The following is a 72,089-nucleotide window of genomic DNA, read 5'->3' on the forward strand; positions in this document are numbered from 1 at the left end:
CAGGCGGGAAGTAATGATAAGAACCAAATTGGATGGATCCAAACTGATCCTCTCAATCAAATGCACAATTATCTCCTTGCATAATTTAAGATATTATCCCATGATTTCAGCAGCCTTGATTTCAGCAACTATTTCAAAGGCTAAAATAAGGGGAAACTTCCAGCAATCCTCAAGAATAAATAGGCCTTTAGTCATCTATTTTCTTTGTCCAGTTTTTATTCATTATCGTGTCTTGTGTTTGGAGATTTGCCTATCTCGAATCAGGCTAACTATCCCTTGTTTTCCCTATTTTTATTAATCAAATTTTCCAGTTTCTATCAGATTTCCAAAATGAAAAATGTGCTCTTGCTGAAAAAAATCTATTTGGATACCTTGAACAAGTGAGGTCATATGATACATGTGGACAAACCTTAAAAACTTGTGTTCAAACTGGCAATGTTTTCTTGTCAAGGCATGGTGTAGTAATGTTCATAACCATTAAAATAAATAGTGAAGATAGTTTGATTCAAAAATTCAAAAATAAAACATCTCCAGTTTAATTTCAATTTTGAGAGTCCATGTTCCATATGGATGTGGCATTTTTGACCTATTTAGTTATGAACGGGTCAATGCGCATGCTCTATTATCACAAACAGGAAAAGTAATTAACAAAAGAAAACATCCTAAATCATGTTAGAATTCAAAGAATTAAATATTAATTAAATAAGATAAATCTTGGCCGTAACTTAAATCCAGCCTGACCCTACTTGCACCAAAATGTTATGTGCTATCTATGACCCGCTACCCAACCTACCCGCCGCACCCATTTTACAACCTCTAGTTCCAAAGACTACAAAATATGCGTAGTAAATTGATGATCTTATATTGGTATAATATGTAATCATTGTTCTGTACACTACAAAATCTGCCTATGTTTTATTTTTGAGTAAACTTCCGTTTTGCTCCCTGTGGTTTGGTCACTTTAACGGTTTTGCCCCAAACCTTTAAAAATAGCCATTTTACTCCCTGATGTTTTGGTTTTGTTGCCAGTTTGCTCCCTGCGGGGAGCAAAATGGAAAAACAAACAATTTGGATGGAGTTAGAGGCGGGGAGCAAACTGGCAAAAAAATTAAACGAAACATCAGGGAGTAAAATGGCTATTTTTAAAGGTTTGGAGCAAAACCGTTAAAGTGACCAAACCACAGGGAGCAAAACGGAAGTTTACTCTTTATTTTTTTTACTTTCTTAAATATCCTTTGTATACCCTTTTAATTTAGAAATTGCTAGTGAATAGATGAACTGTGGTGCACTCTCAATTTTATTATGCACAGGGTTACCGCGCACGTGTTCGTGCAGCTCATCAAGAGGCCCAGAGAAGTTTCCACCAGCAGGTAACCAGTTTTATAAGGATCTTATGTTTGCATGTGCTTTTATTTTGTTAAATAAAAAATTCATCAGTAGCAATATGCTGAATCCGTACTTTTTGTATTATTTTCGAGTAACGTTTTTATGTTATGCACAGTTCCATCCCGTGTGGGGGCAGATTATGAAGGCTGGATTTCAAAACTCCCGCTTTGCACACCAGGTTTTTTAATTACTTCTTTATGCAAATTCACTTTATACTATATACTATATACTATATACTATATACTATATATATACAAGTAGAGATGACAATTTCAGCCCATTTACATAAAAAACGGATCAGTTCAGGTTTTACATTATTGATTTAACGAGTCAAACAAAAGTAGCCTAACGTGTAAATGCTTGCATCCAAAATCATTCTGCTTAGAAGAACATGTTACCAATATAGTTTTTGCAATCTTATATTAATACAATAATTAATTAAAGCGTTAAATAAATAAGTGTCAACGGCTGGTCACTGGTGGGGTGGGCCCAATTCGTTTTGACACGCTCAAAAGTCAAAAGTACATGTTTTGACTTGAGCCCGTTTTGACCCGTAACTTAAACCGCTGACCCGCCATTTTTCGTTGTATACGAGACTGAACATGAGTTTCGGTTTATAATAATATAGGTGGAGAGATTTGCTTGTCTGTACACAAGTCAAGTTGGAAATCTGGGGCTATACTCTCCTAACAAGTACTATAGGCCAGTGGAGAACTTCATGGTTCATGAGTCAAATGTTCTCTCTTTGTAAGAAAGAAAGTATGCTGTTTGTTGTGTGCAGTTCAAATACATGCTGAGTTAAACCCTTTGGTCTCAGTGAACTAGTTTGTTTGTTTGTTTGTTGCGTGCTATGTCCATATATGTATGACTCTGTTCATGAACCATTTTACTATCATACTTTCATGCAAATATATAAGGGTAATGGTTGTGGTCAAGGTGGTAAATTGTTGGCACTAAGACAAGAACATGACATGAACCTAACACAAACTTCACATGTCAAGTCAATTGCTGTGAACACGTTAGCTAAACGGGTTGACTTCACGTCAACGTGGCATGTTCAAAGGTTGACCCGTTTTTTATAAAAAAAAAAATTGAAACAAAAAAGTATGATGCCACAACTTAATTGATGTCAATGTTTAAAGATAAAGAATCTATAGTTTAAGTATAACTAGTTTTTATTCTCCCGCTCTACGCGGCGGGTGCTTGATCGATTTTCCCATGGTATGCGGCGTGACTTTGGTCATTATCACCCCGACTCAACGAAAGCAATAAAAGCGAAGATCGATAATAGCAACTAACGATCCCAGTTCCGATAATACCAATTAAAACAAATCAAAAAAAAGTTCACCCACCGCACTACGTGGCGAGACTATGATCGTTTTTCGCTTATGTTACACAGCGTGACTTTGGTCGTTGTCGGCTCGACTCATCGGAAACCATAAAAACGAAGATTGATATATAAAAGCGAATATCGATGCAAGGTTTTCCCTTCGAGCTATGTGGCAGGAGTATGATCGGTTTTCCCTCGTGTTAATGACTTTGGTCATTAGACTCGACTCATCTAAAAACCATAAAAGCAAATATCGATATTGGTTATCATAATACTAATAAATATCGATTCTAGTTATATCAATAAAAAAAAAATAAAAGAAACACTAAACGTCAAAAGCCATACCAAAAAAAGAGAAAAGATTTAATAAAAGGAAAAGAAAACAAAATAAAAAATGCCAATAAAAGTCAAAAATTCATAAAGAAAAAAAACAAAAAACAAAGTTAAAAAAAGAAAACAAAAATAAAAAAATATCATTAAAAGTAAAAAAATCATAAAAAAAGGAAAGTATTATTCCTATATCTTACATTTTATTATAAAGGACATAAACAATGCTATATTTTATAATATTTTCATGTTTTAACTTTCTGTTTTGTTGACATAAACAGTGCTATATTTTATAATATTTTCATGTTTTAACTTTCTGTTTTGTTTTCTTAATTATTTTTTTAGTAAATTATTAAAATTTATATCTTACATTTATAAAGGACATAAACGGTGTTATATTTTATAATATTTTCATGTTTTAACTTTCTGTTTTGTTGACATAAACAATGCTATATTTTATAATATTTTCATGTTTTAACTTTCTGTTTTGTTTTCTTAATTATCTTTTTAGTAAATTATTAAAATGGATTACATTCAACGCTTTTTTTATAATTGTTTTTTTAATATAATTATTATAATATTTTATTGTTATAATTCATTTTGAATATATTTCGTTTTTCACTTATAACTTAAAAAAATACGATATTTTATAAAATTACAAATTGTACACAATAATATAAAGTGATGTCGTTTACCATTTATCTACCTTTAGACGTAAATTATATTTGAAACTGAGTTGTACACAGTAATATAAAATGAATGTCATTTACCTTTGTCCTTACTTAAGCAATATAATATGACGTTTTATAAGCCGTTTACCCCTTTTGTTATTTGAATAATATAATATGACGTTTGCTAAACTTTCGAATAGAGTAAATTACAAGTTTTGTCCTTTATATTTACACCAAATTGCAGGCGCTATCCTTTAGCACAAATGTTGACAAGTTTTGTGCTTAATGTTCCAAAATCTTGCACGTTATGTCCTTTAGACCAAACCCAGTTATATTTTTTGGTTAAATATGGTCATGTACATTGCACATGAGGGCATTTTTGTCATTTCACATTCCAAGGGTTATTTTGTAAAGAACTTTTATTCAGGGACTATTTTGTACAAAACTTAAAAATAAAAAATATATAAATTCTCTTTCTCCGTATATATTTCTGTGTTTATATCTGGAACTCAAGAACTCCACCCGCCACCATCACCGCTCCCCTGAGATGTCGGAACCTTGCTGAAAAGTTGGAACGACCGTCTGAGTCATCACAATCTTTTAATAACAAGAACAATCAAGAACCAATTCCCAAGCTCATTAAAACTAGCCGTCGTAATCTTCTCCCTCGATACTGACAACAAGTGTATACAAACAAAATCTGGCATCTGATACAACCCAAACACCCCACTCGAAAATCCCATCTCTGTGACCTAAAAACATAAAAGACTTACTCTTACCACTACAAAAAAATTTCATTTAGTGACATACAAAAGGTGCCACAAAAAAACAAAAAAATGCCACTAAAAAGCCTTGTAGGAATGGGTGGCACACAAAAAAAGTGCCACTAGAAGCGCTGACGCTAAAGCCTTTTAGTGGCACTTTTTCAATATGCCGCACAAAGTTTTTTTGCTTTTAGTGGCACCTTTTTTTTTTGCCATAATACAATAAAAGACTTTTGTGGCACAATTTTTGTGCCATTAAAAAGTAATCCTAATTACATATCCAAACAAGTTTTAGTGACACTTCATTTTGCCACAATATGTACTACTTTTAGTTGCACATAATTTTACCACAAAAATCACATTATTTACAATAAAAAATACAAAATAAAAGTTCGACAAAATTGTAAATGTAGAAATCATAATATTATAACTTTAATAATAAGTTCCATCCAAAAAATATTCCTAATGCTAGCGTAAACGTTGTGTAATGAGTAACATATTCCAAATTCTAATGTTTACACGAAAAGTCTATAAGTTCCTTTTGGTGAGAATTTCATTGTCATAAAAGTCAGCTCTAAAGCTTCTCATAATATCTACCCCTGCCATCATCAATCATATAAACAAGCATTAGTATTGATTAAAAAATATATAAAAGTTCTTTAAGTTACAAAACTCATTGTTCTTGATACAAAAGAAAATAGAAAATGATGTATAAAAAATGGCTCAAATACCTAACAATTAGACAAAAAACCAACATATATAATTAGCTCGAACACCTAACATGTAGACCAAAAACCAACATATTACCTGCTAGTCCTCATTATGGTATACAACACTCGCAAATTGTGGATAGTAGTAGATGCCGTTGATGCAGCCCTGCACAGCAAAAACACTTAAAAGAATAAAACAACATTGTATAAGTAATAACGGCATGATAAAAAAAATAGACTTACCAAGTTAACTGTGGAAGATATCCACCACTGCCATCACTCATGAATTTCAAGTAACAGATTGTATTTTTAATGTCAATACAAATTGTATTTCTAATGTCAATAAAGAAAAATAAAGTCACTTTTCTAGTTTAAGAATCAAGTTCAAAAGGATGCAATTCAAGTAAAAGTAACCAGTAGTGAGTTGTGACAATCGTACAAAATCTAACCTTATCAGTTTTCAGCAAATCCAAAACCATTACCTTTTCATGAACTAGAAATATGCTTGTGCACTTTTAGAAACTAGCAAGAAAGACATTATAGAGGAATCGAAGAACCTATCTTCACCATCTATATCTTCATGCTACAAATCATAAGATGCATAAATTCATCCAATAAAAAATTCATTGACCAAGCATAAAAGCAAACATACCATATCAATTCAAGGGCGACTCAACCATTTTAGAGGCCTAAAGAGAAGTCTAAAATTGGAGCCTTCTCCATAATTTATTCAAATAAATTTTAAATTCAACATCAGCAAAGATCAAAGTACTTAGGGGTGTAAACAAGTTAAGCTACTCGAGCTTAGCTCGAAACTAGTCGAGCTTAAACAATGTCGAGATCGAGCCCAAACTTAAAAATATGCTTGTTGAGTAAACAAGCCCAAGCTTCACTTATCGAGCTCTAGCCACCTCGTGAGCCAAAACGAGTCCATTATTTATACAATTTTTAACTAATATATTAAATTATAATAATTACTTTTTTAAAAAAAAAATTATAAAATATAACTATATTATATATAAATAACATTTATAATTTACATAAATTAATTAGCCAAGCCCGAGTTTGAAAACTACCTAAAAGCCGACCTCAGGCTTTCTAAGTTAAATAAGCTCGAGCTTGAGTCTAATCAAGTCCGGGCTCGACTCGTTTGCAGTCCTAGGGGTTAATATAGTAATTATTTTAATTTAATACAATTCTTTATTAGTTATACAACTTTTAACTAATATTAAATTTCATAGTTTTAAATAGTAATGATTATAATTTAATACATTAGTTAAAAATAGTAAAAGTAATGGACTCGTTTAGGATCGCGAGGTAGCTAGACTTCGATAAGTGAAGCTCGGGCTCTTTTACTCAACAAGCTTATTTTGTTTGGGCCGGGCTTGGCCTCGTTTAAGCTCGAAAACTCTGACTTGTTTCGAGCCGAGCTCGAGTAGCTCGGCTCATTTACACGCCTGGTCTGTTCAAAGTATACAGGTCATAGGCCAAGCACACCTCACTCCAATTCCTTTTTCTTGTCTAAAACATACGGTACAACAAGTTAAAACAATAACAAGAAAACATCCAATGACTTTACCAAATGACAGAGCTACTCGTGATGATCCTGTATCCCATTACTAGAACAATGCAACCTGTAAAATAAATACATTTATTGGTTTTTGGTTTGATTGAACCGAGAGAGTACTAAACAAGCTATAAGAAAAAACAATATATATAATGTTTGAATAGTTGCTAGTAATCTTTTAGTTATAAAATTCAATAATGCTAGTGGCTTATTTCACAATAACAATTTGGCATAATTAAAAAGATATGTCAGTTATCTTAATCGTGAATTTGAATTATTGGTCATGGTAACTTAAGTGTGTGCGTATTAGACCAAATGAACATATAGTACCCTTGAATAAATAATGGAAGATATTTTAGAAAGACAGATTTTTTAATTTGAGAAAACAAATATCATAAGACCATAGAACGATAATAAAGATAGATTTTTAATTTGAGAAAACAAATATCGTAAGACCATAAAACGATAAAGCATTCTTACATAGAACGATAAAGCATTCTTACATAGATTGGCCAGAGGCCTTTGCTGCAGCCCTTAAAAAACAATAACTCACTCCACCAGCTAAGGAAGAGACTAAACCGATCAAAACTGCAAAAACATGCCTGAAACCATGGACACCTGGAGCTTTAGCTTCCCCAACTTTTGCACCCAAAAAAGAAAAGAAAAGAAATGATAGGCTTGAAAATCACATAGAACGGTACACTCTTTCCCAAAGATGTTAAGATATCCAATATCTAATTAGAAAGTTGATGAAACAGAGAAAAATAGCATAAACCTTGCAACTATGAAAGAAAAAAAAAAGAAACCACAAGAAACTCATTTGTAAATGTAGTACATAAAAACTTAAGAGAATAAAGACCGATTATTGATTTATATGAATTTATTAACTCACTTTTGTGGGTTCTATGCTGGTGATCCATGTATAAAGAGCACCCCAAAGAAACTAAAAGGAATACCTGAAAATCCGATATCAATCATGAAAAGACTAATGTGAAATTGTTCAAGAAATAAAAAGATATACAAATACACAGAGCAGTTTGATACATGTATTAAAAGTCAAACATGATCAATTATTTCCTAAAAAGAATTGTTACTGTACCTCTACTTCTGCAATCTTCAAATTGACACAAATCAACATAAAACCGTCCACTTACTCACTCATCCTATTTTTCTTAGCTCTCTGCCTCTCCGCTGGGTCTATTTGTTTGTTTTTTTTTTTTTAATCTTTACTTTTAAACTTGTTGTTAAGAATTTACTCTCCCCAACTCTTGGTCTCTATTCAATCTGTACCATGCATCTTTACTCTATTTAGTGAAAGGCAAGTCTCACACAGGCATTTCATCGAGCAAGTGGTGTGCATTAGTTATAAACATTATTCAGATGTCAAAATTGATTCAAAGGAGCCCCATAATCACAAGTTTATACAACAAAAAAACACTAAATTGAAGCATTCATTGGTTAAATTTTAACATTTGCAATAAAATTGAACACATTCACAGTCAACATCGAATCTCACCTTCGTCAACATACGTCGTCTCTTTTAATATCAGGTCCTCTCTGAATCTGCAAGTTTCACCAAGATATGTCACTAATCCCCACATTATTTTCAGTTTTGACCTAAATCTCTATAGAAATGAACTATCGATATCATAGTCGCTAAGTAGATATGTTTAAATCACCAAAAACAATAAACCTAACTGTTAACTTGAACTCAAAATCGATTAATATTAGTAAATCCAACAAATTTGTAGCCTAAATAAAGTGAAAAACGAGAGAACTGAGAGAGATTATAACCGATAGTTGGTGCAGTAGAAAAAGCCTTGGATGATGAAGGTGTGTGTTATTGGATTGACGGCAATTGAATCTTGATGAAAACAATTTGTCACTGTAGAGAACCGACATTAGAGAGATGGTCAAAGAAATAGATGAAACTGGCTTTGTGAAACTGAACATTTGATTTTTGGGGAGGGAAATTGATTTTGGTGGGAGAGAAAGAAGAAATTTCTTGGGAAATTTTTAGGTTTTAAGAGGGAAATGGTGAAAATTTTAAATGAGTTATTTAAAAATTTTGTGGGATAGACAAAGTGCCATTAAAACATATAAAATTTTTTGGTGGCATATGTAAAATACCACTAAAAGCCTTGATTAGTGACATAAAAGTTAAATGCCACTAAATGTATGTGTTAAATACCTAAAGTTCCATTAAAAACAAAATTTGTGGCACAAAACCAAAATGCCATTAAAAATGTGTGCCACTAGATGGCTTTTTTTTGTAGTGTACTATTAACCTCACCCCTAACTTTCTTCAAACAAAACAAGCTAACAGTCAAATCCTTCGAACCGGCTAACAAATACCTCGAATCAGGACTCCAATCAACACAAGTAACTTTTAGCGAAAGTTCTCAACCCTGTAGACCTCCAGATCTCGACTAACTTACCAACACCAACAACCGTTAGGGCGGAGGTTGATGAACTAGCGGCGGACGTTGTCGTCGACTACGATGAGGAAGATGCCGTCCGGTGAGGCGGCAATTCTGGAGATGTTGGATGAAGATTGGAGTGGTAGGGTTAGGGTTTCAGATTTGAGGAGGTCGGTGACGGAGATGCGGTTACTGATTGGAGAGATTAAGAGTGTGTTGTTGGAAACGACGGCGTTTTGTGTTCCGATTGGGGAGATTAAGCGGTAGTTCATGGTGGTGGTTAAGGGTTTAGAGGCTGAAGAAAGTGATGAAGTGTGTTTTGTGCTACGATTGGGGAGATGAAGTACTGTTTTTTTTAATTATATATCATTTTCATTATATTACATAATAGTCCCTAAACATTAAACATTTACACAATAGTCCATATAATGGTGAATAGACAAATATGCCTTCACGTGTCATGCACATGACCAAATTTAACCAAAAAATCTAACTGAGTTTGGCCTAAAGGACATAACGTGCAAGATTTTGAAACATTAAATACAAAACTTGTCAACTTTTGTGCTAAAGGACAGCGCCTGCAATTTGGTGTAAACATAAAGGACAAAACTTGTAATTTACTCCTTTCGAATAACATTGCGACGTGTTTATATTTATCTATAATTTGATAATTTTTTTATTCGAGCAAACATCGATACCGGTGTTGTATTTGGTTTTACAGTTTTCTCGACATGGTGATACAACATTCCTTGACTTTTTTCTGTATATAGTTACATCGTTTACATTTTATGTTATCTTATTTTAATCTACTAATCTACGATTCAATAAAATTGTTAATCGAATGGGTAGGTGTAGTTGATTTTTTTTTGTTCTTTAGTGTGAAGAACCGAACCAATACTGTTCAAACTATACGGGTATCAATGTCGTATTCGTTTTTTATGGTTTTCTCAACACTGTGATTGCGTCTTTTGTAGCCCATCCTAGAGGTAAACTAGTCGTTCTAGGATGTTTAGACACCCAAATTTGAACCAAAGCAGATTTGGAAACCAAAGGTTGATATATCAGTGCCAAAACAAATTTGGAAACCAAAAGCATCCAAGTTTGAACCAAAACCAATTTGGAAACCAAAGAATGATTTGTCAAAACGCAACATTCAAAATAATTCAAGATTTTATAAAAGGAATGTTTCAAATGGACAAATTTGGGTGGTCAAGAAACAGACTTCTGTGAATGAGAAAAGGAAAATCGATTTGACCAAGAAGGTTGAAAATAAAAATGAAAAAGTTTTTTGTTAAAACTGACAAAGATTTTCCAAAGTTGAATGATTCGTATTGTGTCACAATACCCAAGGTCAAACAGGCCTGGGTTGCATTGTTCAAGTAATTGAGTTGTTTGAATGTGCAGGTGTTCCAGAAGCCAAAAGAAAGTCAACAAGAGCAGAGGAGCCTGGCACAAGAGGAGGCAGATTCCTGTGGATGAAAATAGGAAATCTGTTTTGTTAATAATAATAAATAAAACAAAAATAAAAAAAACCTAAAAATAGAAAAACTTAAAAATGAAAAAAAATTGTTTGTTTTTAAAATTGTTAAAAATAAAAAAAATTTGAAAAATGTTGAAGGAATACGCCAAAAGCCTCACGGCTGAACAAACAAAACTTGGTACAACAAGTTCTTTCAAGTTGTTAAACAAAATTTGTTTTGAAAATGGTTTAACATTGTCAAAATTCAATGTTTTGTTAATCATGGGGGTACTTTATTCTAAACAGAAAACGTAAAGCAGAAATGAATGGCGAGATGAAAATTTTCTTAGAAATGTTTTGGATTTTTAGGGGAGTAGAAATTTTGAAAATACAAAAACTTTTGGAAATTTCAAAAAGAACAAAATCATGATGAAAAAATCAAAAGAGTTTTGTGTAAAAAGAGGAAATGATAGTACATCAGTAAAACAATCACGGTATGCTAAAGAATTGGAAAGTCAAAATGTGATAAAAGATCTCATTATGCTAGTAGGTTTTTACACACTTAGTAAATTGATTTCGAGATATAAACCTAAATCAATAACTTTCTTATCTCGTGGGGAACATCTCTTGGATATATGGACTTAGTACTCCGAAATTTCGTTTGAGAGATTGCCTGAGATATAAGGTCTTTATACTTGTTGATATCTGAGGTATTATACCTGGTTTTCTGATTTTGCGTCAGCAATGGCCTAGACCTTGTATAATGCTTTTGCGCTTAAAACTTTCCCTCTGCATAAAATTGAGAAAATATCGAAATATATATATCAAGTGCAGTTATAAAGAAGATTCCTAAGTGGAACACATCTTTAAGTCGAGCCTTCGTCTCTTTGACTTAACGGAAGTTCTAACCTGAGCTCTCAAGGCTTCCCACTAACCCAGAGACATATATCATTTAGGTATATTCACCTGTAAGACTGAATCTAGGGAATCTTGATACGGGGGTATATTCTGAGGTGGGACACACGAATAAGTCAAGTTCTTAAAACATTAATTTCATACCTTGAATCAGTTGAAGTTTTTGTGAAAATTTAAAAGGATCAGTATACTGACAATCTAAGTGAATCGTTTAGAACTTAAAGTTTATAAAGATCAACGGGCTTGTGATGTGTCATAAACCGATATGATCCTCTGATTCAAACTCAACAAAAATATGTTTGTTTCATTACAGAAAAATCACAAAAAGATTTTGAGTGTGTTTTAGCATAAACTTTGTAAAATACAAAAAGATTTCGTTCTACTTTATGTTTCGACAACCGATGTCTGAAAGCTGAGTTTTAAAATCTAAGTATGCTGAACATGTCTCAAGAAAATAAACAAGTTCATTAATTTGAAACTTGAGGTTCTTAATGAAAAATCAAAAAAGTTTGTTAAATCTCCAAGGTCATTAGTTTGGACTTGGAAGACTATCAGATGAATCAAGGTCATTAAATTGAACTTGATTATCTGAGAAGGTTTAGGAAATTGGATGCTTAATCATCAAATATATAGTTATTTGATAGGGGGAGTTGAGCCAGGTGGATTAATCCTGGGTTCACAAATCCTGTGATCTTAATTGTTAAATATTTGTGCTTAGAGCTAGGTTACCAATCCTGGAGATCGCAAAAGTTTTAATTGTTAAATTAATCTTGTTGAGAGCCAGGTGTTTGATCCTGAAAGTGTCAAATATTCTCTCAAGTGGTTTGAATTGTCATATGATCAGATGTTAAGCCAGGTTTAGATCTTGAAAGCTTAAAACAAAGGGGAGCCTGGAGAGAGAGTATATCGAAAGGGGGAGCTAAGGAATCAGAACGTAAAGAGGAGTTTGTGGTGCTTAATTTATTAAAGCTTCTTGAAGACTCAGAGTGTTGATAAAGACAAGCTACGAGATTGACTGCAGCAATATCCAAGGGGGAGTCTGTGAGTGCATATGTCTATCGCTTCCGTCAATCACGTATCGTAGCTATCAAATGAGTCAAGACAGGGAATAAACTGAAGAATACATATGTGTACATGCTGATCCACATGAAAGGTAGATCCGCACGGATCAATATGTATAGGTCTACACGAACTGAGATGCGCGTAACTAGGGTTTTATAATGAAGCTGATCTGTGCGCACCTGAAGTCTCCATCCACATTTAAGAGTTGATCCACAGAAGGTTTCTTAATCTGCACCAGACTGATCCGTGAATACTAGTTCATGCGCATGGACCTTTCCTATAAATAGTGGTGTTGTCTTGTTCATTTGTGTGACAACCGGTAATTAACGGCTTCTAATTACGCGATTAACAAATGTTTAGGCGATAATAAATAGTGTTTAAGACACGAATTAACTTAATTAGGCTCTTGGTATGCCTAGGAACACCTATTTGACCTTGCAAGTACGCGAATGATGATTTACAGAAAAATTGCGGAACGATAAGCAATAACGAACTGAAGCCGTACAAAACACTGACAACACCGACAAATACGAAGCTTATAAGTATAATTTAAACATATGATGTGGTTTTGCAAAAATATCATGCTTTCAAACGGTACAAACAATAACGAGAACGGAAGCATCAGACACGCGTATTAACTCAAAAACCGAAATTTTACGATATATTTAGCTCTATAACAAAATTTTTGTAACCACAGTCGAAATCGGATCGGAAAACAGATTAACACGGCAACGACACGATTTTTTTTCGCAATTATTATCGTAAATGACAAATGAATGCGACGACAACAACTACCGGTATTATTCTACACATTTTTAAAACTAAGATTTTATATTATGACGTTCCGTAAATCTCGGGTTTTGAAAACGGGTTCGTAGGTACTAACGGGCCAACTATAATACGGGGATTGGGCTTGTGGGCCTTGGGCCCAAGCCCATTTAGACAATCTAACCTTAGTATATAAGACTAATGAAACCCTAATAACTTCATTACACCAGCCGCTACCATTCTCTTTTTCCCTCTCAATTCTTGTCTGCACACTACATACCCTAGACCTACACACTCAAACTTCATACATCTCTCACTTACTACTCTCACCCTCTCAATCATACATGCAGACACAAGGAAAAAGCCACACACACCCCTCGATCTCACCCTCTCCCTCTTGCTTGGATGATCGGCCGACAACACAGCCCCCCTGTTGACCGACGATGATGAGTTGAAGATGATGAAACAGTGATAATGGTGGAGACGACGGAAGCGGCGCCGCCGTATGCGGCGGCGACGGTTATTGATGTTGTTTTGGTGGAGGAGCGGTAGGAGGGAGACGGAACCGACACAGATCTGGTAAGAATCTCTGGCTACGGCTCACGGCGACGGTGGTTCCGTCCGACGGCGAGGTTGCGACGTGACGAACTTCCAGTGAGCATTCCTTTTTTTTTTACTTTATTTCGGGTGAACTCGAAACGACTACGCAGATTTTAATCAATATATTTTTATGTTGTTTGTTATGGTTCGGATGTTGATGGCGACGGTGGTGCTTTGATGTCAACGGCAGCAGTGGACGGCAGTGATGGTGGTGCACGGTTCGGGTTGGCCCGAGACCTGTTGTGGTTTAGTTTCGAGTCGGTTTTCGGTTCCGGTTCAACCGAGTCAACACAGCGAGTTGACTGGTTAACGCTGGTCAACTCGGGTTTGGTGATCGGGTCAAGGTTCGGTCAACAAGTCAGCAAGTTATTCTTCACAGATTCATGTTATGGGTTATCAGGTCGAGACGCGGGTACGAGTCAGCGGGTCAAACCTGGTCGACTCGGGTCAAACCGAGTCGACTCAGTCAACCGTCGAGTCAACTGGTCAAAGCCAGCCAACTCGGTCAACTCAGTTCGTTTTGGTCAATACCCGGTCAACTCAGGACCCGGTAAAGTTTTAACGATGCGTTAAACTTTATTCATAGATTCGTAGATTTTTAGTTACGTGACCGAGCTCGACCATATTCGATTAAGTATTAGTTTACATATTAATATACTTGACGAAACGCTTATATATATTGTTACATTGTGAGTAACTGGTTGAATTTTGAAAAAAATAAATCGACACTTAGTTGTCGGGATCGTCCAAAAACAGAGGAAACTCTCCCCGATTTTCATAAAAATCCGAAAAATGACAAATGATTTTATTCCAAAAATGACACTTATCAAAAATCCGAGTTTTCTTATAAGATAAAATATGGAGTGTATTACTTATTTTGGCATCGCTTACTAGTTAACGAAAAACCCGATACTTAATTTTAACAAATATAATTCTTTATATTTATTCCAAATGCCTAAAACTCGAAAACTTCTACAACATAACTATAATTAGTTATACTTCATTCAAACGACACTAATTCATGTGATTTTACAAATAAATAACGTTTATATTTATTTCGAGCATCGTTGATTCATGTATTTTTATAAATAAATATAATTAGTATATTTATTCCAACTGTCGGAGATTCATATACTTTTAGAAAATAAACATAATTGTTTCTCTTCAATCATTATAAATTTGAAGAATTCTTGAAAATAAATATAATTTTGTATATTTATTTCAAACGTCTAACCGAACACGACACGTACCACATAATTATAACACCTTACTAACCGGGTTAGTTGGTAAAAAGTATATTTATTATATATACTTACACCTTACGAAAACTACGACGGATCGTGTTACTATTTCATCTACGCCTTTTATTCGCGACGACTAACACGACTTCGTAAGTATATTTATATTTATATGTATATAAATATATTTCTTAACACTCGAAAACTAAGTTGATTTTGTGACTTAGTTTTATCCCGATTATAAACGGGACCAGACAACCAAGATTTTGGTTAATCTAAACCAAAATAATAACACCTTAGGATCATTTAGTTAACGATTCGGTAGAGTTCGGACACGTAGTTTAGCTACGTCATTTTTGATTAGAAACTTATAGTTATTCCTTGATTAGGAAGGCTTTAGTTGCACGCTAGCGAGTTCACATTATTGGAATGACATCACGGAACCACGTTAAGCTAGCTTCGCACAGGAATGTCAAGGTGAGTTCATAACCCCCACTTTTTGCTGTTTTACATTTTTATTAATATTTTCGGGGGTGGAAAGACATGCAAGTTTTGCAAAAATAAACAACTTTTCGATGAACGAAAACTCATATTTCTAAACCGTGCTGCGAATGAATTTCAAGGAACTTAAATGGTTTACGAATGATTTCGATCAAACATACCGGTTTTACAAAACGCGCGCATATTTACGAAACGTGCATGATTTTCTAATGGGTACGGGCGACACAGTCGAGGTGATTCGACACAGTCGAGGTGATTCGACATAGTCGAGGGGATTCGACACAGTCGAGGTTATTCGACACAGTCGAGGTGATTCACACAGTCGAGGTGATTCGACACAGTCGAGGTGATTCGACACAGTCGAGGTAATTCACACAGTCGAGGTGATTCGACACAGTCGAGGTGATTCGACACTAAAAACCGTCTACACAGGTTGAGTACTTCCTATGTCGCCGCATACGTTAATGTCCTCGCGAAACATTAACGATCAACCTGTTCATAGACGCTTTACATACCCATTTACAACACTAAAACTTTCATATATTTATAAGATTCATTTGATGGAAACTCACAAATACATGAATTTACAAACTTTGGTAACGTTTTTCAAGTTATACCTAAGTAAGAGGAAGCGCTGATCCTGCTTACAAAGGTTCGTTTGGGCTCGGCCCATTCTCTCTCGTGCAATGCACAAAGACTCTCGTGGGCTAGACTCACAATTCTCATATATCATGTCAGGAAAATGATTTTTCTATATTTTTCTCAACAACTTTAAAACCGGTTATCAAAAAGATTTATATTAAATCTTTTCAAAACAAACTATGAACTCGCTCAACTTTATGTTGATTTTTCGCATGTTTCTTTCTCAGGTTGCATTTTCAAAACTATGGAACGGTTGGAATAGGAGAACCCATGGGAATTCGAGTACTTAGCGGCGTTCATTTTCAAGAAGTCTTAGCTTATTTGCTTCCGCTGTGCAATGAAGATACCGGTCCAGTCACGCCAGCTCTGATAATTTCGGGGTGTGACAATTTGGATCTTTGACTTAAGTGGGGAAACTCTGTCAAACTGCTTTCGTGGTTGTGTACTTTCATATTATCAATAGAAATCAGATTATAATTACTTGTTCTTGTTCAATCCACTCTCGTACTTGGATTCCGCACAAGATACGAGATCTACGCAATCAACGAAGCATTCAAGTGTATCGGAATCGATCCTAACACGCACGTTCAAATATAAATTCACATAATTTATTCATTTAACTTTTCCGGAATTATTATTTCACTTAATCACCAACATTCGGGGACAGACTCGTGTGTGGTTCGGTAATTTGGTTAATTAACTGAATTACCGTTATGTGGGTGTTCATGTACTAACTCGCACACTTAATTAACTCTAATTAGGTGTAATGTGATAATGGATGTTCGTGATAACGTTACACATAACAGAGTTAACTTGAAAATGTCGGATGTCACACAATCTCGTCACTATGTGGCACAAATATTGTATAGAAGAACATAATATTTGTGGGAGGTTTTTAAAAAACAGATAAAATTTACAGAAAATATGTGATGAAGAATGGGACGTATGACACATATGGACAGACACGCTCGGCCTATTGAGGAGATACACTATTTTACTCATCTTGGTACAGTTAGAATAAACTACATATTTTATATTTTCATCTCAATTTTTATATTGTTGACATTTAAAGTCCAAAAAATAGAGTACTATAACTCTATAAAATTTAATACAAACTAACGAATAAAAATAAAAAAAGAGTAAATTACAAGTTTTGTTCTTTATGTTTACATCATTTTGCAGACACTGTCCTTTAGCGCAAAACTTTGCAAGTTTTGTACTTTATGTTTCAAAATCTTGCACGTTTTAACCTTTAGGCCAAACCCAGTTAGATTTTTTGGTTAAGTATGGTCATGTGCCTTGCACATGAGGGTATTCTTGTCATTTCATTATCTAGGGGCTATTGTGCAAATACCATATGTCTAAGGATTTATCGTGTACAAAAATTAAAAATATTCTCTTTCACTCTGCATCATCATCTCCCCCAATTCTCACCAAAATCAACCTAAACCCCAAAACTTGCAAATCAGTCATAACTAGTATTTAAATTCGTACTTGTCCACATCAAGGAGACTCGTGGCAGTTAGGAGATTTAAAAGACAGTAAAATCATGTTTGAGATAAGAAAATACATACGTTGTTCGAATCCCGTTTCTTTGGGATTGAACTAAGTGATACAAAATTTTGCTAACCTTCACCAATTGAAAAAAAAAAACTATTTGCAAATAATATTCTACTAAAAACTTAACAAATCAGTTATCCAGCTACCTTTTTTTCGATTTTCTTTTGATCCTAACTCTGATGCAATGTCTCCTTTAAATTTGTAACATGTATGTTTAACCTCAGTTATCTCTGTTCCTCTTCACCTTAAAACCTCTAACAAGATTGATTGTTCCAACTGTCATAAAGCCCGTGTTGAATGCGTTCCTGCATCGAAAGATTCCGTTCCTGCATCGAGAGGTTCCGTTCGAGCTGACTTAAATCTGAAGAACTGAGTCCGGGTGAGTTAACTCGGTGAAACCAGTCAGAACCGAGTTGTCGTTCTTCCTCCATTTCAACGCTCTGCCTCAACGCCAATTGTGTGCCTTTGATGACCGTAATTTAGAACCTGCGATTGGATGTTGGCAAAAACAGAGGGTTTGTGAAATTAGGGTTTAGGTTGATTTTGGTGAGAATTGGGGAAGATGATGATGATGCAAAGGGAAGGGAAATGTTTTTAATTTTTGTACACATCAATCCTTAGACATATGGTATTTGCAAAATAGCCCCTGTATAATGAAATGACAAGAATACCCTCATGTGCAAGACACTGACCATACTTAACCAAAAAATCTAACTGGGTTTGACCTAAAGGTTAAAACGGGCAAGATTTTGAAACATAAAGTACAAAACTTGCAAAGTTTTGCGCTAAAGGACATCGTCTGCAAAATGGTGTAAACATAAAGGACAAAACTTGTAATTTATTCTAAAAAAGGTTTTTTAACCATAAAAACAAAAAATTTTGATCCCAACCCACCATTTTAGGTTGTCATTTTTCACCCGCCCACCTTCCACCGGAAAAAAGAAGCAACCACCACCACCGCTTGCCGTCCACACTAACCGTCCACTCTACAACCGTCTATCCACGTGTCACTCAACTCATTTACACAGAAACCGCCTAAACCCTGAAAAGTAGCGTATTTTCCGGGGGGGAATTAAGTTCCGTCAAGAAATGAAAAATCAAATTGAAATGCTGATATCACTGGCTAAATTCCAACTGATGTGCTTTATTGCAATTTTAATGACTTTGCAATCTGATTCCACTTGTCACATTGATCACCGTCTCAACATGCTATTTTTAGACTACTGATCGATATGATAAGGTGCGTGTTATGAACCCTTCTTTTTTATTTTTATAGCGTTCAGGTTTTTCACAATTTCATTGCCGGTTCAGGTTTTCTGAGACTCCATATTGCTGCATTACCAAAAGATCTCAAGGTTTGCTTCAACTGTTGTTAGTATATATACTTGAAACTATGCTGAATTTTTTATTTGTACTGTTCTTTGTGAATTTTGACATGCATTTGAGTGTTTTTGGTGTTGATGGGATATGTAGTAAAATTACTCAAATGATTTTTTTTTTTTTGGAATTTCATTCGTTAAGAAGTTTTTTACTTATTTGTACTGTTGACTGAGTAATTTTTGATATGCATGTAAGTGATTTTGGTGTTGATCGGTCAGGTTTTATGATTTTTCTGGTAAAATTACTTGAACGATGTTGGTTTCGTGTTGATCTTCTCTGACATGAAATGGTTTGTATGGTTTGGTTGATGAACTGAATGTATGATTTTTTTTATTTATTTATTTTATTTTATTTTTGCAATTTTACTGCTAAATTTTCTCTAGGGCTAGATCATGGTATAAATTATGATCTATGAGATTTTAGTTCTCATGCTTCTCAATTTTCACACAAACAATATATGTATATTTGATTTTAGGGTTTGCGTGTGTCCGAGTCTCATTTAACAGAGGGAGGGGAAGGAAAATAAAATAAGAGAGAAAATGAAGGAAAAGATGTGATTTTTTTCGTGTTCCCGAGTTTAGTGAAAAGTAAAGGAAAAGAGAAGAAATCAAACATTTTATGTGTTCCCGAGTTAGGAGGAAAAGAAAAGTAAAAAACAATTTTACCATTATACCCTTTAAACATAAAACATTCTAATTAGATATGAGGGCAATTTAGTAATTAATAATATTTTCTCTCCTAATCTCTCTAATTTGGAAGAATGAATATATGGACAAATTTTCTTCTCTTTTCCCTCCTTTTCCCTCCCCTTCTATCCTTAAAAAAACTCGGGAACATGGTTTTTCTATATTTTCATCTCTTTTCTTTCCCCTCCCACTGTTGAGAGGCACTACCATCCTTTAATATGTAAAATAATTTTATTTTATTTTATTTTTTGGCCATATCTTGAAGTTTGGGTTTAATTTTATTCATTCCCCCCAAATAAGTATTCCATTCAACATTCTTTTAAGTTGTGACACTTTCTAGTTTAGTTCTCCTCTAGTATAAACTTTGATGACTTGTTGAATCAAGACATTTTATATACTTACAAACACATATAATAGTGAATCTTTATATTTAACAGTTACCAATCTCCCAAAATTTTAAAAAGTCAATTTGTGGTTTCTTAAACATTTCAATTTTGTGAAATTTTAGTTCATTCCCAAGAGAAGCTATAATAATATTGTGAACCGTTTCGAATTATTGGACCTTTTTTAAGAGTGTTTGCCTATGAGTTTACATACCAAAATGGTTTCGTTTTGTTGTGAGATGGTAGACATCGTAGAAGCTTTTTTAGATGAATATCTATTGCGTATGCAGCTGCATGAATTAGCCTTACAAAATGGTGTTCTTTGATTTCATGAATATCAGATTAATGGTTTACATGTTTCTTTTTAGTATTAAACAGGTCCATTATTAGTTTCTAGCAAGGCGTATTTTGAGTAGAATTATGTCAGAGGGAAGAGGAATTAATGCTTGTGAAGAGAGTCATGATCTGGGCTTATCGTCATTTCCTGAAGAAAGGCAGAATATTGATATTGGACAACAAATCTTCTGTAATAGTGCTGTAAATATGAATAGTATAGTTGCCGTGGGCTTCGACATGGACTACACTTTGGCCCAGTACAAACCCGAAACTTTCGAATCTCTGGCGTACTATGGTACTGTCGAAAAGCTGGTCAGAAACCTGGGTTATCCTAAAGAGGTTTGTTTATATTTGCTTTTGGTTTTCTAAGATAAGGTTTTTGTATACATGTGCATCTTCTTTTACCAAGCTGTTTGTAATGTACATCTACATGATGGTTATACCAATTGATATCAGTTTTATCTACTTGAATTTGTTTCAGCATTTCGTTAAAATTCTATATTATTACTACAACTCTTTCGTCTTTTCTGTTTCGGTTCAGCTACTGGAATGGTCTTTTGACTGGACTTACATGGTTAGAGGCCTTGTCCTAGACAAAAAGAGAGGAAACATACTTAAGGTTTGTGAACGTCAAATACAGAACTTTTACCGTTTATGGTAGCTTGCCTTAAATTCTTTCGCATTCTTTATTTATCTAATGCTGTCCGTATCTTTGTCTCTCGCAGATGGACAGGCACAAGTACGTGAAGATAGCGTACCATGGATTCAGATTGTTATCCAAGGATGAAAAAGTCGCTACATATGGGAACACTTTTATTAAAGATGCGTTCGATGGTCCAGATTATGCGCATATTGATACGTTTTTTTCACTAGCCGAATCATATCTTTTTGCTCAGCTTGTTGATTATAAGGATAATAACCCCGGACAAATCTCAGAAGTAAAAGAGTAAGGAGCACAACTAACATTTCCAATTCCTGATTGATGTTGTAGTTGCAGTTGGCTTCTCTATGGGAAACTGATGACTATAGTAATAAATGGAGTTGATAACAGCATATAACCCTAAGAATGTGACAACCTATTCATTCGTTACATTCGCGGAGTATATATAGAGATTTATAACTCTAAATTTGGTTGCTTAGCCGTGGACCATTGTTATATGATTCGAAAAGTAGTCGCTTTTCCTCCTTTTCCTTTTTTTTAAAAAGGAATGTATACAGAGATTTTTCACTTTTTATGTATTGCCTTGTCTATTACTTGTTTGTTGTTTGGAATCGTGTCTCACTAAATGTTAATGTCACAATTAATTTTCGCAGCTACTCTCGTATCTATGCTGATGTCCGCTCTGCTGTTGATATGTGCCATCGTGACGGAACTTTGAAGGAAATGGTTGCGAAAGATCCAAAAAAGTATGTGCTTTTTTACCATATATATGATTTCTGGTATAAAGAAAGTAGCATTTGGCTTACATTATGTAACTCTTTGTTGCAAGCTAGGCCATAGTATTCTTCTTTGCATGAAGCAACTATGGTACCATGCTATTGGATTACATGTGGATTTTATGGAATATTGTGGCATATAGCATTTCTCGTTGTTTTTTGAGTGAAACACTAAAGCTATTTCACAATTATACCTTTTTGAGCTCTTTCTAAAATGAAATGTCTAGGCCCTTGTATTTATCAGAAATATAAATCAACTCAGGATAAAAAATTTATAAATACTTTACCAACTAATTTTTTGAAATTTTATAATACTCTTTTAAATAGCTGCTAATTTAACATCATATCTGAGGTTTATCATAATTATTATAAATCAATTGTGATTCTGGTAATGTTGTGTTATATTTTCCTTGAAGTAACAGATTTATATCAATAGAACACTATATCTACTGATGTGAATATATTCCTGAAATTTATAGGATAGAGTCAAAATAGTTGCTCTTAGTTTTTCATATTAGTATATTACAAGCAAGAAAGCATGCTAAGTGTATATATATGAATTTTTTGTTTGGATAAAGAACATTCTTAAATTCACAATATCAATTTAAGTCCTATTCAGAATAGTTGTAGCATTTTAAAATATGAGCGTTAATACATGTACACTAAGTGTTTTTTAATTAAAAACTTATTAAAGGACTATTTAATTACCATATTTATAGTTTTCTAATATTTTCATTTATAGTAAAATAAAATTAGCTGATCATCTGTATATTTTCCTTGTGTGTTTATTGTGCTCTCGTGTATGCACTTCCGAACTAATAAGAAAACTTGATTTGGTTTTTTTTTTTTTTTTTTGAATCATTTTCCTAGTGTTAATGGTGTGATATATATTCCTTTCAGCTGTATATACACTCATGTTTTAGCATTAAGTAGTCTAGCACGAACTGTAAGTGAACCAGAATTAGCAAAGATCAAGCCATAGAGTCAAAGAACGCCTTGCTAATTTCTAAAACAGATATGATTGTGTTTTGTAACTAAAGTAACCACATGAATATTACTGATCTTACCATGGATATTAGAACTTTACGCCCACAAACTATTTTGAAATACAAGTTAACTACTTAACTTACACCCGACCTTGGATCTTGGTTTTTATAGCGACGCAGATCAATTTTTGTGTGTGTGGGTTTGGGGGTGGAGGGGTAGAAATTGTTTTCGGTGGATAAGGGAGCTTTTATTTAGATGGATGAGGTCATTTGCTTCTTTACAAGCTGTGGAGGTATCCAGCTGTCGATATCGACCGCCTACAATGTACACGTGGAAACTAGTACTACTTACTTTAGATTGTGTACTTCAGAATTGAACTTAGATATTGAAATTAAGAAAGATTTTAAGGTTAATCAAGTAATAAGAACAAATGGCAGAAGCTTGATGTCGGACATCTATCATATATCATTTGCATAATTGAGCACTCGATTATATTTGAACATCACTTGTGTTTGTTTCTATATATACACCAACATATATACATGCCTTATATATTGAATTCATTTATATATATGCATGTGTTTCTAAACACAGTCACACACAAATAGATATTCTTTTCTTGCTGCTAGGTAGCTTCTTTTGTGTTTTCCTTTTTCCTTAAACATGTTGTTTAATTTTCAGGTATATCAATGAGGATGACACTATTATTCCAATGCTGAAAATGCTGAAAAGTTCTGGACGCACAGTATTTTTAGTGACAAACAGGTACTTCTATATTCTTACTTTTTTATCTGTAACACTATGCACTTTTTTTGTTATCTGCAAAAAATTATATAATATGTTAGCACCTTCATTGTCTTTATTTTCTTATGTGTTATAATATTTGTAACCAAAAATGGGTTAATTTAACGTGCAGTCTTTGGGATTATACGCATGTAGTGATGAACTTTCTTATTGAGGCACGTACGATCAATAGCAGCTCCTCCTTGAGCTCTAATTGGCTCCAATATTTTGACTTTGTCATCACTGGCAGGTTATCGCTTTACTTAGTTTAAGGCCGTGTATATATTCAATGTGTAACAAAACATGTCTATAAATAAAAATATTTATTAATGCAGTGCTAAACCAAGCTTCTTCCATGATAAAAATCGTGCTGATCTTTTTGCGGTTGAGACGGAGTCAGGGAAGCTTATTAACACCGACAATGGTACTCCGCTTGCTCAGGTTTGTGAATACACATCTTCCATTCCATACACCTTTTATACCTTTTTCATATGTTTAAATACTTGATTAATTATTGTCAGGTGGGAGGCCCTGCTGCAGAATTGCCAGATCAGATCCCAAATAAGCATTACAAGGTGTTTCAGGTATAATATAATATAGGGTGAGGTTCGGCTACAAAGTCTATATATTTTTCCTGCAAAGTGTAGAAAGTCATAAAACACTACAATTTCAGCCATAAAACACACTCAACCCACAAATAACATAGTGAAGATCACTAAAACACAATATCCAAACCCTAACAGTCCTTAAAAACTTCAAACACATCATCGTACAACTATGAATATAAAACACAACATGATAATCAACATAAAACACACTAATGTTAGTCATTCGATAATCAAAGTGTTATCATCCAAAACACAACACAAAACCCACAAATATGGTGTTTTAGTTATTTTCACTATGTTATTTGTGGGTTTTGAGTGTGTTTTATGGTTGACATTATGGTGTTTTATGACTTTTTACACTTTGTAAGGAAAATGGACTTTATAGCCAACTCTAACCAATATATAATATATATATATATATATATATATATATATATATATATATATATATATATATATATATATATATATATATATATATATATATTAATAAACATTAGTTTGTATAAACATTAGTGTAAACAATATGACACTTCTTGGCTAACTCAGGGAGGCAATGTCAGCCATCTGCATAAGCTACTTAATGTGGGGTCAAGTTCACAGGTATTGTATTTTATTTTTTGTTTTTCATTGCTTTTTGCATGTAGTGATTGATTGATTTCTGTGAACCTTCCTTTATTATTTCAGGAGCTTGTTAAAATTTTGTTTTTTTAATACTTTTCGATTATTCTTAGGTTTTGTACGTTGGTGATCATATATACGGGGACATCTTACGAAGCAAAAAAGCTCTGGGTACGATTTTTTGTATACCTGATGTCATGTATTATATCATCGTGCTCTTTTAGAAATGTTTATTCTTATAATTGGCATTAGATGGTGGATTATGCAATAGATATCATTTATTATTGTAGCTTTATTGTAATCTATTTGCTTCAAGATGACATTCTTTTGTGTTTTAATTTAATGTTGACCGTTGATTGTGCAACTACATGAAACAGGTTGGAGGACAATGTTTATTGTTCCAGAACTTGAAAAGGAGGCTAGAATTCTTTCATCCTCATCGGAGACTCGAAAGGTGATATTCTAGTTTGTGATATCAAAGTTTAATGAACAAAATTTTCAATATTAGATTTGGAATATGAACTTTTGAGTATATATCGTGAGTTATGTTGTGATCTTAAAGGTGGAAATTTTGATCCACTGGGGTCATGTATTACCTCTTATGTGCCAAACGGGTAAAACAAAAAGCTTAAAAGGAAAAATGTTAAATGGTTGAAAGTCGCCCAAAGTGCAATTTTAATACATAAAACCTTCTATTCTTAACTAACTCTACATATATATGTGTGTGTTTACGTATTTATGTGTGTATACATACACATACATATACTTCCATGCATGTATATGTGCTTCTGAGCAAACTTCAAATTTTGTATGAAAAGAATAGATATATTTGTCCTATCTTAACGTTTTTCTTCTGAAACTTGTATTTGCGCAGAAACTAAAATTGCTCAGGGGTGAGCGAGATAAGATTGAAGATCAAGTCCATCATTTGAAGTGGTCCCTTGAGTACGTATTTCCTGGATGTGGCAAAACGGGTGGGTTTGGGATAAAAATTCCTATATGTTAAGAGGAGGTTTTATGCTTTAAAAATTCACTCTGGGCTATCTTCAGCATATTTGACCCATTTTCTTTTTAGATAATTTTTTAATTTACCTGATAGAGATAAAACACAACCAAATTGACCCGTTTAGTATTTTCTTTTAAAAGAAACCCACATCAAAACAAACTATTCACATTTTTGCAATTCTTCTCCTAACTATCTAGTTTTTACTGTTTTTTTGTGCTTCCAGGCATGAAGATATGGATAACAGTGAAAAGGAAAAGCTCATTGCGAAGCTGGAGCTACTTGAGGTAATTTACTAAATGATTTTGATAAGAACCAAATTGGATGGATCCAAACTGATCCTCTCAATCAAATGCACAATTATCTCCCTGCATAATTTAAGATATTATCCCATGATTTCAGCAACCTTGATTTCAGCAACTATTTCAAAGCAAAGGGTTTTCAGCAACTTATAAGGGGAAAAACCTTCATTTTAAGTTTATAACTCAACCTATTGAAAAAATGATAAATGAGAAGGGAAACTTCCAGCATTGAAAAAATGATATTATCCCATGATTTCAGCAGCCTTGATTTCAGCAACTATTTTAAAGGCTAAAATAAGGGGAAACTTCCAGCAATCCTCAAGAATAAATAGGCCTTTAGTCATCTATTTTCTTTGTCCAGTTTTTATTCATTATCGTGTCTTGTGTTTGGAGATTTGCCTATCTCGAATCAGGCCAACTATCCCTTGTTTTCCCTATTTTTATTAATCAAATTTTCCAGTTTCTATCATTTGGTTCCATTGCCGGGAACGAAATGGTGCAAACCCGGAATAACTCGAACGACAACAGTAACCCACCCGACCAAATTGTTGTTCAGTTGGCTGCCATAGCCGCAAAATTGGGGTCAATTGACACGCTGAAAGAGGATATAGCAGCCCAGAGGCAGGAGATTGCAGCTCTAAAGGCAAGAGACCGTTCCCGAGGAAGCAAGAGTGATGAAGGGGGAAGTTCCTGGAGGAGTCGACAACCATATAGGCCCTATAACAAACTCGAATTCCTGACTTTTAGCGGAGGAGATCCTCGTGGATGGTTGCTGAAAGCCGAAAAATACTTCAGGTATTATCATATACCTGATGAGGAGAAGGTTGAAGTGGCCTCAATGCACCTAGAGCGTGATGCCTTGGATCTTTACTCTTGGCTCTCTAACGACCAACCCATCACTTTTTGGGAAGAATTGACCCACACGTTTACCAAAAATTTTGGGCCAGCCGAGTTCCAAAACCCGGATGAATTTCTGTGTAACATCAAACAAACTAGTTCAGTTCAAGAATAACAGCAGGAATTCGCTAAGAGATCCTCTCGGGTCCCAAATTGGCCTGATCATTGTCTCTTAGGGGTATTTTTGAACGGTCTTAAAGACGAGTTGAAAACCGATGTTCGAATCCACAAACCCCGTACAGTTTATAGTGCTATGAGTTTAGCATTAGAATTCGAATCAAAGGCAGATTACAACCGGTTCGGGAAGAATTCAAAACCCACTGTCACCGCCGAAACCTCTTCATCAGCCGTGACTTCTTCAACCACCAATATCCCTCTTCGCATTTCTGACGAGGAGAAACAGTCCCGATTCGCAAAAGGGTTGTGCTTTCGATGTGGGGAGAAATTTGGTCCAGGACATCGTTGTAAATCGGGATCTTTCAAAGTTTTAGAGATCGCTGATATAGGAGATGAAACAGAAGCAATAAACGAGCAGAATAGCTCAGATGAAATGGCTGAGATCAGCCTTCACGCTCTCTTTGGTCGATCTACACCAACTACAATGAAGCTACAAGGAGTTATAGGTACAACTGAGGTGCTAGTGTTGATTGACAGTGGTTCGACCTATAATTTTATTTTGGATAAGCTGGTAAAGAGCCTACAAATCAGTTCCCAGCTTATCACACCCTTCGGTGTCCAAATAGGAGATGTGAATGTCATCCGATGCAACCAGATGTGCAAGGATGTCCCATTGAAATTGGCAGACCTCCTCATCACACAAGACTTCTATCCATTTGTCCTAGGAGGTGCTGATGTAGTACTAGGCATGCAATGGTTAGCTACCCTAAATACGGTTCAAACAAATTGGGCTAAAAATTTTATGATTTTCATTGTCAATGGTCAAGAACATAAGCTGCAAGGACTGCAACCGGAAACGCACAACTCCGCTACTTGCCACCACCTCACTATTGAACCGTTTGAGGAACAACCGATGATTGGGACAAATTTGTTTAATCGACTTGAGGACAAGTCGTTTTACCAGGCGGGAAGTAATGATAAGAACCAAATTGGATGGATCCAAACTGATCCTCTCAATCAAATGCACAATTATCTCCTTGCATAATTTAAGATATTATCCCATGATTTCAGCAGCCTTGATTTCAGCAACTATTTCAAAGGCTAAAATAAGGGGAAACTTCCAGCAATCCTCAAGAATAAATAGGCCTTTAGTCATCTATTTTCTTTGTCCAGTTTTTATTCATTATCGTGTCTTGTGTTTGGAGATTTGCCTATCTCGAATCAGGCTAACTATCCCTTGTTTTCCCTATTTTTATTAATCAAATTTTCCAGTTTCTATCAGATTTCCAAAATGAAAAATGTGCTCTTGCTGAAAAAAATCTATTTGGATACCTTGAACAAGTGAGGTCATATGATACATGTGGACAAACCTTAAAAACTTGTGTTCAAAGTGGCAATGTTTTCTTGTCAAGGCATGGTGTAGTAATGTTCATAACCATTAAAATAAAAAGTGAAGATAGTTTGATTCAAAAATTCAAAAATAAAACATCTCCAGTTTAATTTCAATTTTGAGAGTCCATGTTCCATATGGATGTGGCATTTTTGACCTATTTAGTTATGAACGGGTCAATGCGCATGCTCTATTATCACAAACAGGAAAAGTAATTAACAAAAGAAAACATCCTAAATCATTTTAGAATTCAAAGAATTAAATATTAATTAAATAAGATAAATCTTGGCTGTAACTTAAATCCAGCCTGACCCTACTTGCACCAAAATGTTATGTGCTATCTATGACCCGCTACCCAACCTACCCGCCGCACCCATTTTACAACCTCTAGTTCCAAAGACTACAAAATATGCGTAGTAAATTGATGATCTTATATTGGTATAATATGTAATCATTGTTCTGTACACTACAAAATCTGCCTATGTTTTATTTTTGAGTAAACTTCCGTTTTGCTCCCTGTGGTTTGGTCACTTTAACGGTTTTGCCCCAAACCTTTAAAAATAGCCATTTTACTCCCTGATGTTTTGGTTTTGTTGCCAGTTTGCTCCCTGCGGGAAGCAAAATGGAAAAACAAACAATTTGGATGGAGTTAGAGGCGGGGAGCAAACTGGCAAAAAAATTAAACGAAACATCAGGGAGTAAAATGGCTATTTTTAAAGGTTTGGAGCAAAACCGTTAAAGTGACCAAACCACAGGGAGCAAAACGGAAGTTTACTCTTTATTTTTTTTACTTTCTTAAATATCCTTTGTATACCCTTTTAATTTAGAAATTGCTAGTGAATAGATGAACTGTGGTGCACTCTCAATTTTATTATGCACAGGGTTACCGCGCACGTGTTCGTGCAGCTCATCAAGAGGCCCAGAGAAGTTTCCACCAGCAGGTAACCAGTTTTATAAGGATCTTATGTTTGCATGTGCTTTTATTTTGTTAAATAAAAAATTCATCAGTAGCAATATGCTGAATCCGTACTTTTTGTATTATTTTCGAGTGACGTTTTTATGTTATGCACAGTTCCCGTGTGGGGGCAGATTATGAAGGCTGGATTTCAAAACTCCCGCTTTGCACACCAGGTTTTTTAATTATTTCTTTATGCAAATTCACTTTATACTATATACTATATACTATATACTATATACTATATACTATATACTATATACTATATACTATATACTATATACTATATATATACAAGTAGAGATGACAATTTGAGCCCATTTACATAAAAAAACGGATCAGTTCAGGTTTTACATTATTGATTTAACGAGTCAAACAAAAGTAGCCTAACGTGTAAATGCTTGCATCCAAAATCATTCTACTTAGAAGAACATGTTACCAATATAGTTTTTGCAATCTTATATTAATACAATAATTAATTAAAGCGTTAAATAAATAAGTGTCAACGGCTGGTCACTGGTGGGGTGGGCCCAATTTGTTTTGACACGCTCAAAAGTCAAAAGTACATGTTTTGACTTGAGCCCGTTTTGACCCGTAACTTAAACCGCTGACCCGCCATTTTTCGTTGTATACGAGACTGAACATGAGTTTCGGTTTATAATAATATAGGTGGAGAGATTTGCTTGTCTGTACACAAGTCAAGTTGGAAATCTGGGGCTTTACTCTCCTAACAAGTACTATAGGCCAGTGGAGAACTTCATGGTTCATGAGTCAAATGTTCTCTCTTTGTAAGAAAGAAAGTATGGTGTTTGTTGTGTGCAGTTCAAATACATGCTGAGTTAAACCCTTTGGTCTCAGTGAACTAGTTTGTTTGTTTGTTTGTTGCGTGCTATGTCCATATATGTATGACTCTGTTCATGAACCATTTTACTATCATACTTTCATGCAAATATATAAGGGTAATGGTTGTGGTCAAGGTGGTAAATTTTTGGCACTAAGACAAGAACATGACATGAACCTAACACAAACTTCACATGTCAAGTCAATTGCTGTGAACACGTTAGCTAAACGGGTTGACTTCACGTCAACGTGGCATGTTCAAAGGTTGACCCGTTTTTTATAAAAAAAAAAATTGAAACAAAAAAGTATGATGCCACAACTTAATTGATGTCAATGTTTAAAGATAAAGAATCTATAGTTTAAGTATAACTAGTTTTTATTCTCCCGCTCTACGCGGCGGGTGCTTGATCGATTTTCCCATGGTATGCGGCGTGACTTTGGTCATTATCACCCCGACTCAACGAAAGCAATAAAAGCGAAGATCGATAATAGCAACTAACGATCCCAGTTCCGATAATACCAATTAAAACAAATCAAAAAAAAGTTCACCCACCGCACTACGTGGCGAGACTATGATCGTTTTTCGCTTATGTTACACAGCGTGACTTTGGTCGTTGTCAGCTCGACTCATCGGAAACCATAAAAACGAAGATTGATATATAAAAGCGAATATCGATACAAGGTTTTCCCTTCGAGCTATGTGGCGGGAGTATGATCGGTTTTCCCTCGTGTTAATGACTTTGGTCATTAGACTCGACTCATCTAAAAACCATAAAAGCAAATATCGATATTGGTTATGATAATACTAATAAATATCGATTCTAGTTATATCAATAAAAAAAATAAAAGAAACACTAAACGTCAAAAGCCATACCAAAAAAAAAGAGAAAAGATTTAATAAAAGGAAAAGAAAACAAAATAAAAAAGGGAAAACGCTACAGAAATGTAATCAAGTTTGCTGGTTGTTTCAATTAAGTAATCCAAACTTTTTTTGTCTTTATAAAGTAACTTAACTTTGATTTTGTGTTCTAATAGCGTGTAATTACCAGGTCATCAGGTTACCATTCTTTTTTTCTATCTTTTTTTCTTTTAATGCTTATGTGGATTTTCGGTGAAGTAAATAAAAAAATAGTAAACCTAAATAAAAAATTCATCCACAAGCTTTTCAGGTTTCATCTTCACATCTAAACTTTCATTGTCTCTTAGATCCCAACCCAGAAGCACCTCAACCCTCCTATACCAAATTGTCGACGACCAACCTTGAAATTATGGCCTAAAAATCCTCGATTGAAGACATCGCATGCAAAAGATCAAAACACCGACCCCCGTCTCTACTCTGAAAAGATTGCCTGAAAACTGAGGGTGTGATTTCCGGCGAATATGATGGTTGGCGTGGTGGTACAAGCCCAGATTAAATCTGATAGTTTTGCGGAGGTAACAATCGACTTGTATAACAAGTGGTGAATCTGTTAGCCTCTCCAGTGACAGGTGTGAGATCTGAGAACAGATTCGACGACTTAAGCTTTTCAAGGTGGTTAGTGGTGGTGGTCTCATGGCGGTAGATGGTGGTTTCACAGCGACATGATAGAAACTATAAAATGTTCAGAGAATGACATCGGAGGTTAAAGAAAGCTTAATTCGAATTAATTTAATTTAAAAAGATTAAATATATGGGTGTAGGAGAGTTTAGTTATTGAAGATGAAGCAAACAAGATTTTATAACTGTGATTTAAAAATTCTTTTAAAATGGGTGTGCGAGAGTTTAGATGTTGAAGATGAAGCAAATGAGTTTGTATAAATGTGATTTATAAATTCTCTTCTTTTAATTTTAAATTGAAAATCAATGTTATTATTTATATTTTATACATCATAATAAAATATTAAAAAAAATTAATGAAACCTGACACATCATCATTGTAACCTAATAACCTGATAATTAAATAGTATTAGAACATCAAATGAAACTTTAGTGATTTTAAGGAGACAAAAAAAGTTTCGGTGACTTAATTAGAACATTTGGTAAACTTAGTTACATTTCTACAAATTTACCCCAATAAAAAATGCCAATAAAAGTCAAAAATTCATAAAGAAAAAAAACAAAAAACAAAGTTAAAAAAAGAAAACAAAAATAAAAAAATATCATTAAAAGTAAAAAAATCATAAAAAAAGGAAAGTATTATTCCTATATCTTACATTTTATTATAAAGGACATAAACAGTGCTATATTTTATAATATTTTCATTGTTTTAACTTTCTGTTTTGTTGACATAAACAATGCTATATTTTATAATATTTTCATGTTTTAACTTTCTGTTTTGTTTTCTTAATTATCTTTTTAGTAAATTATTAAAATTTATATCTTACATTTATAAAGGACATAAACGGTGTTATATTTTATAATATTTTCATGTTTTAACTTTCTGTTTTGTTGACATAAACAATGCTATATTTTATAATATTTTCATGTTTTAACTTTCTGTTTTGTTTTCTTAATTATCTTTTTAATAAATTATTAAAATGGATTACATTCAACGCTTTTTTTATAATTGTTTTTTTAATATAATTATTATAATATTTTATTGTTATAATTCATTTTGAATATATTTCGTTTTTCGCTTATAACTTAAAAAAATACGATATTTTATAAAATTACAAATTGTACACAATAATATAAAGTGATGTCGTTTACCATTTATCTACCTTTAGACGTAAATTATATTTGAAACTGAGTTGTACACAGTAATATAAAATGAATGTCGTTTACCTTTGTCCTTACTTAAGCAATATAATATGACGTTTTATAAGCCGTTTACCCCTTTTGTTATTTGAATAATATAATATGACGTTTGCTAAACTTTCGAATAGAGTAAATTACAAGTTTTGTCCTTTATATTTACACCAAATTGCAGGCGCTGTCCTTTAGCACAAATGTTGACAAGTTTTGTGCTTAATGTTCCAAAATCTTGCACGTTTTGTCCTTTAGACCAAACCCAGTTATATTTTTTGGTTAAATATGGTCATGTACATTGTACATGAGGGCATTTTTGTCATTTCACATTCCAAGGGTTATTTCGTAAAGAACTTTTATTCAGGGACTATTTTGTACAAAACTTAAAAATAAAAAAATATATAAATTCTCTTTCTCTGTATATATTTCTGTGTTTATATCTGGAACTCAAGAACTCCACCCGCCACCATCACCGCTCCCCTGAGATGTCGGAACCTTGCCGAAAAGTTGGAACGACCGTCTGAGTCATCACAATCTTTTAATAACAAGAACAATCAAGAACCAATTCCTAAGCTCATTAAAACTAGCTGTCGTAATCTTCTCCCTCGATACCGACAACAAGTGTATATAAACAAAATCTGGCATCTGATACAACCCAAACACCCCACTCGAAAATCCCATCTCTATGACCTAAAAACATAAAAGGCTTACTCTTACTATTAACCTCACCCCTAACTTTCTTCAAACAAAACAAGCTAACAGTCAAATCCTTCGAACCGGCTAACAAATACCTCGAATCAGGACTCCAATCAACACAAGTAACTTTTAGCGAAAGTTCTCAACCCTGTAGACCTCCAGATCTCGACTAACTTACCAACACCAACAACCGTTAGGGCGGAGGTTGATGAACTGGCGGCGGACGTTGTCGTCGACGGCGATGAGGAAGATGCCGTCCGGTGAGGCGGCAATTCTGGAGATGTTGGATGAAGATTGGAGTGGTAGGGTTAGGGTTTCAGATTTGAGGAGGTCAGTGACGGAGATGCGGTTACCGATTGGAGAGATTAAGAGTGTGTTGTTGGAAACGACGACGTTTTGTGCTCCGATTGGGGAGATTAAGCGGTAGTTCATGGTGGTGGTTAAGGGTTTAGATGTGACAACTCGGAGTTTCAAGTTCTTTACGTGTGTGTGTTACCTCTATTAACGTTCGGTCAGATGTTGCAATTATGTGTTTATGTGTTCGTTATGTGAAACTCTTGTGTTATGCGTGTATGTTTACAAGAAACCATGATACGATTAATTGTGTAATTTAGTAAATTTAGGAAACTAACTAAATTAGGCCGCAGAATTACTCGACACTTGTGGGCCGCGAATTTACTTGAAACCCAAACCCGAACACGTGCGCACCTTTAAGTTTATCAATCATGTATGATATATATATAAGGCCCAAATGAAGTCTGGGCATCAGGCCCATAACCATTAAATTCAACCGGACCCAAATCCACTTGGTGATTGTTTTTATGTATTAGGAATCATACGTAATAACTTAAGGGAAAACTTTTGCAAACCCTAATAGTTCCCTCACCTCTTGGAGATCATCGGCAACCCCTCCCCCACGACTGAAATCATCTTCTGGGCCCTAACACCTTCGTTATACATCGTGATACGGGTTAATATGATCACTACGGTTCATGAAATATTTTCTGTCGAGTTACATGTGTTTATATGTGAACTGTTGGTGCTACCAACCATATGAGAAACAACTTTATTTGTTAGAGAATGATATAGGTAACATGATGGTTATGATTAGTTGTCGTCTATTAGGTATTTGATGATGTTTAAATACGTGAGTTTTAATCCGTAGGTCTTGATCATGTGCATACACAGTAGGGTTGGATAGTAATATTTCGATGATGTATGTTAATGTGTATACAAATATTAATGTATTAATGACCTAATGGATTTTAGCGAAGGTTTGATGATGATGATGTTGTGGCATGTTGTGCATGATAATTGGTTGGGTTGGAAGAACAGAAATATTAATGTATCATACGAATCCACTAGTGAATTCAGGATTTTTGGATAACCATGAATAAGAAATGGAGGCCATGTGTTTGTGTGTGTTGTGTTCTTGATCAAATCAACATGTGCACACTAATAATGTTGTCAGAAGCAATATCATGAGAATTAAATGATGGGTATGATAAATCTGTGACAACCGGTAATTAACGGCTTCTAATTACGCGATTAACGGACGTTTAAGAGGATAAGAAACAGTGTTTAAGGCACGGATTAACTAAATTAGGCTACTGGAATGCCTAGGGACGCTTATTCGACGTTATAATGCGCGTACGGTGATTTTGGGTAATTCTGCTGAACGATAAACGAAAACAAACTGACACCGTACAAAATACTGACCATGCTAACAAATATGAAGTTTATACGTATAATTTATACTTATGAATGTCGTTTCGCGAATTTATAGTGCTTCCAAATGTCACGAAGCGAAAACGAACGTTGGTGATAAATTCAATAATTATAGAAAAGTATAAAGATACGTTCACCGTGTATAAATTTTATATTTAAGATTTAATTTTCCAAGACTATATATGGTTTTAAGAAAAACCATATGTATATCTTTGTGCTAACAAAGGATCCGTCTTGTAAATTTTCTACCCATGCTAAAAGGTATATATATGTATATACCTATACGTATATAAGTTGGGCGTTTACTAACCTTATAAACTAATAGGTTTATTAGTTTTATAGAAAAACTATCAAATTTAAATCCCATTTCTTTTTCTACCTTTTTTTTTATTTGATTTCTTGCAACCTCAAGACAACGTACATCTATAAAAATTATCTATATAAAAATTATCTATACAAGACCCATGCTTCCATTCCTTATGTCCCCAACAATCCACATGATTAGAGGAAAGGAAAAGTCAAGTTAGACATATTATTTCTAGCATGCCATTCCTAAAACCCATACCTACTAAGACACATGAATGACAAAACCCATATGACTAGTACTACAATCAACGAATTTTCACATCATAAAAATATCTACTTGTCTTCATTCATTACTTCAAGCTAGTACTAGAACTCTAATTTAATAATATTACACCCATGCTGTATATGATTAAATCTAAACCATTAAAACAAAAAGAAAAAAAAAGTTGTTTTCTTTTCCTTCATGCCTTACGGCTTAAAGGTTTCCCCAACCAAACCATCATCATTTTTTTTTACTAGTTAATTACTAGATATTTTTTTTACCACCTCTGTTACACATTCAAACAAAACCCCACTCTCAAACATAACACTCTGTCTTGTCTTCTCTCTCGTCACTCAGGTCACCGGAGTAACCTCCGGCCGGAAATCCAACGCCGGCTTCTCCGACAAACACACACACACCCCGAAACACTCCCCTCGTTCTCACAACCCTCATTCTCCCGCTCGGCTTCTCCGGCGCCGAATCTCTGGCGAAACCCACACCACACCTGCAATCTCGTTCCTCTCTCCGACAACACCCACACACCCGGCCGCACCCCCTATCTCTGCCTCTATCTCGTTTTTCCGGCGAAGTATTCAGGCGACGGTGCCGCCGTCAGTGGCGGCGGTGGTGCGATCTTGCTCTCCGACGACAGTTAGGGCGGTGGTGGTGAGTTTTGACTCTGACTTCCGGTGCCTCTTCGTCTCCGACAGGCTCTGATGTGGATGATGATGATGATGCCGACAGTAGAACAGCAGTGGTGGTGTTTCTGTTCAGTTCGCTTCGGTTTGTTTCGGGTCCGAGCAAGATATTACAGGTTCTCGTTTTTGGCTTGAGTTTTGGTTCGGATGGTAACGGGATGGTGGTTGGTGACGGGTCTACGGCAATAACAGTAGTGGTGGATGGTTCAGCTGGCTCGGGGTTAAGTTTTGGCTCAACCGGCTCAAGTTCAGACAACAGCAGTCAACAAAATTTCGGTTCAGGTCAGGTCAATTTACGAGTCAACTCAGTTCAGTTGGGTGTGCTCGGTTCGGTTCATGTGCCATTCTGGTTCGGTTCAGTCATAGCATGGTACAACGGGTTCGAGTTTTGGTGACTCGGGATCACATCAGCAGGTTTCGGTTCATAGTTCGGTTCGGTTCGGGTAAATGGTTCAGTCAACTGGTTTCGGCTCGGGTCAGTGCGAGTCAACACAGCAACGGGTCAGTTGCGGGTTTTCGGCTCGGTTTCGGGTCTTGGTCAAAGGCAGTCAACGAGTCAATGGTTCGGTCAATTCAGTCAACGCAAGTCAACTCTGGTCAACCAGTCAACTGTCGGGTCAACTGGTCAAACGCAAGACGCGGTAAAGTTTAAATGACGCGAAATTCTTTTTATCTATTTCGTTATTATGAAAAATTTTAGTTATACGCGACCGAGCTCGACCCGCTTCGACTAGATATTAGTTATGTTTTGATATATTTTGACGAAACTATATATGATTGAGTACATTGCATTGAATTGTTGATTGAATTTTGAAAGTAAATCGACACTTCAGTTGTCGGGATCGTCCAAAAACAGAGGAACCTCTGCCCGATTTTCCGTAAAAATCTGAAATACCAAACATATTTATATTGTATAAGCGACACCTATGAAAGTATTTTCGCGAAATAAATATAAAGTATATCTATACTTTTGGCGACGTTTTACGACTTACGAAAGGGATGCATAACATCTCGACAAAACACGAGCTGCTGGTTTATAAAAACTACGAAGAGTCATCTTTCTCTTTCTAATACGCCTTTCTATTCATGACAACTAACACGACTTAGTATATTTATGTTTAAATATATAAATATATATATAACCTAATCACTCGGAAACTAAGTCGTTTCCGAGACTTAGCGTCATCCCGATTATGAATGGGATCAAATAACCATAGTTTGGTTATTTCAAACCAAGATAATAACACCTTTATAGAATCGTTTAGTTAACGATTCGGCAGAGCTCGGACACGTAGTTTAGCTACGCTTAAATTAGAAAACTGATATGTTATTCCCTGTTAGGGATACGGTAGATGCACGCTAGCTAATACACGTTCTTGGAACGACACTACGGAATCACACTAAGCTAGCTTTGCACAGGAATATCAAGGTGAGTTCATAACCCCCACTTTTTACTGTTTTACATTTTTATAAATGTTTTCGGGGGTGGAAAGACATGCAAGTTTTGCAAAAATAAACAACTTTTCGTTGAACGAAAACTCATATTTCTAAACCATATTGCGAATGGATTTCAAGGAACTCAAATGGTTTACGAACGGTTTATACTAAACATACCGGTTTTACAAAACAAACGCGTATTTTCACAAACGTGCATGATTTTCATGACTAGTGACAGGAATGTCCTAGTTACTACAACGGGACTGAGTTATTCTGCGTACGAACAACGAGACAACCCAATGGGTTTATGTCCCCCTTTTTTTTTCTTTTGAAATACATATTAACTAGGGTATGATTAAGCTATGGAATGAACTCTTGGATCACGTGCGAATAGGCGCTAACTTAGGCACCATTAATCCTTTTAAGGACCACGGAACAGGGGGTAGATCTATCGGGTACGGGCGAGCCCCACTCACGGTCCTTGTGCGGCCACTTAGAGTGCTTTTGTGTCCCTGTCGAAGTGAATCGACACTTAAATCGTCTACCGGGTTGAGTGCTTCCTATGTCGGCACACATATTAATGTCTTAGCTACACATTAATGATCAACATGTTCATAGACGCATTACATACCTACTTATAAACTGAACTTTCAAATGTTTTAAGATTCATTTGATGTAAGCTCACAAATACATGGATTTACAAACTTTGGTAACGTTTTTCAAATTATACCTAAGTAAGAGGACGCGCTGATCCTGCTTATAAAGGTTCGTTTGGGCTAGGCCCACTCTCTCTCGTGCAATGCACAAAGACTATTGTGGGCTAGACTCACAGTTTTTCATATATCATGCCAAGAAAATAATTTTACTATATTTTCTCAAAAACTTTAAAACCGGTTATCAAAAACATTTATTTTAAATCTTTTCAAGACAAACTATGAACTCGCTCAACTTTATGTTGACTTTTTCGCATGTTCTTTCTCAGGTTGCATTTTTAAAACTATGGAACGGTTGGAATAGGAGAACCCATGGGATTTCGAGTACTTAGCAGGCGTTCAATTTTTAGAAGTCTTAGCTTATTTGCTTCCGCTGTGCAATGAAGATACCGGTCCAGTCACGCCAGCTCTGATATTTCGGGGTGTGACAAAATCAACATGAACATTTGTTTTGTCTGGCATATATCTCGAGAATTAAGGTGAAAGGCACAATTAAATCATTTGTTTTATTAGTCTCAATTTAGTAATATTTTGTTTGTATCAGATTTCGTTGCCTAAGTGTTTTCGCCAACAAGGGTCTTCGGCCCAAGTGTTTTCTTCAAAAGTTGATTTCGGCCCAACTGTTCATGTCTGTTAAGTATGTAACTATGTTTAGCCTATTAACTGAGTTAAGTTTGTTAACTCAGTTAACTTTACTAATTTGGTTAGTTTCATGTATGACACTATGTTAAGTGAGTAACTTTTGTTAATCCTGTTAGTAATTCTGTGAGTTGATTAACAGTGTTAGTTTATGATTCCTGTTAAATTGCTAACTTCGTTAAGACTGTTAACCCTCTCAAGTATGATGATGAATAACTCTGTTAGTACGAACTGAGATGGACATTTATACGAAACATGAATTGCATGAGATTGATTAATTTCTTACGTGATACATGATGTTAACTGTCAAGCACTATGTGATGTTAGATTTGCATGCGAGTTATTATGAATGAAACTGATTGTACATACGTGCATACTATAGGTCGTGATTGATTAACTATGAGCATATACTTAGCATACCGAGCAAACCAAGGTGAGTTCACACAGCCAAGGCATGGGGTTCCCAGGGTGGGAATGGGATTGGATTATTTACTTGTACTTCTCTAGATAATGGAACGTAGTAATATGATTCTCGGGTGAAGAAGGTGATTGGTTAAGATACTGCTAGACTAGTGATACTAATAGAACTGATCTTCGCATACACGCCAGGGTTGGCCGCGATAATATGACTGATCTTCGCACACATGCCTTGGAAAGGCCGCGAACTATATACAGAAACTTCGCACACATGCCAGGGTGGCCGCGATACAAATATACCTAGTCTAGAATACTTGGGAACTTTCCCTAATCTTCGCATACATGCCTAGAGGGCCGCAATACGAACTAATACGATACATGACTTAACGAACGAACAAAAGGCTTACTTTCCTATTACGATTACTGAACTGTTTACTGTGAAATCGCTCAACTAGTTGTTGACTCTCTGCTGCATGCCTTGCAGGACCTTAGGTACTTATGGAGCTTGCACAAGGAGGAGCAGGTCGTTGTAGGCAATGGATCGTGAATGATTATGACATTACACACTTGATACTTATGCATGGGTTTTTACATTTATGCTTCCGCTACACTTGATTATGTTGGTTTTGAAAACACCTTTCGTATTGTTGGATAACGATTACTATTTACATATATGTTCAATATGATTGGTGGCTTGATCCTGGTCAGTCACGCCTCCATGCGGTGATACTTCGCGTGTGGATTTTGGGGGTGTGACATTAGAGGCTGAAGAAAGTGATGAAGTGTGTTTTGTGCTACGATTGGGGAGATGAAGTACTGTTTTTTTTAATTATATATCATTTTCATTATATTACATAATAGTCCCTAAACATTAAACATTTACACAATAGTCCATATAATGGTGAATAGACAAATATGCCCTCACGTGTCACGCACATGACCAAATTTAACCAAAAAATCTAACTGAGTTTGGCCTAAAGGACATAACGTGCAAGATTTTGAAACATTAAGTACAAAACTTGTCAACTTTTGTGCTAAAGGACAGCGCCTGCAATTTGGTGTAAACATAGAGGACAAAACTTGTAATTTACTCCTTTCGAATAACATTGCGATGTGTTTATATTTATCTATAATTTGATAATTTTTTTATTCGAGCAAACATCGATACCGGTGTTGTATTTGGTTTTACGGTTTTCTCGACATGGTGATACAATATTCCTTGACTTTTTTCTGTATATAGTTACATCGTTTACATTTTATGTTATCTTATTTTAATCTACTAATCTACGATTCAATAAAATTGTTAATCGAATGGGTAGATGTAGTTGATTTTTTTTGTTCTTTAGTGTGAAGAACCGAACCAATACTGTTCAAACTATATGGGTATCAATGTCATATTCGTTTTTTATGGTTTTCTCAACACTGTGGTTGCGTCTTTTTGTAGCCCATCCTAGAGGTAAACTAGTCGTTCTAGGATGTTTAGACACCCAAATTTGAACCAAAGCAGATTTGGAAACCAAAGGTTGATATATCAGTGCCAAAACAAATTTGGAAACCAAAAGCATCCAAGTTTGAACCAAAACCAATTTGGAAACCAAAGAATGATTTGTCAAAACGCAACATTCAAAATAATTCAAGATTTTATAAAAGGAATGTTTCAAATGGACAAATTTGGGTGGTCAAGAAACAGACTTCTGTGAATGAGAAAAGGAAAATCGATTTGACCAAGAAGGTTGAAAATAAAAATGAAAAAGTTTTTTGTTAAAACTGACAAAGATTTTCCAAAGTTGAATGATTCGTATTGTGTCACAATACCCAAGGTCAAACAGGCCTGGGTTGCATTGTTCAAGTAATTGAGTTGTTTGAATGTGCAGGTGTTCCAGAAGCCAAAAGAAAGTCAACAAGAGCAGAGGAGCCTGGCACGAGAGGAGGCAGATTCCTGTGGATGAAAATAGGAAATCTGTTTTGTTAATAATAATAAATAAAACAAAAATAAAAAAAAAACCTAAAAATAGAAAAACATAAAAATGAAAAAAAAAATTGTTTGTTTTTAAAATTGTTAAAAATAAAAAAATTTTGAAAAATGTTGAAGGAATACGCCAAAAGCCTCACGGCTGAACAAACAAAACTTGGTACAACAAGTTCTTTCAAGTTGTTAAACAAAAGTTGTTTTGAAAATGGTTTAACATTGTCAAAATTCAATGTTTTGTTAATCATGGGGGTACTTTGTTCTAAACAGAGAACGTAAAGCAGAAATGGATGGCGAGATGAAAATTTTCTTAGAAATGTTTTGGATTTTTAGGGGAGTAGAAATTTTGAAAATACAAAAACATTTGGAAATTTCAAAAAGAACAAAATCATGATGAAAAAATCAAAAGAGTTTTGTGTAAAAAGAGGAAATGATAGTACATCAGTAAGACAATCACGGTATGCTAAAGAATTGCAAAGTCAAAATGTGATAAAATATCTCATTATGCTAGTAGGTTTTTACACACTTAGTAAATTGATTTCGAGATATAAACCTAAACCAATAACTTTCTTATCTCGTGGGGAACATCTCTTGGATATATGGACTTAGTACTCCGAAATTTCGTTTGAGAGATTGCCTGAGATATAAGGTCTTTATACTTATTGATATCTGAGGTATTATACCTGGTTTTCTGATTTTGCGTCAGCAATGGCCTAGACCTTGTATAATGCTTTTGCGCTTAAAACTTTCCCTCTGCATAAAATTGAGAAAATATCGAAATATATATATCAAGTGCAGTTATAAAGAAGATTCCTAAGTGGAACACATCTTTAAGTCGAGCCTTCGTCTCTTTGACTTAACGGAAGTTCTAACCTGAGCTCTCAAGGCTTCGCACTAACCCAGAGACAGATATCATTTAGGTATATTCACCTGTAAGACTGAATCTAGGGAATCTTGATACGGGGGTATATTCTGAGGTGGGACACACGAATAAGTTAAGTTCTTAAAACATTAATTTCATACCTTGAATCAGTTGAAGTTTTTGTGAAAATTTAAAAGGATCAGTATACTGACAATCTAAGTGAATCGTTTAGAACTTAAAGTTTATAAAGATCAACGGTGCTTGTGATGTGTCATAAACCGATATGATCCTCTGATTCAAACTCAACAAAAATATGTTTGTTTCATTACAGAAAAATCACAAAAAGATTTTGAGTGTGTTTTAGCATAAACTTTGTAAAATACAAAAAGATTTCGTTCTACTTTATGTTTCGAAAACTGATGTCTGAAAGCTGAGTTTTAAAATCTAAGTATGCTGAACATGTCTCAAGAAAATAAACAAGTTCATTAATTTGAAACTTGAGGTTCTTAATGAAAAATCAAAAAAGTTTGTGAAATCTCCAAGGACATTAGTTTGGACTTGGAAGACTATCAGATGAATCAAGGTCATTAAATTGAACTTGATTATCTGAGAGGGTTTAGGAAATTGGATGCTTAATCATCAAATATATAGTTATTTGATAGGGGGAGTTGAGCCAGGTGGATTAATCCTGGGTTCACAAATCCTGTGATCTTAATTGTTAAATATTTGTGCTTAGAGCTAGGTTACCAATCCTGGAGATCGCAAAAGTTTTAATTGTTAAATTAATCTTGTTGAGAGCCAGGTGTTTGATCCTGAAAGTGTCAAATATTCTCTCAAGTGGTTTGAATTGTCATATGATCAGATGTTAAGCCAGGTTTAGATCTTGAAAGCTTAAAACAAAGGGGAGCCTGGAGAGAGAGTCTATCGAAAGGGGGAGCTAAGGAATCAGAACGTAAAGAGGAGTTTGTGGTGCTGAATCTGTTAAAGCTTATTGAAGACTCAGAGTGTTGATAAAGACAAGCTACGAGATTGACTGCAGCAATATCCAAGGGGGAGTCTGTGAGTGCATATGTCTATCGCTTCCGTCAATCACGTATCGTAGTTATCAAATGAGTCAAGACAAGGAATAAACTGAAGAATACATATGTGTACATACTGATCCACATGAAAGGTAGATCCGCACGGATCAATATGTATAGGTCTACACGAACTGAGATGCGCGTAACTAGGGTTTTATAATGAAGCTGATCTGTGCACACCTGAAGTCTCCATCCACATTTAAGAGTTGATCAACAGAAGGTTTCTTAATCTGCACCAGACTGATCCGTGAATACTAGTTCATGCGCATGGACCTTTCCTATAAATAGTGGTGTTGTCTTGTTCATTTGGATCTTTGACTTAAGTGGGGAAACTCTGTCAAACTGCTTTCGTGGTTGTGTACTTTCATATTATCAATAGAAATCAGATTATAATTACTTGTTCTTGTTCAATCCACTCTCGTACTTGGATTCCGCACAAGATACGAGATCTACGCAATCAACGAAGCATTCAAGTGTATCGGAATCGATCCTAACACGCACGTTCAAATATAAATTCACATAATTTATTCATTTAACTTTTCCGGAATTATTATTTCACTTAATCACCAACATTCGGGGACAGACTCGTGTGTGGTTCGGTAATTTGGTTAATTAACCGAATTACCGTTATGTGGGTGTTCATGTACTAACTCGCACACTTAATTAACTCTAATTAGGTGTAATGTGATAATGGATGTTCGTGATAACGTTACACATAACAGAGTTAACTTGAAAATGTCGGATGTCACGCAATCTCGTCACTATGTGGCACAAATATTGTATAGAAGAACATAATATTTGTGGGAGGTTTTTAAAAAACAGATAAAATTTACAGAAAATATGTGATGAAGAATGGGACGTATGACACATATGGACAGACACGCTCGGCCTATTGAGGAGATACACTATTTTACTCATCTTGGTACCGTTAGAATAAACTACATATTTTATATTTTCATCTCAATTTTTATATTGTTGACATTTAAAGTCCAAAAAATAGAGTACTATAACTCTATAAAATTTAATACAAACTAACGAATAAAAATAAAAGAGTAAATTACAAGTTTTGTCCTTTATGTTTACATCATTTTGCAGACACTATCCTTTAGCGCAAAACTTTGCAAGTTTTGTACTTTAGGTTTCAAAATCTTGCACGTTTTAACCTTTAGGCCAAACCCAGTTAGATTTTTTGGTTAAGTATGGTCATGTGCCTTGCACATGAGGGTATTCTTGTCATTTCATTATCCAGGGGCTATTGTGCAAATACCATATGTCTAAGGATTTATCTATCGTGTACAAAAATTAAAAATATTATCTTTCACTCTGCATCATCATCTTCCCCAATTCTCACCAAAATCAACCTAAACCCCAAAACTTGCAAATCAGTCATAACTAGTATTTAAATTCGTACTTGTCCACATCAAGGAGACTCGTGGCAGTTAGGAGATATAAAAGACAGTAAAATCATGTTTGAGATAAGAAAATACATACGTTGTTCGAATCCCGTTTCTTTGGGATTGAACTAAGTGATACAAAATTTTGCTAACCTTCACCAGTTGAAAAACAAAACTATTTACAAATAATATTCTACTAAAAACTTAACAAATCAGTTATCCAGCTACCTTTTTTTCGATTTCCTTTTAATCCTAACTCTGATGCAATGTCTCCTTTAAATTTGTAACATGTATGTTTAACCTCAGTTATCTCTGTTCCTCTTCACCTTAAAACCTCTAACAAGATTGATTGTTCCAACTGTCATAATGCCTGTGTTGAATGCGTTCTTGCATCGAAAGATTCCGTTCCTGCATCGAGAGGTTCCGTTCGAGCTGACTTAAATCTGAAGAACTGAGTCCAGGTGAGTTAACTCGGTGAAACCAGTCAGAACCGAGTTGTCGTTCTTCCTCCATTTCAACCCTCTGCCTCAACGCCAATTGTGTGCCCTTGATGACCGTAATTTAGAACCTGCGATTGGATGTTGGCAAAAACAGAGGGTTTGTGAAATTAGGGTTTAGGTTGATTTTGGTGAGAATTGGGGAAGATGATGATGCAAAGGGAAGGGAAATGTTTTTAATTTTTGTACACATCAATCCTTAGACATATGGTATTTGCACAATAGCCCCTGTATAATGAAATGACAAGAATACCCTCATGTGCAAGACACATGACCATACTTAACCAAAAAATCTAACTGGGTTTGGCCTAAAGGTTAAAACGTGCAAGACTTTAAAACATAAAGTACAAAACTTACAAAGTTTTGCGCTAAAGGACATCGTCTGCAAAATAGTGTAAACATAAAGGACAAAACTTGTAATTTATTCTAAAAAAGGGTTATTTTAACCATAAAATCAAAAAATTTTGATCCCAACCCACCATTTTAGGTTGTCATTTTTCACCCGCCCACCTTCCACCGGAAAAAAGAAGCAACCACCACCACCGATTGCCGTCCACCACTAACCATCCACTCTACAACCGTCTATCCACGTGTCACTCAACTCATTTACACAGAAACCGCCTAAACCCTGAAAAGTAGCGTATTTTCCGGGGGGGAATTAAGTTCCGTCAAGAAATGAAAAATCAATTTGAAATGCTGATATCACTGGCTAAATTCCAACTGATGTGCTTTATTGCAATTTTAATGACTTTGCAATCTGATTCCACTTGTCACATTGATCACCGTCTCAACATGCTATTTTTAGACTACTGATCGATATGATAAGGTGCGTGTTATGAACCCTTCTTTTTTATTTTTATAGCGTTCAGGTTTTTCACAATTTCATTGCCGGTTCAGGTTTTCTGAGACTCCATATTGCTGCGTTACCAAAAGATCTCAAGGTTTGCTTCAACTGTTGTTAGTATATATACTTGAAACTATGCTGAATTTTTTATTTGTACTGTTCTTTGTGAATTTTGAAATGCATTTGAGTGTTTTTGGTGTTGATGGGATATGTAGTAAAATTACTCAAATGATTTTTTTTTTTTTGGAATTTCATTCGTTAAGAAGTTTTTTTTTACTTATTTGTACTGTTGACTGAGTAATTTTTTATATGCATGTAAGTGATTTTGGTGTTGATCGGTCAGGTTTTGTGATTTTTCTGGTAAAATTACTTGAACGATGTTGTTTTTGTGTTGATCTTCTCTGACATGAAATGGTTTGTATGGTTTGGTTGATGAACTGAATGTATGAATTTTTTATTTATTTATTTTATTTTATTTTTGCAATTTACTGCTAAATTTTCTCTAGGGCTAGATCATGGTATAAATTATGATCTATGAGATTTTAGTTCTCATGCTTCTCAATTTTCACACAAACAATATATGTATATTTGATTTTAGGGTTTGCGTGTGTCCGAGTCTCATTTAACAGAGGGAGGGGAAGGAAAATAAAATAAGAGAGAAAATGAAGGAAAAGATGTGATTTTTTTCGTGTTCCCGAGTTTAATGAAAAGTAAAGGAAAAGAGAAGAAATCAAACATTTTATGTGTTCCTGAGTTAGGAGGAAAAGAAAAGAAAGAAACAATTTTACCATTATACCCTTTAAACATAAAACATTCTAATTAGATATGAGGGCAATTTAGTAATTAATAATATTTTCTCTCCTAATCTCTCTAATTTGGGAGAATGAATATATGGACAAATTTTCTTCTCTTTTCCCTCCTTTTCTCTCCCCTTCTATCCTTAAAAAACTCGGGAACATGGTTTTTCTATATTTTCATCTCTTTTCTTTCCCCTCCCACTGTTGAGAGGCACTACCATCCTTTAATATGTAAAATAATTTTATTTTATTTAATTTTTTGGCCATATCTTGAAGTTTGGGTTTAATTTTATTCATTCCCCCCAAATAAGTATTCCATTCAACATTCAACATTCAACATTCTTTAAGTTGTGACACTTTCTAGTTTAGTTCTCCTCTAGTATAAACTTTGATGACTTGTTGAATCAAGACATTTTATATACTTACAAACACATATAATAGTGAATCTTTAATAATAGTAAATATTTAACAGTTACCAATCTCCCAAAATTTTAAAAAGTCAATTTGTGGTTTCTTAAACATTTCAATTTTGTGAAATTTTAGTTCATTCCCAAGAGAAGCTATAATAATATTGTGAACCGTTGCGAATTATTGGACATTTTTTAAGAGTGTTTGCCTATGAGTTTTCATATAGTTTACATATCAAAATGGTTTCGTTTTGTTGTGAGATGGTAGACATAACAGAAGCTTTTTTAGATGAATATCTATTGCGTATGCAGCTGCATGAATTAGCCTTACAAAATGGTGTTCTTTGATTTCATGAATATCAGATTAATGGTTTACATGTTTCTTTTTAGTATTAAACAGGTCGATTATTAGTTTCCAGCAAGGCGTATTTTGAGTAGAATTATGTCAGAGGGAAGAGGAATTAATGCTTGTGAAGAGAGTCATGATCTGGGCTTATCGTCATTTCCTGAAGAAAGGCAGAACATTGATATCGGAAAGCGAATATTCTGTAACAGTGCTGTAAATATGAATAGTATAGTTGCCGTGGGCTTCGACATGGACTACACTTTGGCCCAGTACAAACCCGAAACTTTCGAATCTCTGGCGTACTATGGTACTGTCGAGAAGCTGGTCAGAAACCTGGGTTATCCTAAAGAGGTTTGTTTATATTTGCTTTTGGTTTTCTAAGATAAGGTTTTTGTATACATGTGCATCTTCTTTTACCAAGCTGTTTGTAATGTACATCTACATGATGGTTATACCAATTGATATCAGTTTTATCTACTTGAATTTGTTTCAGCATTTCGTTAAAATTCTATATTATTACTACAACTCTTTCGTCTTTTCTGTTTCGGTTCAGCTACTGGAATGGTCTTTTGACTGGACTTACATGGTTAGAGGCCTTGTCCTAGACAAAAAGAGAGGAAACATACTTAAGGTTTGTGAACGTCAAATACAGAACTTTTACCGTTTATGGTAGCTTGCCTTAAATTCTTTCGCATTCTTTATTTATCTAATTCTGTCTGTATCTTTGTCTCTCGCAGATGGACAGGCACAAATACGTAAAGATAGCGTACCATGGATTCAGATTGTTATCCAAGGATGAAAAAGTCACTACATATGGGAACACTTTTATCAAAGATGCGTTCGACGGTCCAGATTATGCGCATATTGATACGTTTTTTTCACTAGCCGAATCATATCTTTTTGCTCAGCTTGTTGATTATAAGGATAATAACCCCGGACAAATCTCAGAAGTAAAAGAGTAAGGAGCACAACTAACATTTCCAATTCCTGATTGATGTTGTAGTTGCTATTGATGCTGTTGGCTTCTCTATGGGAAACTGATGACTATAGTAATTGCTATTGATGTTGTAGTTTGCTATTTTTGTTTGTAATAAATGGAGTTGATAACAGCATATAACCCTAAGAATGTGTTGCAAAAAATTTTTGGAGCTAAATGTCCCAACAATTAATGATATGCCTCCATATACAACAAGTGACAACCTATTCATTCGTTACATTCGCAGAGTATATACAGAGATTTATAACTCTAAATTTGGTTGCTTAGCCGTGGACCATTAGTTGTCTATTATTACTTGTTTGTTATTTGGAATCGTGTCTCACTAAATGTTAATGTCACAATTAATTTCTCGCAGCTACTCTCGTATCTATGCTGATGTCCGCTCTGCTGTTGATATGTGCCATCGTGACGGAACTTTGAAGGAAATGGTTGCGAAAGATCCAAAAAAGTATGTGCTTTTTTACTATATATATGATTTCTGGTATAAAGAAAGTAACATTTGGCTTACATTATATAACTCTTTGTTGCAAGCTAGGCCATAGTATTCTTCTTTGCATGAAGCAACTATGGTACCATGCTATTTCATTACACGCGGATTTTATAGAATATAATGGCATATAGCATTTGTCATAGTTTTCTAAGTGAAACACTGAAGCTATTTCACAATTATCAATAGATCTCGTCTATGTAGCACGGGGACGCCTAGAACCATCGGGTACCCGTCCCAGGGACGTTTTGGGGACGAAAACGCCATGGGGACAGCGACAACACCTTTCGGGGACGGCAACTACAAGTTTCGTGGACGTATCCTATTATTTTTAGGGTTTTATCTTTTAAACCATTCAAATTCCATAACAAACAGTCGGCCTTTCAGTTAAAAACCCCGATCAACATCCAATTATACATAACGTTGGCCTTTCAGTTCCTTCTCTTCTCACTTCATCATCATATATATTCATCATCATTTGTATTCATCGTCATCATCATCTATACTCATCATCGATTATCACTTCTCAAGAAACACAAGGATCATCAACTACACGTTTATATTTTATATTTTTTAATTTTTATATTTTTTTGCCGTACCTTTGCCGTACCCGTATCTTGGATTTTTGAGTTTTGTTGTTCCCCGTACCCGTATCGCCTCGTTAACTGTTATCCCTTTTTAAGCTCTTTTTTAAAATAAACCGTTTAGGGCGCCCTTGTATTAATCAGATATGTAAATCAACTCAGGATCAACAATTTTTAAATACTTTACCAACTAATTTATTGAAATTTTATAATACTCTTTTAAATAGCTGCTAATTTAACATCATATCTGAGGTTTATCATAATTATTATAAATCAGTTGTCATTCTTGTAATGTGGTGTTATATTTTCCTTGAAGTAACAGATTTGTATCAATATAACACTATATCTACTGATGTGAATATATTTCCTGAAATTTATAGGATAGAGTCAAAATAGTTGCTCTTAGTTTTTCATATTAGTATATTACAAGCAAGAAAGCATGTTAAGTATATATATGAATTTTTTTGTTTGGATAAAGAACATTCTTAAATTCACAATATCAATTTAAGTCCTATGCAGAATAGTTGTAGCATTTTAAAATACGAGCGTTAATACATGTACACTAAGTGTTTTATAATTAAAAACTTATTAAAGGACTATTTAATTACCATATCTATAGTTTTCTAATATTTTCATTTATAGTAAAATAAAATTAGCTGATGACCTGTATATTTTCCTTGTGTGTTTATTGTGCTCTCGTGTATGCACTTCCGAGCTAATAAAATTAGCTGATCACCTCTATATTTTTTTTTGAATCATTTTCCTTGTGTTAATGGTATGATATATATTCCTTTCAGCTGTAGATACACTCATGTTTTAGCATTAAGTAGTCTAGCACGAACTGTAAGTGAACCAGAATTAGTAAAGATCAAGCCATAGAGTCAAAGAACGCCTTGCTAATTTCTAAAACAGATATGATTGTGTTTTGTAACTAAAGTAACCACATGAATATTACTGATCTTACCTTGGATTTTAGAACTTTACGCCCACGAACTATTTTGAAATACAAGTTAACTGCTTAACTTACACCCAACCTTGGATCTTGGTTTTTGATAGAGACGCAGATCAATTTTTGTGTGTGTTGGGTTTGGGGGTGGAGGGGTAGAAATTGTTTTCGGTGGATAAGGGAGCTTTTATTTAGATGGATGAGGTCATTTGCTACTTTACAAGCTGTGGAGGTATCCAGCTGTCGATATCGACCGCTTACAATGTACACGTGGAAACTAGTACTACTTATTACTTAAACCGAGTTGCGTCACGGTGATGAATCGTGTACGTAGAAAACTAAATTATGGCTTGGCCATAAGAAAAACATATAAAACTTGCCAAACAGCAAATTAACAGTTACAAAAACTATTTAGAGATAAATATGGAACTAATTTCTTCTGTAGTTTCCTTTATTATTACTTAATGGCCAAATGTCTCAATTTATTTCTTTCCGTTAGATTGTGTACATCAGAATTGAACTTTGATATAAGTTATTGATTTTGAAATTAAGAAAGATTTTAAGGTTAATCAAGTAATAAGAACAAATGGCAGAAGCTTGATGTTGGACATCTATCATATATCATTTGCATAATTGAGCACTCGATTATATTTGAATATCACTTGTGTTTGTTTCTATATATACACCAACATATATACATGCCTTATATATTGAATTCATTTATATCTATGCATGTGTTTCTAAACACAGTCACACACACATATATATTCTTTTCTTGCTGCTAGGTAGCTTCTTTTGTGTTTTCCTGTTTCCTTAAACATGTTGTTTAATTATCAGGTATATCAATGAGGATGACACTATTATTCCAATGCTGAAAATGCTGAAAAGTTCGGGACGCACAATATTCTTAGTGACAAATAGGTACTTCTATATTCTTACTTTTTATCTGTAATGCTATGCACTTTTGTTTGTTATCTGTAAAAAATTATATAATATGTTAGCACCTTCATTGTCTTAATTAATTATTTTATTTTCTTATGTGCTATATTTGTAACCTAAAATGGGTTAATTCAACGTGCAGTCTTTGGGACTATACACATGTGGTGATGAACTTTCTGATTGAAGCACGTACGATCAATAGCAGCTCCTCCTTGAGCTCTAATTGGCTCCAATATTTTGACTTTGTCATCACTGGAAGGTTTCGCTTTACTTAGTTTAAGGCCGTGTATATATTCAATGTGTAACAAAACATGTCTATAAATAAAAATATTTGTCAATGCAGTGCCAAACCGAGCTTTTTTCATGATAAAAATCATGCTAATCTTTTTGCGGTTGAGACGGAGTCAGGGAAGCTTATTAACACCGACAATGGTACTCCACTTGCTCAGGTTTGTGAATACACATCTTCCATTCCATACACCTTTTATACTTTTTTTTTCATATGTTTAAATACTTGATTAATTATCATTAGGTGGGAAGCCCTGCTGTAGAATTGCCAGGTCAGATCCCAAATAAGCATTGCAAGGTGTTTCAGGTATAATATACTTTATATATCAGCAAACATTAGTTTGTTTAAATATTAGTGTAAACAATATGACACTTCTTGGCTAATTCAGGGAGGTAATGTCAGCCATCTGCATAAGCTACTTAATGTGGGGTCAAGTTCACAGGTATTGTATTTTATTTTTTGTTTTTCATTGCTTTTTGCATGTAGTTATTGATTGATTTCTGTGAACCTTCCTTTATTATTTCAGGAGCTTGTTAAAATTTTGTTTTTTTAATACTTTTCGATTATTCTTAGGTTTTGTACGTTGGTGATCATATATACGGGGACATCTTACGAAGCAAAAAAGCTCTGGGTACGATTTTTTGTATACCTGATGTCATGTATTATATCATCGTGCTCTAATTGGCATTAGATGGTGGATTATGCAATAGATATCATTTATTATTGTAGCTTTATTGTAATCTATTTGCTTCAAGATGACATTATTTTGTGTTTTAATTTAATGTTGACCGTTGATTGTGCAACTACATGAAACAGGTTGGAGGACAATGTTTATTGTTCCAGAACTTGAAAAGGAGGCTAGAATTCTTTCATCCTCATCGGAAACTCGAAAGGTGATATTCTAGTTTGTGATATCAAAGATTAATGAACAAAATTTTCAATTTAAGATTTGGAATATCAACTCTTGAATATATATTGTGAGTTATGTTGTGATCCTAAAGGTGGATTTTTTTTCCCATTTGGGTTATGTATTATCTCTTATGTGCCAAACGGGTAAAACAAAAAGCTTAAAAGGAAAAATGTTAAATGGTTGAAAGTCACCCAAAGTGCAATTTTAATACATAAAACCTTCTATTCTTAACTAACTCTACATATATATGTGTGTTTATGTATTTATGTGTGTATACATACACATACACATACATATACTTCCATGCATGTATGCAAGTGTATTCAATATGTGCTTCTGTGCAAACTTTAAATTCTACATGAAAAGTTACATTTGTTGTAATCATCTACTTTGATTTACTGTCGTAAGAGGACTCCTGAGTCCTGTCTTAACGTCTTTCTACCGAAACCTGTATTTGTGTAGAAACTCAAACTGCTCAGGAGTGAGCGAGATAAGATTGAAGATCAAGCCCATCATCTGAGATGGTCCCTTGAGTAAGTATTCCCTAGATGTGGAAAGGCTGTCGGGTTTGGGTAACAGGTCAAAAGGGCAATTTTTGTTCGAGTCGAAACACTTGTTAAATTTTTATGTTGACAATCACGTGTCAAACACGAATACAAAAATTAAATTGTTTAAAATAAGAATCTATTCTTTCGAATAATATATCATAGGAGGTTTTATACAATAAAAATTCACTATGGGCTATCTTCGGGATGTTCGACCCACTTTCTTTTCAGATAATTTTTTACTTTATCCGTGAGATAAAAAACACAACCAAATTGACCTGTTTAGAATTTACCCTATAAAGAAACCTACATTAAAAGCCTTTGTTCATTTTCTTTTTGCAGTTTTTTGCCGTAAACCATAGATATTTTACTCTAGTTTTTCTTTTTTCTTCTTCTTTTTTTTTTCTTTTTTGCTTTCAGGCATGAAGATATGGATGCAAGTGAAACGAAGAAGCTCAGTGCAAAGCTGGAACTACTTGAGGTAATATACTAAATGATTTCTAAAATGAGAAATGTGCTCTTGCTGAAAAAAATCTATATGGATAGTGGATACCCACAAGAAGTGAGGTCATATGATAAGTGGACAGACCATAAAAAATTGTGTTCAAATTGGCAATTTTTAGAGTCCATGTTCATATAGATGTGTGATAGAGACTGAGATTAATAGAGATGATGAAAGCAAATCTGAAACTATATTGATTGAATGAAGAAGACAATACAAAATAACTAACCACCGAAGTGGTCCAGGGCTATGCCCTTCTCATGCAATTGCAATGAGCCTAACAATGTACCAATATCTTTTCCTCTCCTTTCTATAATGACTAATGCCTTATTTATAGGAGAATTAATTACATTAACCCCCCTTACACTATTACAATATACTAATACGTATGCAATTTCTATCAATGTGAGACCCATTTAGTTATGAACGGGCCGATGCGCATTCTGTATTATCTCAAACAGGGAAAGTGATTAAGAAAAGAATTAGCTTATAAGGAAATGGGTCAAAAACTTCCTAAAGTGTATTTTTCATGCCTAAAACCTCCTAAATCATTTTAGAATTAAATATTAATTAAATAATATGAACTGTGGTGCACTCAATTTTGATTATACACAGGGTTATCGCGCACGTGTTCGTGCAGCTCATCAAGAGGCCCAGAGAAGTTTCCACCAGCAGGTAACCAGTTTTATAAGGATCTTATGTTTTGCATGTGTTTGCGTATTTATTTATTTATTTTGTTCAAGTAAAAAACTGCATCAGTAGCAATATGTTGAATCCATACTTTTTGTATATTTTTCGAGTGACGTTTTTTATGTTATGGACAGTTTCATCCCGTGTGGGGGCAGCTTATGAAAGCTGGACAACAAAACTCCCGCTTTGCACACCAGGTTTTTTTTACAGATTCGCTTTATACTACTATATCCTTACAAGTAGAGATAACAATTTGAGCCTATTTACATAAGAACAGATCAATTCAGGTTGTACTTTATTGTTAACAGGTCAAACAAAAGTAGCCTAATGTGCAAAAGTGCTTGCATCCAAAATCATTTTATTTAAAAGGAACGTGTTACCAATATAGTTTTTGCAACTTGTATTAATACATAGATTAATTAAAGCGTTAAAAATGCACAAAAAGTGTCAAGAGCGGCTGATGGGGACATGGGGTGGCTCAATCGTTTTGACACACTCAAAAGTACATGTTTAGACTTGAACCTGTTTGACCCGTAATTTAAACAGCCTGACCCGCCTTTTTTCGTTGTATACAAAACTGAACATGAGTTCCGGATTATAATTTATATAGGTGGAGAGATTTGCTTGTCTGTACACAAGTGAAGTTGGAAATCTGGGGCTATACTCTCCTAACAAATACTATAGGCCAGGGGAGAACTTCATGGCTCATGAGTCAAATGTCATCTCTTTGTGAAAAAGAAAGTATGTTGTTTGTTGTGTGCAGTTCAAATACATGCTGAGTTAAACCCTTTGGTCTCAGTGAACTAGTTTGTTTGTTTGTTGCTATGTGCATATATGTTTATGACTCTACTAGTTTGTTTGTTTGTTGCTATGTGCATATATGTTTATGACTCGATCTGGTTCATGAACCATTTTACTAGCATACTTTCATGCAATATGTAAGGATTGTAAATTTCAAGCACCAACACAAGAATATGACATGAACCCACACAAGCTTCACAATTCACATGTGATGTCAGTTTCCGGTTGAACCCATGAACACGTTAGCTAAACCACTCATCTTCATGTCAACATTGTCACACCCCCAAATTACCACTTGTAAAATATTATTAAATGCGTGTGACGTATCAGGATCTAGCCACTAATCACATTGAACGAATAGTAAAATAATATTAAATGCAAAAGTTTTTTCCAACATGAATAGTGTAATTCAAAATAGCATTTCAACATAACATGTGTTCAACGGAAGCAATTGTAACTGTTTCAATATAATCAAACCAAATCATTTTAAATTTCATAATTTTATAGCATGCCCCATGACACTCCTAGCTCTGCATGTTCCAAAGCGTAATGTATCTAACAACCTGCATGCATGCAGAAAAGTGTGTCAACATAAAGTTGGCGAGTTAACAGTTTTGTTTAACGAAAATCATGTAAGTGTTTGTTTAAAGACATGTTACGAATAATAAACTCGATACCGATTGACTGTTCGTTTTTGGTGCCTTCATCAATGTCTATCATCATTGATCAAAGTGTTTAAGGTCATTAGTTCACGCCCGCCCTCCAAGGTTCGGTGTGAGGTTTGTCAGGCATAATAGCGCTATCAACTAATACCCCGTTGCCTCTCAGCCAACTAGCTCGGTATGTAAGTAGGGACTTTCATTATAGAGTTTGGGTTTATTAACCAACATCGAATTTAAACTACAACATATAGAAAAGTATTCCTCCTAGGAACAATAGTTTGAAAAGTATTCCTCTCAGGAATAGTAGTTTGTTTGTCCCCCCGGGACGCATGCTTGTGGAAAAGTAGTGAACTCACCTTAGTTTGCTCGGTAACTAATAACGTGCCTTTACATGTTAAGTAAGTGTTAGGTCCGTTACACGCTACCTGATGTGCACAAAATGCAATATATAAATTACATCAATTGTGGTGTAAAACTAACCCTTTTTTAGTACTAATGTTGGAAAAAGTGTGCTTTTGTCTTCCTTTTCTATTTTCAGGATTAAATGAGCTCAAATAAACAAAAGAAGCAAAAAGGCAGCTAAATCTAACATAAATACAAGAAAAGGAACAAACATGGCATGCCCGGCCTCCCGACAGCATCTTCCCAAGCAAAACAAGGAAACAGAGGGCTGAACACGCCCCGTGCTCGATGAGCACGGGGGCGTGCCCAAGTGTCAGCAGAAAAGACAAAGTTGTAGAAGCTTCTATTGCCCACCACGGGGCCGTGCTCAGCGAACACGGGGTCGTGGTCAACTATAAGATTCGCAGAATCCAGGCAAATCTTGATAGTACAGAAAGGCTTCTACACACGTGGTCGTGCTCAGCGGACACGGGGGCGTGGTCAACTAATGCAGACAAACTGCATTTAATGAAGAAAGAGAGGAGGATGGACTTGGGGCCGTGCCCAATGGACACGGGGTCGTGCCCGAGCTTCTGTTCAGCCTATAAATAGGAGTGCTTGGAGCTCTTGCAACTCATCCCTTGGCACACGGGGTCGTGCCCGAGCTTCTGTTCACCCACCACCATCACAACACCATCATCCACCACCATCATCCGTTGTCCATCATAGAGTGTGTGAGTCGGCTCGGGATCCAAGATTGATCGTAAGAGTTCTTGACAATCAAAGGCCATGTTTGCCTAAGTCTCTTACATCACTTGGTGAAGACAAGTGTTTAGTGTAATACTTTTTATTTTTAATCTTTTGCACTTTTTAATTGGTTATGTATTAATGACTTTAATAACTAGTTTCTTATGTTGAAGGTGATTCTTCCTTATCGTTTGTCCGTGGTGTCTTGGCATTATTTTACTGTCTATATAAAATAAAAGATTTTCACTATTCATATCTCAGCGGTCTATATGGAGGTATGTTGGCTACCTGGTCGAGGGTTAAGGGAACGGTTTGGTAAGAGTCTTGCCATTGTTCAGTGTATAGATCCTGCAAAGGAACTGGGTCAAATTTAGTAGGACCTCCTTCAATACCCACCGGTATTGGATGGCGGGGGTCCAAACTCTTTGATCCCCTCATAAGTTAAACTACTATTAAAACTTTAACCCGGCTACTTAGGACTGTATCCCTGCTGACTCAGACTACTTAGCCGAGCGTAACGTCACCTTCAAAAGAGGGGCCTGCCACATTATGCATTAATAACTTAATTAATTATCTTTCAATAATCCGACCCTTTAGGATTGTATCCTTGCTGACTCAAACTACTGGGTTGAGGGTAACGTCACCTTCAAAAGAGGGGTCTACTACAATAACTAAGATAATCTCTTAAACAAGTGAAAAAGTGCGAAAATAATCAAAGGTTACACTATACACGAGTCGGATCCAAGTGATTCATCATGTCTATCTATTTTTACTTTTATTTTTATTTTCAGCATTTTAGTTGGTTTTATTTTTTCTAGTTTAAAAACCTTTTTCTAACATTTTGATTTGATTAGACGTTGAGGATAAACCGGTACTAAAAGCTCTTGTGTCCTTGGACGACCTCGGTATCTTACCAACACGATACTACGCTCACGATGGGTGCAATTGCCCATATGTGTGTTAGTAAATATCGTGTTTTATAAATTTAAAATCTGGCTAAAAAAGTGTAAAAGGGCTTAAAATATATACCTAAATTATATTACACCTAACGCACATCAAGTTTTTGGCGCCGTTGCCGGGGACACGAGGATTTTAAGAAAGCATAAAATCGACAGCCTAATCAGTTTTTCAAAACCTTTTCAAAACGCGCGCATATTTTTCTGCATTTTAGTTTAGTTTGCATTTACAGTAACCTGAACACGGGCCGTGCTCACTAAACACAGGGCCGTGCTGCATATTTTTGATAAAACACCCAGATACAGAGTCTGAACACGGGGTCGTGCTCACTGAACACGCCCCCGTGCTCAACGAAACCAGTAACTTTAATTAAAACGCCCAGATACAAATACTGAAGACGGGCCGTGTCCACTAAACACGGGGCCGTGTCCATCCTCTGTTTCCGTCTTTATTTTTGTTTTCTGGTCCCGAGACTCTGTTGTGGTCTGTTGAGTGATTCTTATGGATCAATACTCAGGAGGCTACAACTACACCTATGAGGAGGATGATTATAGGGAAGACTATTGCACTAATTGTGGTAACCCACACTCGGTACAATATTGTAACTTATTTCAACCATCCACTTCATACACCTATTACGAGGAGCCCAGGTACGGACCATCAACTTCATACACATCCTATGAAGACCAAAGGTATGAACCTTCTCCCTCATACTCATATTTTGATGAACCAAGGTATGAGCCTTCATACTCATACTTTGAGGAACCAAGATATGAGCCACCACCTTCATATGCTTATTATGAGGAACCATGGCGTGAACAACCCACCTCATATGAGTATTATGAAGAACAAAATTACGACCCTTATCCATCATTTACTTACAATGAGGAACAATGGTGTGAACCATCTACTTCAAATGAGTACTATGAGGAACTAAGGATCGAACAACCGGATTCAAGCTTTGAGGATCCCGATCCTTATTCAATGACTGAAGTGACCAATAGGATATTAGAACACCTTAAAACTATCGAACGTTACATAAAAGAATCTCGCGCAAGGGAAGAGGAGTCTCGCGCAAGGGAATAGGAGTCTCGCGCAAGAGAATAATTAAATAAATAAGAGATAGTAGGAAGTGTAAAAATGGAAGAACAAGTAAGTGAAAAACCAACACATGAGTTAAACAACGAAAGAGGTGAGTCCGTCAACGTTAAAATTCAAGAAGAGTCTAATTTTAAAGAAATTAATCTCTTGTCACCTTCTTTTGAAAATCATTGTTTAGTACCCACTCATGCTAAGTTTTTAAAAGAGTTAAACACTAACACTAAAATTGATGAAACGGTAAGTGTTAAGTTAACTAATGATCAAACTTCGCTAATAAAAGAAGACCCATTTGAAATTAACATTACACCGGTTCCATGTTTCTTTCAAAATTCCTTTATTAGTAATATCACGATTGATAAAGATCTTTGTGTTAACATAATGCCTAACTACATTTTCGAAAAATTAAGTATTACTGATTTTTCTCCACTTCAAATACCCATTTTCTATCCGACCGGAAAGTAATAAAATCAATCGGCATAGTTGAGGATGTCTTGGTTCAAACAAATCAAATGGTAATCCCAACCAACTTTGTCATCCTCGATGACGCTCCTCTAGTGTTGGGACGACCATTTGTAAAAACTCACAAAGGTTTGAAAAACCGGAGATTCAACAATCTACCTCTTCAACTAGGGGCATTCAAAAGGAGCATAGATCTTGAGCGCTCAATGAAATATCCTTTTGGCAACAATAACCCCCTAATTGAAGATGAAGATGAGCCACCCGATACAAGTGAAAAGATTGACCACTTTGTTAAAGAACAGGTCGCCATAGAACAAACTTTTAAGGTTCTTGAGCAACCAAATAAGGAGTCTCCTAAAGACCCACCTCTTGAGCTCAAAGAACTTCCAAAAGGTTTGGAATATGCTTTTCTAGACAAAGGTGGTAAATCACCTGTAATTATTTCATCTAAATTAAGTAGTTTAGAAAAAGTAAAATTAATTAAACTTTTGAGAAAACACAAAAACGCGATCGCTTGGAAGCTTGTATATATTAAAGGAATAAGTCCTTCCATGTGCACGCACAAAATTATAATGAATGATGACTACAAATCGGTAATACAACCACAACGTAGAGTAAATCCAAATGTGCAAGAAGTGGTTAAAAACGAAGTCATCAAATTACTTGACGCTGGACTTATCTACCCTATCTCCGATAGTCCTTGGGTAAGCCCCGTCCAAGTAGTTCCAAAGAAGGGAGGTATGACGGTAATAACTAATGAAAAGAATGAATTAATACCAACAAGAACCGTCACAGGATGGAGAGTATGTATAGACTATGGACGATTAAATGAAGCAACAAGGAAAGATCACTTTCCTTTGTCCTTCATTGATTAAATGTTAGAAAGATTATCCGGTCATAAATTTTACTGTTTCTTGGATGGTTTTTCAGGTTACTTTCAAATCCTGATAGCACCCGAAGACCAAGAAAAGACAACTTTCACATGTCCCTATGGAACTTTTGCTTATCGACGCATGACATTTAGTCTATGTAATGCCCCCGCAACATTCCAACGTTGCATGGTGGCCATCTTCCATGACATGATAGAAAAAACGATGGAAGTCTTCATGGACGACTTTTCTATCTTTGGAGATTCATACGACCAATGCCTCGATAACCTTGAACGAATGCTATCCCGATGTGAGGAAACTAACCTCGCCCTTAATTGGGAAAAATGCCATTTCATGGTAACAGAGGGAATAGTACTCGGTCACAAGATCTCAAGCGAAGGAATGGAAGTTGATCGAGCAAAAATAGACACTATTTCTCGATTACCTCCACCATCCTCCGTTAGAACAATCAGAAGTTTCTTAGGGCATGCCGGATTTTATAGGCGATTTATCAAAGACTTTTCTAAAATTTCAAGACCTCTAACGAAATTACTTGAAAAAGATGCCCCTTTCATTTTTGACAAGGATTGCAATCAAGCATTTCTTACACTTAAGGAAATGCTAGTCAATGCACCTATCATGATAGCGCCTGATTGGAAATTACCTTTCGAAATCATGTGTGATGCAAGTGACTTTGCAGTTGAAGCAGTCTTGGGACAAAGAAAAGAAAAGCATTTTCACCCAATTTATTATGCTAGTAAAACACTTAACGATGCACAAGAGAATTACACAACAACTGAAAAAGAATTACTAGCAGTTGTATTTGCTTTTGATAAATTTCGTTCTTATCTTGTTCTTTCTAAAACAATAGTCTATACAGATCATGCAGCCATTCGATACCTTTTCAAGAAACAGGACGCAAAACCCCGTTTGATTAGGTGGATTTTACTCCTCTAAGAATTTGATATTGAAATCAAAGACAAAAGAGGAGCAGAAAACACCGCAGCAGATCATCTTTCACGCTTAGAAGACCCAGCTTTGGAGGCAACTAGGGACGAGCAAATCAACGAAAAATTTCCAATGGAGTCCTTAGAAATGGTGGAATACAAGGAAGAACCATGGTATGCCGACTATGCTAATTACCTAGCTAGCGGTATAGTCACAAAAGGATGGCCACATCACCAAAGAAAAAAATTCTTTGCTAATGTGAAGCAATACTTTTGAGAAGATCCTTATCTTTTCAAAATGTGTGCCGATCAACTCATCCGACGATGCGTACATGGTAGCGAAGCAAGAAGGATTCTCCGCCATTGTCATGAAAGTCCATACGGAGGACATCATGGTGCCGCTAGTACCGCACGAAAGGTATTTGATTCAGGATTTTATTGGCCGACCATTTACAAAGACGCGCAAAGTCTTGTCAAGACATGTGATGCTTGCCAACGATCAGGTAATATTTCCTCCAAAAACGAAATGCCACAAAATGGCATTCTTGTTTGTGAAATTTTTGATGTGTGGGGACTCGACTTTATGGGACCCTTCCCGCCATCAAAAGGAAACAAATATATACTTGTGGCAGTAGATTACTTGTCTAAATGGGCCGAGGCCGAGGCACTTCCAACAAATGATGGAAGAGTCGTGGTAAGATTTCTGAAAATATTATTCTCTCGTTTTGGAACACCTAAAGCATTAATAAGTGATAGAGATACCCATTTTTGTAATCATCAACTTGAAAAAATCTTAACAAGATATGGGGTCTATCACCGGGTCTCAACAGCATATCACCCTCAAACAAACGGACAAGCCGAAGTGACTAATAGAGGTTTAAAACGAATACTTGAAAAAACCATAGGATTAAATAAAAAGGAATGGGCCGATAAATTAGATGATGCTTTATGGGCTTTTCGAACTGCTTATAAAATAACAATAGGCACAACCCCATATAAGCTCGTCTATGGAAAAAGTTGTCATTTGCCGGTGAAAATAGCTCACAAGGCCTACTGGGCAATAAAAAATGTAAACTTAGATTTAGAATTTGCCGGTAAAAATCGATTCTGTCAAATAAATGAATTAGACGAATTAAGGAATTATGCATACTCTAACTCCGAAATTTATAAGGAAAGAAAGAAAAATTTGCATGACAAACACATTAAACCTAATGAATTTCGAGTAGGAGATCAAGTTCTATTGTTTAATTCACGACTTTGATTATTTCCGGGTAAACTAAAATCTAGGTGGTCAGGACCTTTTTCCATCACCCACATTTTTCCTCACGGTGTAGTAGAAATTAAATCTCGGAATGGAATTCCATTCAAAGTCAATGGCCAACGGTTGAAACTCAATCAAGGATTCATTGAGGATGACGGGGAAGAAATCTCGCTTCAAACGGTCGAAGAGTAAAAGTAACAACGTCATACCTGGTGAGTTACGAATAAGCGGATTAACATTGAAACCGGTAAGTCTTTTAACCAAGTTTTGGGAAAACAGGGCATTCACACGAGCACGTTAAATATACATATATATATATATATATATATATATATATATATTCAAAACTTTTCTCGGCACGGGGCCGTGTCCGCGCAACTGTCGGGATAAAACCCCTTTTTTCAAAACAGTTTCTTCATTTCAACACGCCCCGTTTCCCCACAAAACGCTCTGGTCCAGGCGATTTTCTGCAGAATTTCGATGTCTCCTCTCACTCTAACAACATCAAGGTATGATTCTATCATCATTAGTAGTTAGATTAGTTACTTGCATGTAGTTAAAACATCAAAAATTTGGGGAAAAATCTAGGGTTCTTGAAGTTCATCCGGATCGAACCCGAAATTTTTGCATAAATCTATTAGCATTAGATTAGATTAGTGTTATGGGAAGTAAATCCACTTGTATTGTTGATAGATTTGCCCGTTTTCTCACAAAAACCCCAAACCCTTGTTTTTGTACAGAAAAAGATAAAATCGAAGGGGTAAACAGTTTGATTTGGGAAAAACGGCACTTGGGGTTTCATTTTCGGGGAAACCGCACCTAATGAACCAAAAATTTTCAACTTTTCAGGACCGGGTCAAAAAATGGAATTTTTGAGTAACAGCAGCCTGGACACGGGGTCGTGCTCGCTGAACACGGGGCCGTATCCAGCTAACTGTTTGCAGTTTTCTTTCGAGAATTCCACTGTTCGCGCTAATTGTTTGTTGTATTCTTTCAGATGTCAAAGAAGTTCACAAGATTCAACGCCAATGAGTTGGATAAAAGGGCTAGATTCGATGTGTTGCAAACAAGACCGGAAGAATACCCGAGACAAGCATGTATGGAGCTTTTAGCCATGGTGAACCAACTTGACCGGTTTAACAACCTCATTACCGGCCCACTTAGAGTTGCACTAACTGCTCGCCAACGCTCGGTTCAAGAGTATAATTTGGAGTTCTATAGCACCTTCGTGTTCTATTCAAGGTGCGACCCGTTTGATAACGATGGGGTACAATTCCGATGCGGAGGGACCAAGTACTCAATTTCAATGGCGCAGTTCGGGTCTGTAGTGGGGCTGTATCCGGAGGAGGATGCGGGAAATGAAGAGAACACCGGAGGGGTGCGAGAGTTGGGTGAGAACGAACGCCAAGCCGCGTGGGCTCAGATTGGTGAAGGGCACTACAACCCAAGCAACACTAAGAGTACCAAGTTAAGGGACCCACTCTACCGATACATCCATAGAGTCCTCGGTTACTCTCTTAACCAAAAGCATGATAGCGGTGGCGTTGTTGGGTTGAGAGATTTGATAGTCCTTCACTGCATTGATACCCGTAGACACCTCGATGTTCCTTTTCTCCTACTCCGAAACATGCACTGGAACAAGCTTGCCACTCAACCCACCCCTATCCTCTTCGGTGGATGGATATACCGTCTGTTCAAGAACTTTGTGAACATGCCCCGGTCGTTTGAAAGAAGCCCATGGTCCGGAAAGGTAGACATTCACATTTTCCGGTCCATGAACTTGATCTATGAGGCTGAAGACGGGTCGGTAAGCTTTCAAAGGGTCCAAGGGCATGCATGAAACCCGCAAGAGGCGCTAGTCCTTCACGCTCCACAGTTTCAACAACCTCCCCATTACCAGTACCAGCCTCACGGTGATCCTGGCCAATCCTCCTCACAAGGAGGTGATTCCTAACTTCCAAAGTTTACATGATTTATTGCAGGAAAACCTCATGTGCACTAGGAACACCTAAAACCTCGCCAACAACACGTACAACCGGGTTGGGGCTATTGAAAGAAACATATCCGACATCCAAGATAACATTGGGAGTATCCGGGAGTACATGGCGGGGCATCGAGGAGAAGGTGATGACGAGGACGGAGATGAAGACATGGATTAGGCGGGTGGAGTAGGAGCAGGAACAGGTGGTTGATGATCCCACGGGTTAACCCTCTTTTCTATCAAATGATTTCCGGCCTACGTGCCGAAGTGTTGAATAATTTAGTTTCCCCAACTCTTTTTATTTTTCTGCATTTGTTTTTATTTTTAACTTTGTAACGTGGATGATAAACTTTGGTAATTTAGGATATTTGCAGTGGTTTGGTATGGTGTTTATTGATAAGACAAGTACATATGAGGCTTAGAGTACTAAATATTAGTACTACTAAAGCCGGGACAGGAAAACCGAAGACAGAAACCTGTTTTTTCAACCTTGCAGTTTGTTGACACGGGGTCGTGTCCAGCCGACACGCCCCCGTGCCCACTCCCCCAGACCTGCTGTTTGTTTATTTCTGCACATTTTTTGCCAGACACGGGGCCGTGTCCAGCCAACACGCCCACGTTGTCACACCCCGACCACGTAAAACGACAAATCGTGGCAGAAACGCCGGGGAGTGTTGTAACAGAATTATTATTTCAAACCGTGGGTACGAAAAGTTTCATTTCATTAAATATTAAACATTGTTTTAAAGTTAAACAAGCAAATCAAACATAGACTAATATCATTATTAAATCACTAAGGCCTCGTCCGGTCCTAAGTGAGCATGCTTCCTATTCGCAATCAACACTAAGCAACTTCACCTGAAACATATGTAAAAACAAAGTCAGCAAAGAAATGCTGGCGAGTACATAGGTTTTGTGAGAGTGTCAGATTCATGGCTCGTTTATACGTTGGAATAAATTGTGCAACCTTGTTAATTGTCATTAAAAAACCTTGTTTTATAAAATGTTTGTATCGTAAAAGGAATAACCGAATCAAAATAGTTTGGTTATAATTTATAAACCTCGAAGCCATGAATCTTTACCCAAAACATTTGTTTTTCGTAAACCAAATCGTAAATCCTTTTCGTAATAAAATTCGTATAGTTTATATCGTTTCGAAAACCTCGTTTTTGTGACATCGCTTCCAATTGTTTACCCAGATCGTTTAATTCGTTAAACATCTCTTTAGTCGTTTAAATCATTCTCGTTTTAGATTGTGAAACTACTTTTGGTCGTCTCGCTAATAACATTCAAACCTGTGTGACTCGTTTATTGTTCAACTCGTTTTCGCATTAACAAACCTCCAAAGGGTAAGTTAACAATCATCAGATTCGATCGTTACCCACCTAACCCACACATAACCATGGGTCCGGTCTGATAACGGGATTTGTCGGATCCTATGGTACCATAACCTAATACTGGTCGGTTTGGCTGAAATTAATGAATGTCATTTGTTATGTAATTACAACCAACAAGCTCGTTCACATTATCGAAATCGTTATTAGTTTGATATAAACCATCTTACTCGTTGTGAAACCATCGTTAAAACATCGAAATCGTTTTGATACATATGAATCACCCCAAAACAATTGAAAACAGTAAAATAGGGGAACTATGTACTCACCTTTGGGTGCGTTTTTATATGCTAACACAATCCCTCAAATTATTTATTTGTCCTAAATTAAATAAGAATGATTTAATAAACAAAAATCATAAAAATGACGAAGTTTCTCCGATACTTAGAATTTTCACATAACTTTGAGATTCCTTGAAAAGTTATTATTTTTGATTATTTTGGTATATTCGCGTATATGTACTCAAGCGTAAAACAAATAATCTTGTCAAGTATTATCATGTCATCATACACATATTATAAAACACATAGCACATTGTAACATATAAAATTTTCTCATGAACAACCCATTATAGTTATGTCGAAAAACACTTATTTTAGCGTTTCGGTAACTTTTTTTTGAGCGTCGCAAGTCACGTATGACTAACCAAACACCAAGTAAACTTAATATAAGTTAAAATACTTATTTTTATACTAAAAATATCAGTTTGGTTACTGATCTAAAACAGTTTAATAAAAATCCTTCGAAAAGGCGATTTTTAACCGTTTTACCGCATAGGTTTGCATCAAACGTTACCCGAACCATCCCTAATCGAAACGACTTGAAATTTTAACATAACCCATGTTATTTACTGAATAAAATAATGGTTTTACTCATCATAGTGCAGGTCTTAAATAAAGCATTTAAATCATGCAGATTTCACATATTTTACCACTTTTTAAGCTATATGTACAACATGTAAAGCTACCAACCTTATATTAAAGTTTCATGCCATTATAATACATCAAATAAAGTTATTTTTAGTGTTTATAACCTGATCTAAAACATTTTTTTCCAAACAACCCCTTTTTATCATTTCTTGAGCTTTAAACCAACATGTATCTTCATGTACAAGTGCCTAAAGCACACTAACATAGCATCACATTTTATATGGGTTTAGATGCATCAAATATGAGATTTATTTATGTTATTTGCTGATGTACTTGGTCATCTATACATGAATCACCAAAAACTTGCATTTTTTTCCATTATGTAAGAACAAGCAACAATATAAACGAGTATTTAACAACAACCAAACTCAAAATTCATACACACACACACACACACACATATATATATATATATATGTATGTATATGTACGGTTATACATGTATATATACACCACCCTTTTTTTTGTAACCAAGACCCATTTCATTTTTAGATTTCAAGTTTAGTGAAAATCCCAAGATTCAAGAGAAACTTTAAATCATCTAAGAACAACTATGAATCAATGGTAAAACATAAGTGTTATACCTTCAAGATTCAAGTTGGTTGTGAGATGATAGGAAGCTTGTATTCACTTGACAACACCTTAGGAACACCCTTAGATCTTCACACTAACTTGAGGTTTACTAGAAAGGGTGTTGAATCTTCAAGAACAAGACTTGAAGATATAAAGAAGATTAAGATAGAGAGAGGGAGAGATGGGGAAGATTTTTGTCACACCCCGATTTCCACGTGTATCACCGGTGGGCCCGGTGGGGGATTACCGTGACGTAGTTGGCAACAATATAGTCAAACCACACAATTATATGAATGCACAGCGGAAGCTTAAAGATAAATATATACTTCAACCTCTGGTTGTAATATCAAATGTATTACAGAAGTCGAATGTATCCACAGCGGATCAAAATAATGATAAAATATTGTTCATTCAGATACAGCATCGAGTTTGCGAGACTATTCGTGATGCTTAGGAAGCTATTACCAGCCCATTTCGTATAGTACCTGCACTTAATCTTTTGGGGAAAAATACGTCAGTTTACACTGGTAAATACGTTCAACTGACACATTTAAAAATGTTTATTAAAATTGATTTGAATGCACAAGGCACAAATTCTTTTATAACTTGGAAAAATTATTAAAATCTTGTGAACGAATTACATGTCCTTTTATGCGTTCAGTAGCCCGGATCCTGTCCGGGTTAAAGATTAATAGACACACCACATTGCGTAAAACCGTAGTGTAAAAACCAACGGCTACGTCTTTTAATAATAATGTCGACATAATATACCGGGTGTACGCCTACACCGGGATGTCGAGGTCGTGGCCATTTCGTAAAATGATGCCAAGGATATCCGGGACAACGGTCATTAACCCCCCAAAGGCTTTTAAGTAACAAGACTGTTTAAAGGAGCCGATCACATTATTCAATTAACCACCTAAGCGATGGAAGATATGATGCTCAAACAAGCGGTATTAATATACCGTATCCCAAGCCCGTATAAGGGAAAATAAGTTAAAGTATTTACCTTTGCAAGTATTATCCTTAGTTTGATTAAATCACCGATAGCTTTTACTGGGGCTCCTCTTCTGGAACGAAGGTTTTAATTAACCTATTAGAATCCTAACGAGTCTTTATATTGGCCGTAGCCTAGACCGGTTGGTTCCGAAATGTGAATACGGTTTAATCGCGCGAAAGGCGAAAACCGAGAATGGAGTGTGATTCTGACCCAACAAGTTCAGAGATTTGTTTTAGATGGGTTTAAGGTTCACACTCTGGATTTTGGGGTCCAAATAATATAATTTGACCCGTATCGGCTAATTTATGAAAACTAGTTTCATAAGCCGAACCGTGCGCGCAATAGGCGAAACGGTTAACCATGAGAGTCTTACGCTTATTTCCTAAGTCAGTATGCCTTAAAGAGGTTGTGGTATCAGTAGGATACCTTCCGTGATGCCCGTAACGAGTTTTAGTTAATATATCGCCCTGTAGGGGTTTTTCGGTCATTTTAAAGACTTTTAAAGAGCTTTTCAAGTTCTACAGGAAATCTGAGTTTCCCGAATAGTTTATAGAGTCTAAAATACTTTATTTATTATTTAAAATTAGTAGCGACTGGAATCGGGTCAAAAGACCTTGTAGAACTCAAGTTTTGGCCGAAAAGGGCATATTCGGTATTTACCGAACCGTAGCCATAACCGCAGGTTATGAGCAAGGTAAAAATTATTAAAAATCTTTAAAATTCCAAAAATATTATTTTATAACAGTGGGTAAAAGTTTTGGTGACGAAATCTTGGTTTAGACAGGCGTTATGCTAATTGCGCCGTTTATTACAAAAGTTTACTTTAATTGCGCTATTTAGCATAACTCCTATTCTAGACCTCGGATTGACGTGAAACTTTAAGGACATGCTTATAATTTAGTAAGCAAGGTTATGGTCCGTTCACGTGTCCGAAATACTCGTTTTATTTTAAAGAGGGCGTTACGGTCAACTTTTAGGCGATTAACGGAAATGCGTAAAAGACTCGGACAATTTATGAACCGGTCACAGAGGGTCATACCATCATGTAACCTGGTCCTAAGAGAGTCCTAAGGCATATCTATACCTCACTAAAATGGGTCAGAACTGAAGTCAAAGCAAAAGTCAAACTCTTGCGACATTCGGCTCCGAACCGGGTCAATATGGCAAATGGTCGATTCAAACGAGCGCAAACAAGTTTATATACTTAATATCATGTTTTATGAGTGTCTAAACAGGTTCCATAGCATAAACATTACAGATTATGCACAAATCGCAAAAATAGCTTTCTGTTGACTTTTTAAGCATTCGTTTGACTCGACATTTGAGCTAGTTAGAGTGGTGATCAGAGGGAACCCTTTTAGAGGTTTATTACCCACATAAATACCAACTCATAACTACTTTTGATCCGTCATAAGCCTGAGCCATTACGGATTTATTTTGAAGTCAAACCGTATTTACGACGGTTTGGTTTTTAGCTATTTACTAAGTATAAATCAAACCACAAAGGATCTAATGGACTTACAGAAGTTGAGACTTATTTATAGAACAGAGAAGAATGCTTGAGAGCTTTTGGAATGACCAGTGAAGTGTGTTTGAGTTGTGATGAAAGTTATGAACACAAGAGGTCTATTTATAGTCAAAGACAAGCCCTTAGATCATTACAACACATCCTATAAATGAATGTGGATCAGTGGCATGTGTCCTAGAGAGTTATGGGTCGAGTAGGGGGCGCCCATGACCCTGAGAAACCCATAAATTCATGTTTTGCCGCTTAAAACAGCCAGCAGCCAACAATCTGTCGCTGGGCGTTGCTTACGGACCGTATGGCTTCGGCCTTGCGGTCCGTAAACCACAGGCGGATCATCAGCAATCATTCCCCCTCCTTACGGTCCGTAAGGCCTACCCTTTACGGTCCGTAAGGGGTTAAAAATAAATCTTTTTAAATCTTTTTAGTAATGATTATAAAATCTTGGTAATTAATTACCTGACCTTTCGGGTTTGAAGGGGTAACTTTGCGATATGGCCCTCGATTAATTACAATTAAGGACCTCGCGCTATTTACCCGTATCGTTAAGCCCCCGGTTAATTTATTTATTATTCGGAAGGCCTTAAATTATATTATTGACGCTTTTAACCCTTCTCCTACGAATTTGATCATAACTTTCTCGTTTTTAAAACGGAACTTCGCGAAATTTATATATTGCATTCTAGTGAGTGTATTAAACTGTTACAAAGCCTCGGGAACGTTAAAGGGTCACTCAGAGGTATAATTAAACATGTTGACACAGTTAACCCCTGTAGCTTGTAATCTCTCACTTTCTTCCGCGTTTCGCTTCCGTACGATCCATGATTTATTCGTTTGAAGGTACGAGCATCATTTAGGGTTACTATACAGTATATTTACCCTTTGTTGACATTTATAACCCTCGAATTTACATACTTTCAAGGTTTGTCAAAACTAGTCCTTTATTTAATATAAATGCCACGTGTAATCAAATGACACGTGTTAACACATCATTGGACACAAAAATTCGAGGTGTTACATCCTCACCCCCTTAAAATAAATCTCGACCCGAGATTTACTCAAATAAATAGGGGTACTTTTCTTTCATCGTGGCTTCGACTTCCCACGTGTATTCGGGACCTCTACGAGCATCCCATTTGACCTTTACAA

General features: G+C 35.5%; 2 protein-coding genes and 3 long non-coding RNA genes across 14 annotated transcripts in view; 3 read left to right on the forward strand and 2 right to left on the reverse strand.

Moving 5' to 3' along the window:
- Nucleotides 1-2,152, forward strand: part of LOC110936320 (5'-nucleotidase domain-containing protein 4) — an 11,908-nt gene extending 9,756 nt beyond the window's left edge. The window contains exons 14-16 of the mRNA XM_022178678.2: nucleotides 1,311-1,370; nucleotides 1,502-1,564; nucleotides 2,015-2,152. Of these exons, the coding sequence (XP_022034370.1) occupies nucleotides 1,311-1,370; nucleotides 1,502-1,564; nucleotides 2,015-2,137 (246 nt within the window). The 3' untranslated portion in view covers nucleotides 2,138-2,152. The remainder of the gene's footprint in view (nucleotides 1-1,310; nucleotides 1,371-1,501; nucleotides 1,565-2,014) is intronic.
- Nucleotides 2,153-4,955: 2,803 nt separating this feature from the next.
- Nucleotides 4,956-7,385, reverse strand: LOC118491261. Its single transcript, XR_004891000.1, has 4 exons — nucleotides 7,259-7,385; nucleotides 5,432-6,822; nucleotides 5,286-5,354; nucleotides 4,956-5,077 (listed from the first exon to the last, which is right to left on the reverse strand). It is a non-coding gene; the product is annotated as an uncharacterized LOC118491261 (long non-coding RNA).
- A 263-nt stretch (nucleotides 7,386-7,648) lies between these two features.
- On the reverse strand, nucleotides 7,649-8,732 carry LOC118491262. The gene is made up of 3 exons (XR_004891001.1): nucleotides 8,550-8,732; nucleotides 8,272-8,318; nucleotides 7,649-7,711 (listed from the first exon to the last, which is right to left on the reverse strand). It is a non-coding gene; the product is annotated as an uncharacterized LOC118491262 (long non-coding RNA).
- A 6,916-nt stretch (nucleotides 8,733-15,648) lies between these two features.
- On the forward strand, nucleotides 15,649-56,090 carry LOC110936321 (5'-nucleotidase domain-containing protein 4). 10 transcript variants are annotated; one of them, XM_022178684.2, is made up of 19 exons: nucleotides 45,904-46,034; nucleotides 46,558-46,896; nucleotides 46,968-47,011; nucleotides 48,509-48,815; nucleotides 49,018-49,095; nucleotides 49,202-49,422; nucleotides 49,817-49,909; nucleotides 52,316-52,399; nucleotides 52,560-52,676; nucleotides 52,761-52,866; nucleotides 52,950-53,012; nucleotides 53,095-53,148; nucleotides 53,280-53,337; nucleotides 53,523-53,599; nucleotides 54,079-54,149; nucleotides 54,582-54,642; nucleotides 55,279-55,338; nucleotides 55,488-55,550; nucleotides 55,964-56,090. In XM_022178684.2, exons 4-19 carry the CDS (start codon nucleotides 48,561-48,563, stop codon nucleotides 56,084-56,086), a joined length of 1,584 nt encoding a protein of 527 aa, XP_022034376.1. In that variant the 5' UTR covers nucleotides 45,904-46,034; nucleotides 46,558-46,896; nucleotides 46,968-47,011; nucleotides 48,509-48,560; the 3' UTR covers nucleotides 56,087-56,090. The 10 variants fall into 10 exon arrangements, with proteins under 10 accessions (XP_022034372.1, XP_022034374.1, XP_022034371.1 ...); XM_022178680.2 differs by lacking the exons at nucleotides 45,904-46,034; nucleotides 46,558-46,896; nucleotides 46,968-47,011; ... (9 more) ...; nucleotides 53,280-53,337; nucleotides 53,523-53,599 and adding exons at nucleotides 15,649-15,694; nucleotides 19,197-19,275; nucleotides 20,738-21,044; ... (8 more) ...; nucleotides 25,255-25,312; nucleotides 25,519-25,595; XM_022178682.2 differs by lacking the exons at nucleotides 45,904-46,034; nucleotides 46,558-46,896; nucleotides 46,968-47,011; ... (9 more) ...; nucleotides 53,280-53,337; nucleotides 53,523-53,599 and adding exons at nucleotides 15,669-15,694; nucleotides 19,197-19,275; nucleotides 20,748-21,044; ... (8 more) ...; nucleotides 25,255-25,312; nucleotides 25,519-25,595.
- On the forward strand, nucleotides 36,621-40,809 carry LOC118491263. The gene is made up of 4 exons (XR_004891002.1): nucleotides 36,621-37,704; nucleotides 38,405-38,492; nucleotides 39,483-39,692; nucleotides 40,754-40,809. It is a non-coding gene; the product is annotated as an uncharacterized LOC118491263 (long non-coding RNA).
- Nucleotides 56,091-72,089: the final 15,999 nt, after the last annotated feature.

Source organism: Helianthus annuus, chromosome 4 (genome assembly GCF_002127325.2).
Source record: "Helianthus annuus cultivar XRQ/B chromosome 4, HanXRQr2.0-SUNRISE, whole genome shotgun sequence".
NCBI classification, from domain to species: Eukaryota; Viridiplantae; Streptophyta; class Magnoliopsida; order Asterales; family Asteraceae; genus Helianthus; species Helianthus annuus.

Bases quoted from the DNA above. Each gene is read 5' to 3' on its own strand.
- LOC110936321 (XM_022178680.2), top strand. From the start codon at position 20,790: ATGTCAGAGGGAAGAGGAATTAATGCTTGTGAAGAGAGTCATGATCTG. The intron at 22,113-23,810 runs GTATGTGCTTTT...TTTAATTTTCAG, and splicing joins GTTGCGAAAGATCCAAAAAA to GTATATCAATGAGGATGACA. The intron at 24,163-24,247 runs GTTATCGCTTTA...TTATTAATGCAG, and splicing joins GACTTTGTCATCACTGGCAG to TGCTAAACCAAGCTTCTTCC.